The 69,019-nt window shown below is 49.1% G+C and overlaps 3 protein-coding genes across 5 annotated transcripts; 1 reads left to right on the top strand and 2 right to left on the bottom strand.

The window, feature by feature from the left end:
• Window positions 1–4,004: 4,004 nt before the first annotated feature.
• DARS2 (aspartyl-tRNA synthetase 2, mitochondrial) lies at window positions 4,005–17,605 on the bottom strand. The gene is made up of 17 exons (XM_088524841.1): window positions 17,521–17,605; window positions 17,149–17,248; window positions 15,342–15,408; window positions 14,932–15,033; window positions 13,763–13,858; window positions 12,689–12,812; window positions 12,044–12,090; window positions 11,131–11,237; window positions 10,322–10,391; window positions 9,592–9,771; window positions 8,727–8,834; window positions 7,510–7,572; window positions 7,151–7,303; window positions 6,246–6,464; window positions 5,672–5,782; window positions 5,394–5,469; window positions 4,005–4,512 (listed from the first exon to the last, which is right to left on the bottom strand). Exons 1-17 carry the CDS (start codon window positions 17,603–17,605, stop codon window positions 4,325–4,327), a joined length of 1,896 nt encoding a protein of 631 aa, XP_088380967.1. The 3' UTR covers window positions 4,005–4,324.
• A 211-nt stretch (window positions 17,606–17,816) lies between these two features.
• Window positions 17,817–20,359, top strand: CENPL (centromere protein L). The gene is made up of 4 exons (XM_088524881.1): window positions 17,817–17,942; window positions 18,117–18,368; window positions 19,079–19,621; window positions 20,169–20,359. Exons 1-4 carry the CDS (start codon window positions 17,817–17,819, stop codon window positions 20,238–20,240), a joined length of 993 nt encoding a protein of 330 aa, XP_088381007.1. The 3' UTR covers window positions 20,241–20,359.
• Window positions 20,360–23,561: 3,202 nt separating this feature from the next.
• KLHL20 (kelch like family member 20) lies at window positions 23,562–45,340 on the bottom strand. Of its 3 annotated transcripts, none has more exons than XM_088524849.1 (12): window positions 45,245–45,340; window positions 43,888–43,952; window positions 36,879–37,452; window positions 32,947–33,105; window positions 31,716–31,810; window positions 30,467–30,582; window positions 29,962–30,145; window positions 28,632–28,775; window positions 28,307–28,440; window positions 27,462–27,670; window positions 25,897–26,003; window positions 23,562–23,720 (listed from the first exon to the last, which is right to left on the bottom strand). In XM_088524849.1, the coding sequence occupies exons 2-12, from the start codon at window positions 43,908–43,910 to the stop codon at window positions 23,636–23,638; spliced, it is 1,830 nt and encodes a 609-aa protein (XP_088380975.1). In that variant the 5' UTR covers window positions 43,911–43,952; window positions 45,245–45,340; the 3' UTR covers window positions 23,562–23,635. The 3 variants fall into 3 exon arrangements, with proteins under 3 accessions (XP_088380975.1, XP_088380976.1, XP_010226917.1); XM_088524850.1 differs by lacking the exon at window positions 45,245–45,340 and adding an exon at window positions 44,051–44,064; XM_010228615.2 differs by lacking the exon at window positions 45,245–45,340 and having other exon boundaries at window positions 43,888–43,988.
• Window positions 45,341–69,019: the final 23,679 nt, after the last annotated feature.

Below are 69,019 nucleotides of genomic sequence, written 5' to 3'. Positions count from 1 at the left end.
AAAGAGCTGTGATAAAAGTGATGATAAAGTTCTGGGGTCTTTCAAAATACTGGAAGATATAATCAACAGAAAGACTCTTATCATTGGATTGTTATTTTCCAAATAACAACTGAAGCACAGTATGGTTAATAATAGTTTTTTAACCAAAAATGAAGTTATCCAAAACACTCATGTGGTAGTGAGTAAAAAATAAGGGATAATTAATACAAAGTGGCAATATGAGAAAAGAAATACTCCAAACAACCCACAAAAATGTGCATTTTTGGCCGCTTCAAATGTAGATGAGTATACAGAAAGTAACTGATGGTAACATAGGAGTTATCCTGTCATCTCCATAGGAAGACAAAGGAAACAGCTTAAAACTCTGCAGCTTAAGATGGACATGACTGGAAATAGAGTACATGAGTTTGTGAAGTGACAAGTAAGATGGAAATTGTAGCAGGAGCTTCTGTACTCATTCCTTCAAATAACCTATGCAGGAAGGTACCTGGTTAAATGATCACACGATATATAGCTAATGCATAGGTGAACAGTCCATAATGCACCCTTTCCAGCAGTATTCTAAGCATTACGCTAAACACGAAGGCCACCAAAACATGACAAGAAAGCTGGAACATGATGGTGTCATTAGAAGCAAATGTGACCCATCGAGGCTGAGTAAATCTGTCACAGAGCTCTGCTTGCTGTGAACGGGGCCAGCACAGCTGGGGACTGCGTGCAAGCAACATTGTTAATTACACAAAACAAGGCTTGGGAAAAATGACAAGCTAGAACACAAACCTCAAATACAAGTCCAAACATTCAGAGATAAGTTCATAGAAAGCCTATATGGGGGATCTCCAGCTGGTAGGCTGCCAGTTAGTGGTGCCTTTTCTGTTGCTCTGAGCACAAGGGCCAAAGGGACAACTAGTAAAGCAGACACATCTACAAGGCAGCACTGAGCGAACATGGGCAAAATTTGCCATCCCACGAGCAGCCTTGTAGCTGCTACAGCAGCTTGGGCTACCCTCAGCCTGGTTGCCTGCACTCCAGGATTATACAAAACCACTGTGAAAGGCTGTAATAATTGAACTAACTCTAGACATGGTAGATGCCAGCATAACCGAAGATTAAACTTCAGTTTGAACTCTGAAAACAGGTATCACTGTGGTGGCTGATGCCAAACCCTTGCAGCCAAACCTACCTGAGCCATCTGAGGCAGCTGAAATCAAAAGCTTCCCAGCTTCCCTAACTGGGAAGCTTTTCAGCAAAGAGCACACGTTGCCTGCTGAGAATCGCCCCAAGGTGCTATGTTGCTGTTCTGAAAGGGGGAAAAATACTAATTCACATTGCAAACTTACCTCTAGTGTCACAAAGGAAGGTGGGATATACTTAATAGAAGGATTTCCAGGCAAACTTACTGAAACATGCTGAAGAAGGAAAAGGAGAGCTCTGCATGCTAATTGTGTACTTGTTGCTCTTTGCACAAATATATATGTAAGCATACACACACATATATACATATACAATAAATATTTTGGCCTCCCAAACTGCTAAGCAGATGGACACTGCTAGTTTGTCTGAGTCTGGAAACCTCTACTGCATGGGGTAGAAAAAAAAGAAATAAAGAAAAAACACCCAAATGCCCAAACCAGGCAGCAATACAGATTCCCCATCTTTTCTTCCACACCCCACTTCTAACAGAAAGATCTGTTAAAGATTAACCCTTAACAGATGAGTGCAGGACTTTGTATCTTCTAACATACCTGACAGCAACAAGTCTCCCCAGTTTTGCCTGGGAGAGTGGAAAGACAGGTGCAAGCACAAGGGCACTGTGAAAGCCTGTGGCACACATGACATGTCACCTGCCTTCATCCACAAACCCCAGCTCACATCACTTGCATGAATTTTAGATTCATCTTCTGCACTGACCCAGCTGTGGCAGAACTGTGTAAGTTCAGATGACAGGTTCTGTTGTAGTTTTACGTTGCAGCTAATGGCAGCTGTGTCACATACTTATAATTGCAATGAGTCCTTAATACAGCAGAAGGTAAACAAACATCACAGAAAACAGCTTGCATGGGAGGGATGCGTGTGTCTGAGTCAGCCTGTTCACACATTGTACAAGTGGCCTTGACCAGAATGTTCCAGGCACTATTACATTTCCATCAAAGCCTCTTAGTGCAGCAGTTACCCTGTTAACAGTTTAACACTTGAGAATAATTCTAAGAAACTGGCACTTTTCAGATGTAAACAGAATTTGTCTTTGTAAATGGTTACTTACCAAATGATGCAGTAGCCCTTATCTCAGAATAAAAAGTTGCACACATTATGTTTACACTTACTATAAATAATAGTCTGGAGGAGTGAAGGCTTCTGAAAACAGACAAAGAACAGTGGTTTTCTGTGATTTTTGTCTCCTTAAAGAAGAGTCCAATATCCCCGTGTTAGGGAAAAAAAATCATCACCCTCAAGCAAGTTCCACTTTTGTTTTTTTTTTTCTCACTACCAGTAAAGAATCCAAATAAGTCTACCCTCCCATGAAAAAGCAGTGTGAATACAATATACCATTTTTCTGACTTCATTCTGTTATCACTGGCAGGAGAAGGGAATGAAGTTTCTGGTATAACGGTAATAAAGTGTCTGAACATTTTGATCAAACCTGTATGTTTCAAATCTGTTGCCATTTATAAACAGCCTGCTCTTCAGCCAAAAAACACTTGCTTTACAAAACTACTTACGTGGATAATATCCAAGAGCTTTTTGCCTGTTACTAGATTGTTTTTTTGCAAACTACCATTAACAACTAACATTTTGGAAGTGGGTCTAGTACAACATCAGTATCAACGCAGCTTCAGTGCTAGATACCAGGCAGTGTCTCATCTAAAACTTATTTTCACTTTTCTAAAGCAAGATTACTTTTGGTGGGGACCTGCTTAGGCATCTAGCTTTCAGCTCAGCCCCAGGAGCACTCACATCACCAGGCTTCTCGAGGCAGCACTGGTTACACTAGTAACCAGTGAACTTAGTTAAACACCCCGAGAGCAGCCCCAAACATGTCAACACTTACAAGATACAATCTCCTGCAGCAGGCCAGAGTCCACCATCAGCTCAGACGTGTAGACATCCCTCTAACCATGTCCTCATGCATTTTCCATGGCCTCCTGCTGTCCTTCCTAGCTGGGACAAGGTGGCTCAGCCCTTCTCTTTCCTTGCTGCATCTTGCTAGCTTATTCAGGTGATGTCATGCTTCTCTTCTCACCTGCTCTGCCTCCCTCTGTCCCTCCCTTCAGTTCTCTGCTTACTCCCACCTACAAGCAACACAAGTTAAGAACAGATGTGAACTGGCATCTTTGAAAGCCCACCATCTACTCAGTCCAACCTTGCTTCTGCACTGCACCTCTGCAGGACAGAGACTGTAGATCATTGTTTGCAAGGGACTTGCTGCTGCATCACTCACTGCTTTAGCTGCAGATTTGCAGAAGGTAAAATTCATAAAACTGCCAATCCTGCTAAGCTGCCACTCATTTCTTGTCACTTCCTTGATGGGTTGGGGTCATAAAGAACTGGCAGAAAGAGCAAAGAAGTGCAAACCAAGCTCAGTCAAAACCATATGGCCAAATTAGCTTTATTTACAAATGTACAAACTGCAGAACTAGCGTTCTGAAAACAGGACCATAGGCCCCAAAGACAGGTCACCTCCTGTTCCATGAGTGTTACATGAAGAACTGATGCAAGTGCTCTGCATGCTCCCTCCCCCAGCTTTGATTAGGGAGCACACCTGAAAAGACAGATTCCTCATAACAAGTTTAAGACAATCTTGTACTTTCCAGCAAGTGAAAAGTTATTGGCTGTACTGAAGGGTTGTTAAGCTCTTGGGCCAGCACAGTACTGCTCTGTTCAAACAGTCCTTTCCTTTGGGAGATTTGATGACTATCAGAAGAAAATTTCTTTTTTTCCCCAAGGGAAGCTGACACAATCTCCTCTAGATAGGAGGCGAGATATTTCACACAGGATATGTAAAATGTGATGGGTTAAAAAAAAAAAAGAAAAATCCCACTTCCACTCCAAAATAAGAGCCAAAAGCCAATTCTCTCAATAGCCTATGCTAAAATGAGGTGGTTCTGCTCTGCTTTCTTACTTCTCCTCCCCACTACCTAGGGTTTAGGAGAATCTCTATCAGGGAGCCCTCACATCTATTCCCCATTCAATTCTGAAGCGCAAAGTCATGGTGTAGTGGGGTTGTACTCTCCAATATCAGCTGGTGTTTTCTGAACTAAATTCTAGAATTTAGCAGTCAAACCCATCATTGGTTTCACAAACCACCTCCCATCACTGGCTTAAGTCAGTTTTTCTTCGCCTCTGCTTCTGCAACAGGCCAGGAAACCTGGATGTGATACGGCTCGAGCTCTTCTGGAGTGACGTAGTCTGGAGCACTGCCCATCAGGTCCCGTCCCCTGAAGGATTTGGGAAAAGCAATGACATCTCGGATACTTGGAGCGCCGACAATGAGAGAGATCAGCCTGTCAAGTCCTGGAAGCAGACAACAAATTACTGAACCACTTGAGTAAAAGCCTTACATTACTCCCTTTCATTCCAAAAACAGGAAGATGAAAGTAAATGATATCACTGAGATTGAACATTAAGACAGAAGCAGATAAGGGGAAAAGTTGATCTCAAATCGTAAGCAGAGAAACAGATTTCCTAGAGAGTGGCAATGCCCAGCAAAATAAAAGCTTTTCACTGTTACAATAAAATTTGTGAAACACCAAGGACTCAGACAATTCCTTCACAGAGAGGAATGATGCAGGGCAGGTAAATGGCAGGAACATTTTCAGGGCTCTGTCGAGTTGGTCCAAAAATACTTCTTGGCTAAAAAGAGTTACAACAATGAGGAGAAATTCAGAAAAAGCAAGAGTCTCTGCGTGACTAGATGAACAGATGACCCAGAATGATTTTTAACTTAAAAGATTACCTTAAAAAAAAAAAAAAAAAAAAAATTGCAAGATTCTGGGAGAAACATACAACACTGCAGTAATGCTGAGACTTCAGAGGATGGCACAACAGCCTAAGCCAACACTGTTGTCTTCTCCCTGTCCCTCTGACTATGGGGTCTACCTCCCCACTGTGTTGGCCCCAATATTCCTCAGGCCCACATGGAGCCAGATCAGCGAATCAATCCATCGTAAAAAAAAAAAAAAAAAAAAAACAGTCTTTCTTTGGCAGGAGATGTTTACTGCCAGTTTAGCTCCAGTTTAGTCTAACCAGGTTGGTCATGACAAACAGCACACCAGAACAGTTATCTCTGTTGGGAGCAGACGAGGCTCTTGCTAACAAACAGTTTTTGCCGAGGTCTGTTACAGCAGAAGTAAGTCAGCAGACACCTGCACTCTGCAGAGCTACAGAGCACCTACCTAAAGCAATTCCTCCATGAGGAGGAGCTCCAAACTCCAGAGCATCAAGCAGATGGGAAAGCACTTCAGAGTCCTCCTGCGAAGTTACATAAAAAGTGTCACTGAAAAAGCAATGCTTTTCCTGCTAGCACTGTAAAATGAAGACACAATGAAGCCATCCATCCCTCACGGAGAGGTTTCTTTATCCGAGTAAAACACCCATGTTTCTTGCAGGATTTTACATGACTATTTAAATTGTCTTTTACATCTCCAACCATATGATATTTAAAGGCTGTTACCTTCAGCACTTTCTCAAGCACAAAACGCTGCAGCTCTGCATTATGAATTCGGATGGAGCCACCGCCGATTTCATTCCCATTTAGCACAAGGTCATAGTGCTGACTACGGACCTGAGAAAGCAAGGAGCAGGCACCTTGGCAAGGCATGGCTACATTTAACTCCAATCTGCACACGGAAAGCAAAGGTTGGAACCTGATATACAACAACACAGGTTTCTTAATGGAGCATTTTGAATTAACAGGAATTTATTAAGAGATTCAAAGCACTGAAGACGAGAAAACTCTTTACTGGATTCCACTAGAGGTGACAAATTTCACTAAGTCTCCTCAAACACTACTTTCCTGGTGTCCTGTAACATCCAGAATTGAGAACATCCAGCCCCAGAAGAGCTGCAGCTCTGAAATACTCACCAAGGCACAAACATGTAAGAAATCATGGGGGCACATCCTCTATAGCCCGTTATAGCTTTCACTTCACAATTTGAAGAGAAAATTGCACCCAGGCTGAAATCAGAACCTGAACCCAAGTCCAGGCATCACAAGGACCAGTAAGGAGGGCATGAGGTTCAGTTACCTTTGTGGGATCTGAATAGAGGAGGCCCATATCTGAAGGATGAGGGGCAGTGAAGGGATGATGAGCAGATTCCAATTCAGCAGGATTCCCTTCCTTGGGAAGGAAGAGTGGGAAATCAACCACCCAGAGAAAGTGAAAAGCCGCTGGATCACGGAGCACCAGGCCAGCTGCCTCCAGGAGGTTGGCGCTCGCCAACCGCAAGCTTCCTAAAGCAGAACACTGCAAAAGAGAAGGACAAGAAAGGTCAATTTTAATGCCAGAAACTCCAGGGAGTCAAACAGACCAGGGAAAGTTCCTCCTGAAAGGCAGCATCACGGAGAGCATCAGTTGCAGTGCTGCCTTAAAAACACTTTTTCCTCCTCTCCTAGAGGACATCACACCTGCCCACTGAGGCTGCAGGAGGTCCAGGTTGGGACAGATGATTAAAGCCCTACAAAGAAAGGCCAAGTGGAGAGCTAGAAAATCCCCCACAAAAGTTCCATCCTCACAGAACTCTTACACTCATCTCTCTGTACTATGCAAATATAGATTAATTGCAAAAGCAAAGGTAAGAGCTTCTGCTTATAGGAAAAAAAGTTGCCTAGTTGACTTTCTTTTCTAATCTTTGTTGGTGGAGGTTTAAAAAAAAATAACATGAGGTGAGAGAAAATGAGGCACTGACGCGATCATGTTTTACAACCCAGCCTTCGTTTCACCTATGATTTCTTCGCGGAATTTGACCAGGAGAGGTGGAAGCCATAGCTACACTTCATGCCTTATTTACTGTTACTACAGCTTCAGATCCAGAGCAATGTGGAACTTCTGAGGACCTTTCTTCATAGTTAGAAGAATTAGAGTAAGCAGAGATAACACCAAAGCTACCATGAGCAACACTCAGCTCCCAGCCACCCAGAAGCACATCCTACCACTCGCTTGTGTTCTCCAGCTGCCAGCAGGACCACGTCATCCTCCTGCATCTTCAGCACTTGGGTGAGCTCTGACTGCTGCTCCTGGCTGAGAAACCTTGTAAGCAGAGACTTCAAGCTTCCATCTGGCTTGCAGACGATATCCACAATTTCCTAATGCAGGAAATCAGTAAAGACAAGCAACACTTTCAGTTCAGTGCTGCCCTCTCTTGTCTTGAAGCATCATAAGCTCTGCACTGGTGCTCGACAGAAGATTTACATTAAAGATTGCTCTTCTGTCTTCTTCTGCCTGCAATTGCATAACACTTTACACAGCCTGTCCTTCCCTCTTTCCAATGCTTCAGCAGAGTTTGTCTCACCTGGTTAAACTGGGATCTTGCAGCCTCCTTTAATGACTCGATATCTTTATTTTTAAGGTATCTCTAAGGAAAGAGTGAGAGAAGAGACATTAAACATCAGCAAAGTCTGTGAAAAGTCAGGCTACGATTCAAATCTACTGAGACTCAGCTGTTTCCAACCCTTTGAAGCTCTGTTTCCAACACAAGAGGGCTGCAGAATAAGAAAGGGCTGCAGCACTAGACTGCAGCCAAGTATCTTCTCCAAAGATTTTCAGCAAGAGGCAATTTTGGTAGCACATCAAATACAGACTGTTTTTCCCCTGCTCATGGATCAGACATAGCTGCTCAGCAGAGTTAGATCCTGCCAATTAACTGTGTCCTGCATGCAGGTTACAGAGCAGGACTAATGCACTGTCCATGTGCAAGGCATGGCTCAAACTGGAGGAACAAGAGGAAGAAAACCAAACACTGAGCTGACCCTCAGATGCATAGAAATGCAGTAGGTTTGAGGTCCTACACCAACATCCTGACTACAATATTTACAGCTAAAGAGCTCCCTTTTGCCTTGCTCAAAGCGCAGCTTAGTGCCCTCTCGTGGGAAGCCCAAACATTGCACTTGCTGCCAAAGTGCAGCAATTTCAGAAAATCCATGGCCAGACAGCCCTACTCCCCAAATAAAACACAGCGCTCACGCTGCAAAGACATCTAGAGCCAGAATCACATCTGCTTCTCTGCCAGAATACGTGGATGCTGCCAAAGAAGCTTCTGGATCTATCAAGGCTTTCAGCCTTGGATTTGCTCTCTGGCATTCTCATTACAAGACACAAGTCATGCCCACAAAAACGACGAAAGGGAGTCAGTGGCATGGAAGCAGCCCGTTTCTCTCCCTAGTCCAGAAACAAGCCGTGCCACACTTTGCAACTTGTTAATCTCTTGCCACGGAGCAATTTATTTTTCAGATGCAAGACAGAAGCCAGTTCTGGTGAAAGCAAACTGAAGCCAGAGAGGCCTCCCTGGGTCCCAAGGACCTTGCAGCTCTGTTCTCTTGCTGGCCTTCTAGAGGACAAAAATATTCTTTCCATCACCTGATCTTCCCCATTCCCCTCACTTAATGCACCTCAGCCAAGCCTGAGCTCAATCACAATCAACAGCAAAGGACACAGTCATATCAAGAAAGATAGCTATTTATTTTATTCTTTTTACATAAATCATAAGCCACAAGTAAAAATATCACTTACCATTCCCTGAGGGATCCAAATGGCTTTGACAGTGCCATGCGGACAACCGAGCACATTCTGCACAAAGGGAATGCCCAAATTTCGTGTGAAATCACTGATATCCATTATCTGAGTGGGAAAAAAGCACAGTAGTGACAGGAACACAACACACAATCCTGCATCTGTGTCTTGCAACTCCTTCAACACCACTGCCTGGGACAGTATTTACTTGCTCAAAGAAATCACAGGATTCACAGAAAAAAAAAGGAATGGAGCCAAGCTGGAATAACCCTTAGAAGCCTGAGAGATACACAGACAAAAAGAAATGCAAGAGAGGCAGGAAGAAACAAGAGAAAGGTAAAGACACAACAGAGGGAGCCATATACTTTAAAGGAAATCTCCCAAATTAATTCCTAGGGAGATATAAGATGCTTTTCAGCACTGCTCCTCTTTAATACTTTTATCAGTATTTCTATTTCATACTTCTGCACATGTGTGCACACTAACACAGGGCACTCGTCAGCTCAGAGAAGCCTGCTCAAAGTATGTCCCCTAGGAGCAACATGTTTTGGGGCAAAATGTATAAAAATGCTTATGGTATCTGTGGGACTTCTCTTCCTAGCACAGCCAAAATGATTGCTTCCTAACACTAAATTACCTTTAAAAAGTTCTAAGATCCATTTTCCAACAGCCCTATATCAAACCCTTCTTTTTTCTGCGAACATCTGTACAAAGCAGCAGGGTTGGGACAAACAAGCTGGGTATGTTACAGCATTAAAAATCCCAGCTGACGACAGCACATAGATATGATTTGAACAGAATATACTCAGAAACACCAACAGAAAAAAGGGGGAAAGCTGCAAGTTTCCACTGGTTAATCCCTCACCTTCATGCCAAAGCGAGTGTCTGGTTTATCAGTCCCATAGTCAGCCAGTGCCTCCTCATAGGTCATGGAGGGGAAGGGAGTGGTAATGGGGCCTTTCTCCTCAGGCCAGCAATGTTGCAGGAGGCCCTCTATGAGTCTCTGGATCCCACCTTGATCCACGAATGACATCTCTACATCTATCTTAGAAAACAAAAACAAGGGGGGCATTCCACATTAGTTAAGAGTTTTTGCCTCTGCACAGCTGCTTGCAGGAACTCGATTACAGAGCAAACATAAAAGGAAACAACACGCCACACTGAATCAGAGCACGACTGTTTCATACTGCGGGTGTGTTGTGATCTCCCCGCAGCCTCGTGACGCTGGCAACAACCTCCTCGGAGCCCTCGGTGAGGCAACGATGACAAGGACAGCGGGAAGAGCCTTGAACAGGCTGAGCTCACTCCGTCTGCCATCTCCAGACTGAGGAATGGGAAGCCCAGCTCAGCGGGACAGGCACAGATTCACATCATCAAGCACAGTCAGTGCCCAACACAGTCCCTGCAGCCACTCATGGGCACATGGGACTGCACAGTCAGCCAAGGAGAGAAACCTCTCTCATGGCTGTGCTGTGAAACACACAGCAGCAACATTTGCTCCTCCAAGCAGCATCAGAGCTAACCAAAACGGACCCCTCAGAAGGCAAAACAACTACAGGTTGTTAGGGGTGAGGGGCAAGGGATAAGCTGCTTACCTGAGTGAATTCAGGCTGTCTGTCAGGCCTGGAACCTTCATCCCGATAGCAGCGAGCAACCTGGAAGTACCTGCAATAGCACTTTTATTCAGACAGGAATTTGAAGCAGCCTAAATTCAACTGTGCTTATAAAACTGATTATCAAGAACAGCAGAGAAGCAAGAACACACGAGCTGTCACAGTCCTGATCATTCCCATGCCCCAAAAAGCAGGAAAGCTACAGTGGCAGCAACTGTATCCATCTCCAACCATATCCTCCAAGGATACCCTCGCCTAGCAAACGAGCTGTGCATGGACAACCCCCTTTCCCAATTTATGCTCCAGAAGGACCAAAACTACTCACTAAGGACCAAACAGAACTCACTACTCATGGTCTGCACCCAGACTGCAGTTCACTGCACGAACTCTGGCCAGCTTCAATTTTATTTGGGGAAATAAGCCCAACTAGATGCTTCTCTTATGCACCTCAGCTACAGGCTTTCCCTGTCCTGATCACAGCCAGCTGCACTAAGGTCACCTGTTAGCTCTGTAAGTTACTGCTGATTTTCTTTGATTTCCTGATTTCATTTGATTTTCTGCCCTGCAGGCATCCTGCCCCTGAAGCCTTCATCCTACATTTCTGGCTAAGATGAGTTTTTCATTTAAAACAGTCAAAATTTCAGCCATTAAAAAAAAAAAAGGGGATATAATTCCTCTTATCAGGAAGCATTATTGCTAAAGGGCCTGACTTGGCTGCAAAGTGTTTAAGGAACCCACTTTGAATGAGAAAACATTTGACAAGTTCTTGGGGAATCCCACAAAACCCTTACCTGTCCAGGCCTCCAACCATGAGGAGCTGCTTGAACTGCTGAGGACTCTGTGGCAGAGAGTAGAACTTCCCTGGTTCCCTCGAGGGCACAAGAAATTCTTTTGCCCCCTGGCATCAGAAAGAGGAGAAAAAAACCTTAAAATTTAACAAATGATCAGATGACTGTCAGCAGTTGTTAAAATAACAGCTCTTCTTACAGTCCTAGAGACCTGAGTAGACCCAGTACAAAAGATCTGCTACTTTATGAAATTGACTGGATTTTAGGCCATTCTCCCTTGGCCCCCAGCTCTTTAAGAGTGAACTCTTTCTCTTGTTCTACCTTTTCTTGCTCAGAATTGTGTAAGTATGTGCAGAATGACAAAAGCATCAAGTTCATCAAGAAATGTATTTTAAAGCAAGAAATTCAGTGAACATCTGAACTAGAAGAGCTATTTCCTACAATCACCTCATCTGGCAATTGATACTATTGCTCCAAATGGAGCATTTTATGACATTTTTTCCCCTCCCATTCTTCTGTGTTTGATAACATGAGGTCACACCGCAGCCTTTCCCTCCACTCTAGGCTGGCCTAACAGTTAAGAGATAAATCCTAAGGAAACAGTGTTTAAAAGAAAAAATTGGCCTTTACCTGGCTCTCAGTGTTTGGCTCACGCTCAGTTTGCACTTTACAAGACAGAAACTCTATTCTTTTGTGGTATGAAAGGATTCAAAGTTGAGAAAGAAGATGCAACCTTGCCCCATTCACCCTCTCTACTTTCAAAAGCATCAACATACCAGTTGGCAATTGCAAGTGAGCTCTTAATTAGTAGGAATGCAGCAATGAAAACATTGTGGGAAACAAAGACACTTCAATAATTAGGTGCCTGTACAACTGCAGGTGTCTAAAAGGCATTTATTTCTGATAGCATACATACCCCTGGGGTTCTCTTGAAGAGTGTTGGAGTTTCTACATCCACGAACCCTGAGGAACAAACACATGCTTCAGACAGGGTACGCTGAGCGCTGAGAACTAGTACCACAAGAGGAGTGGGTTAGTGGGGTTAGTCAGATCAAGAAGTAATTTATCTTCTCCTCTTCAGAGGCACACCACATTTCCCCAAGAAACTTATCTGTTACTAAGCATATCTTGTGCAGTGACAGACGTAAAGGGTCTAAGCTCACCCCAAGACATGCCAGAATTCTTGACAGCAGTGCACTCCACGTGGGCTGAGAAAATTAATTAAACTAGGCTGCAGGTTAACAAAAAAAAAAAAAACTTTTTAAGATTAGCACAAACCCTCCTTAACATGCCTTGAGTTGGATGACCAGAAGAGGGAAAACACCTGCAAAAAGCCTTTGCTTCTAGATATTTCTCATTTAAAACAACTGGCCTGTGGAGTGCTCTGGGATCTCAACACACTGTCCTTCAGGTCTGCTAACATCCCTCTCAAGTCCCCAGAGCAAACACATTCCTACTAAGTGGGACCAGTTTGCAGCAGCAGTTTCCAGCAACAGGGAAGAGAAGAAAGGAGGGCAAAAATGTTGTTTGCTGCACACTGGTCTTCAGGGGCTTCTCTTACCATGGAGGTGACAGAGGTATTCCCGCATCTTCATCACTATCTGTGATCTCAGCCTGAGGTTGTACTGCAGCTGAACGCTGCGCAAGTCCAAGTAGCGATACTGCATGCGCAAGGCCTCTGATTTCTAGAGATAAGAAGCAATTAGGATTAAGAGACAAAATTCAAACTGCATGGCTAACGAGGCTGCTCCTAAAGCCATAGGAGAAAAGCAGCAAAAAAAAAAGCTTTTTTTTCTTTTTTTTTTTTTAGCTTTTATACCATGATCCAGCCATCACCCACAGCCGACATGAAGAAACATCAGCCACTGAGAACATATTGATGCAAATATTTTAAAGAAGGGCAAAATATTTCTTTGAAGTCTCTGAAGAAAACAATTCTGTGGCTAGAACTGCCTCAAAACAGCTCTGGATTTCAGCTCTCCTTACTCTCAGTCCACTGAACTGAGTGCAGGAATCCTCCTCAAGAATAAGGAGTAGCACCATGCTCAGATCTAAAGGAATGACCCAATGATGACATATCCTTATAGCACACAGGAGTAACTAAAGAACTGCAGGTGCTGGGAATTGTCAAGGACACAAGACCCCATCCCCCTAACAGCAACATCTATATATGTAGTATTTTTAATTAATGATCTTCTCATTACCATTTAACACTGATTCCAAACATAATTAAATGCCCTTGCTTTAACCAATAAATAAATAAATAAATAAGTGCACTGGCATGTTTTTTTCCTCCACACTCTCAGATAGACTATGCTATAGAACAGAATATTCTATGTTTCTTCCACCCTTTTCTTTACTCTTTGCACTCTTTTCTTTACCACCCGTTCTTACAATGATATTTTAAAAACCCTGTGCACTGGAATCATTCAAGCCTTGGTTTCTACTTCACTCTAACTAGAAATACACCCTGAGAGCTAACAAGCAGCACATGCTATGGTAAAATACCACTCTTTCTCTGAGGCAGGGCTGGGGGGAACGGGGTGAAGCTCTCTCACACGGTTTGCTGCCTCCCCAGGCAAATTCTAAACTTACAGAAAAGCCACTGTTTCGCTAATGAGAAAAATGCAGCAACCTTGACAAAATCCTTGATTTCAAAAGGTAGCTTTTTGCAGGTGTTTAGGACCTCTGCAGTCTCCACCTTCACTTCAATGTCCCCTGTTGGCATTTTCTGCAGAGGGAAAAAAAAGGTGAAATAAATTAGATTCAAGGCTTAGGGAAAATTATTGGGCACAAAGCCTTCAAATACTTGCAGGAAAAAGGAGAAATCCATGCAATTATCCTCCTTGCCCTCTAATACAGCACTGTTCAGAGAACTTCTTTCATGGACAGATTTCCCCTATTTTTTTCTTTTGTTCAGACAAAAGGCAAGTCATTGCACTGCAGGTGGAGTGTTCGTTTCTAACACCATTCCCATCACTAGATGAAATAAAATTGCTTTTACTTTGCCCTTGCCTTGCAAGGCACACTGAGCACAGAGGAAGTCAGGCCCGGAGCCTGTTAATACATAGGCATTTGGGCAAAAGAGTTTCCTTAGGTTCAATGGAACTGCACAGTACAAAAGCTAGCATATTAGCAGTATCTCAAGCAGTCTTTAATAAAAGGGAAAAAGGCAACATTTTAAGAACAATGCCTTTATGACACCAAATCTGAAAACCAGACCTCTTTTTCTTAAAAACTGAGGACAGCAGAGAGTTTCCCCCACTTCACACTATGCCACAGTGAAGTTCATTCAATGATGCATAATTATTTCTGTTTATAAGAAATTACATACAAGCTTCCAAAACAAAAATAACACGCTAAAAGAAATAAGTGAGCCTTGAAGTTAGCATCCTTGGTGGCTATTCATAGCAGTGCAAATTTATGGCCATAAATCCAGGGTACTCTTTCCAGTTCTGCTAATGATCAGATGTGCACAATTTGGCTAGTGACAGTAAGAGCTCAGGAATATATAATATTTCAAAAAAATAGGTAAGCATTTACCCTCTGTTTTCGATAACATGAAGCCAGCAAGATCTGGTCTGAGCAAGAATGCTGTAATGTGCTTGAGATTCTCCCAAGTTACATGTTACAGCAGTTATTGCTGCTGCGCACCATTTGAGGATGGGCTTTCACACACCTTGGAACAAAACTGCCGTGGCAAAGCTGTGCCACCCACACAAGCCACATAATCCCTCACACTGTGTTTTTCCACGAGCAAAGCCACACTCGGCCAAAATACCCGAGACAGCCCCAAACCCTCACCGGATTCTCCTGCCCTGGGGGTCGAAGGGCCACAATCCCCGTCACTCGCACGACAGACTCCACTGGAGCACTAGACAAGAGCTTCTTCACGTGAGAATGTGCCTGAAAGAAGATGCTAAAATCTCAGAGAAATTCACAGAACACAGCAGATGCATCATGCTCAAGGGCCTCATTTCCTAATGGCCTCTCTGAATCAGTGTTCATTCCTCATAAAGCAAAGGAAACAGTATCAATATTTCTAATGCAATGTCACATCAGGGCTCTCATCACCACGCAGAAAAGTCTGCTTGTGCCTCAGAGCCCTCGGTCCAGCCATGCTCCTCATTCTGCTCTTGAGGCCTCCTGAACACAGCTTAGCACAGCAGAAAAAAATGGTTAAAAATTGGCACTCATCTTTTGGTAGCACCTACCTCATCCTGGGGAATGATGATCTGCGTCAGTCCCTGGAAATCCCTCAAAACCAGAAAGAGGCCCTGTCTGATCCATGAGGAAAAACAAAAGAAAAAATGTCTTTCTGAGGATTCAGCCATTCTCTGTTTTTTAAGACAAAGTACCCAACAACAGGCTACTTTCCATATCTTGGACTAATACCTTAAAGCATTTCCAAAGCAGCATATGCACAGAGTTTTTATTATTATTATTATCTTACTTTTCCCAATTTGAATCTAATCTGAATGGTTGGTTTCAGATTTTGTTGAAACAAGTACCAACACTGTGCAAATAACGCAGAGGGGCAGCGTTTTAAATCTGAACACTAATCCATGTAAACAGGGAATCCGAATCCATGAAATTTCCAGATATTCCTGTATTACACAATAATCTCACGGTGATAACCATAAATCTGTTCCCTGTAACTCCACCCACAGCTGTTCCATGATGAAAGGCTCAGATCAGCTAATAAAACCTGTGCAGGCACCACTGTATAGAAGCCTGGTGGATAAAGAACAGATTCCCAGGGCTGCAAAACACAAGATGCAAACTTTGATGCAAATTATTGTCACCAAAACCACAGGACCTACTTCCAGTTTACAAGCTTATATCCAGGATCAAAACACTTAAATGAGCATTACCCATGCTATATGTAGAGACTCTCTTTACTCTGGATTTATGAAAGTGTAAAAACTGTTCCGAGGGATTACATGATGTCACCTACTGCAAAGTGTTGCAATTAATATTTCATCCGCTATGTACTACTTTCTTCTTTTGCATTCTCTTTCTAAACATTATATGCCTGCTTTTGATACGAATTGGGTGAAAAAAAAAAAACAAGGAACATCTTTATTTAAGTCTCAGAGGAGTATGGTATGAAAGAGACGGGATCAAAGAAATTAATTGCTCACAGCTGCTCAAGAACTGCTCTAAAAGTGACAGCATTTCCTCCCCACAGCATGGGGGGAGCAACATTTAAGTGCTTGACGGGGTGGACGAGAATCAGTTAACATTTGTGTAATACCCCAAGATTTTAAGCATTCATAGAATCATAGAATCATTGAATGCTTAAGGTTGGAAGGGACCTCTAGAGGTCATCTAGTCCAACCCCCCTGCACACGCAGGGTCACCTAGAGCACGTGGCACAGGACTGCGTCCAAGCGGGTTTGAGGATCTCCAGAGAAGGAGACTCCACAACCTCTCTGGGCAGCCTGTTCCAGTGCTCTGGCACCACGTTAAGAAATTTTTCCTTAAGTTCACGTGGAACCTTTGGTGCTTCAGTTTGTGGCCATTACCTCCAGTTCTATCAGTGGCCACCAGTGAAAAGAGCCAGCACCATCCTCCTCACTGCCTCCCTTGAGGTACTTATAGACACTGATTAGATCCCCTCTCAGCCTTCTCTTCTCCAGGCTGAACAGACCCAGCTCCCTCAGCCTCTCCTCATAGGGCAGATGTTCCAGGCCCCTGATCATCCTTGTGGCCCTGCGCTGGACTCTCTCCAGCAGCTCCATATCCCTCTTGTCCTGTGCAGCCCAGAACTGGACACAGTACTCCAGATGTGGCCTCACCAGGGCTGAGTAGAGGGGCAGGATCCCCTCCCTCGACCTGCTGGAGGTTCATCTGGTTCATCTGCCATGAGTCTTGATTGCATCTCTGAGAGACATCTCAGAAGCGAACGGAGTGGGAGACAAAGGCAGTTTGAACCACAAAAAGTGCCTGAATCGAAGAGAAGCAGGGCCAGAGGCTGAAGCGAACGCGGTGATGCCGCGTGTCCCGGGCTGCGCTCACCTCTGGTGCTGGATCCAGCCGCACAGCGTGACGGCCCGGCCGGCGTGGGCGGCGCGCAGCTCCCCGCACGTGCTGCTGCGGGCCGCGAAGCTGCTCAGGTCTGGGGCGAACAGAAAACAGCGCGTTAACCCCGCAGGCAGGGACAACGTAAAGGAACCGCGACTCGGGAGCTTGGCGCGCCAGGAAGGTGGATGGCGTTGTTCTCACGCACTCAAAAATAAATAAACAAGAAAATAAGCGGGAAAAAAAAAAAAAACGAATGAGTCGTGGACACTCATAAATAAATAAATAAATAAAAGGAATCTACCTGTTCGTGCACGTTCACAAATAAACAATAAACCAGCGACCCTACACGCCCGCGCGCCGCCTCACCTGGGGCCGCGCCGCTGCTCAGGCCCCGCCGCGCCGCGGCCGCCGCCACCCGGCGCAGGGCGCCACAGAGCGGCCGCAGCGACATGGCCGCACCCGGCGGTACCGGTACCGGTACCAGTACCGGCACCGGCACCAGGAGCTGCGCGAGGCCTCTGGCGCCACACGGAGCGCGGGCCAATGGCGCCACCCTGCGCGGCCGCTTCCGCCCGCAGCCAACATGGCGGGCGCGGCGGCGCCGCGGGGGCTCACGGGAGGGCGGTTCGAACGGCGGGAGGGCGGGCGGCCGCGGCGCCGTGATGGAGCCGGAGGCGGCGGCGCGGCCGCTGCCCAGCGCCGGGCGCCTCTCGTGGGGGCCGCTGCTCGGGCGGCCGCGCGGCCGCTTCACGCTCAGCTCCGGCGGGGCGCAGCCGCCGCCGTCCCAGGTGGGCCCCCGCTCCCGAGGGCCTGGCCCGGAGGGGAAACCTGCCGTTGTTTCCTCGTTCCTTGCTTATTTTTCTCCATGCTTGTATCCCTTCTTTGCTTATTTATTTACTTCTCTCTCGTTTATTTATTTTCCCGCTCTGTAACGCCCCCCTCTTGCCTTGCTCTCGCTCCAGGAGAACGCGGACCCGCAGAAGGCCGCGTCGCTGCTGCGCAAGCAGTGGAGCCTGTACAGCGTGACGCCGCTGTACAAGTTCTCGGGCGCCCGCCTGAAGGAGTACGCGCGGCTGCTGGGCGCCTTCATCGCCGCCGAGAAGCAGAAGGGCCTGGCCGTCGAAGTGGGGGTGGATGCGGACGTCAAGGTGACCTTCGCCAGCCTCCCCGAGCTGCGCGGGGACCCCCAGGACCAGCCCGCGATGCTCGTGCAGGTGACGGTTACCCCCAGAGCGGGGGCTTCCCGCGCGCTTGTGCTGCAAGCGACGGGGCGGTCAGTGACAAGAAGTCTTTTAAACTCCAGCTGCGTGCAAAAATGACTCTGCTCTCCTTTGAGACTTAATCCAAGCGGGTCCTGCCTATTTTTAGAAGGAAAAGCTCATAAATAATGGATGTGCTCAGCCGCATTTTCTAAGTTCGAGGCCTTGATAAGAGAATGAACAGAAGAGTCAGCACTCCTGAGTTTGGCCTCATTTCTTAGCTCCGCAGTCTTGAAAGACCTTGGACAGGTTATTTAACTTCTAGGATAAGTTATTTAACTTCTTGAAGTTGGTATAGTCCTGTCTGCCTCTGCCATAGCTCAGGTCTAACAAATGCTTCTGAAACACTCAAGTGAAAAGAAGCTACTGCATGCAAAGCTCTGTAGGGCAGTGCTTTTATGTCTCACCATGCTTTGGCTTGTCTGAGTTAGGCAGCAAAATACAGATTTGGGGACTGTTTCCAATAAAACACTTTTTACTCTCTCTGCTGTTTTCAATAGAAACACCCAGATTCTTTAGGGATGTAATGGATAGAACAACCATCTGAGCTTTCCAGGGACAAATGTTGCATGAAGAAAGTTCAACTCTGTTTACTAGATAAAGTATCGAACTTGCTCTATAGCTGTCACTAAGCACTCTTTTTTTTTTTTTTTCCCCCATTCCAGCTTTCTTCAAGATCATCAGTTTCCCCCAAAAGTTCGGATGAGAAGCTGATATGGTCAGGCTGCTTCTGCTGCGTGTCTGGAGAGGACCTTTTGGAGAACGTGCCCGAGGACTTCACTTGCTTGCCGCTGTTTCTTGCCAACGGTGCCGAGAGCTACACGGCCATGGTCGGGAGCTGGTTTCAGAAGACTTTTGACTGCCGCTTCTGCCGTCTGTCCATCAGCCCTCTCAACCTCAGCTGGATGGCAGCCATGTGGGCTGGATGCAGCGTGGAAAAAAACGCCTGTGCCACAGAACTAGTTTTTTCTGTTCCTTGTCTTCCCCAGCCTCTGGATATATCCTATGCCATCCACCCAGAAGATGCAAAAGCTCTATGGGACACAGTACAGAAAACCCCAGGAGAGATCACTCAAGAAGAGGTAGATCTCTTCATGGACTGCCTTTACTCTCACTTCCACAGACACTTTAAGATCCACCTGTCGGCTACCAAGCTGGTGAAAGTTTCCACAGCGATTGCCTCAGCACACTGTAATGGGACTATAAAGGTGAGGTTTTTAAGCAAACGTGCTATCCTAACCACTGCTGGCCAAACTAAATATTTTTTCCTAACCTGAGACACCTTCCTTTTTAGAAGGAAAGTTGCATATTTCTTATGCATAATTTCTCCCTAAAAGCTAGTTAAAACATCAACTTTGTTTTAGCCTTAATTAGTTCTGGAGTCTCAGACAGCATGAGACAATTATCAACATGGTATTTTACTGCAGCAGAACCTACTAACCCTGGTTTAGGGCTAGAACAAGATGTAGTAGCTTACTTTTTAGTAACCAGCAGTGAGTTGCAATTTTTTGCTCTTTTTGGTGAGTGTTCAGCTGTAATGTGTATTAACAGCAGGCATACTGGTATTTTTCAACTAGACTCTTTTACTCTGTTTTCAACAGCTTAGCTTGAATTTTCAAGGATTGTCTTCTTTCCTCCCCTTTTCCTTAAAGCTGGAAGTTTAGCTTCCTTGCAGTATATGAAAAACTTTGGTGTTATGACTGCTCTCTTTTCATCTCAAGTAATGATTAACCACTGCTCTTGGTCCTTTCACAGCTTCTACAAAGCAGATACCTAACTGGAGTGCTGATGCTACTGACAGAACTAGCAATCTCACAGATACAGTGAGCCTTGTTTCAGCTCATCTTCATCCTCCCAAGGCCTTCCTGCTGCAAGACTAAAGCTGAGAACCCTATTGGAAACTTGTTCCTGCAGAACTTTCCATTCTTGGACTCCTGCATTCAAACCTGCAATAATTGATCATCATCATCCCCAGGAAAGAAGATATGTCGCTCTAATGGAAAGGCCACAGTACTAGGAGATAAAACGTTGCAAACTCAGTGCACGTTAATGATAGATATTTCTGCTGTTGTTTTGAATGTCAATGTAGTTTAGTGAAAAACCTGACAGCCCCTGCAACAGGGCTCTTATTCTTAGCTAAACTTAGTCATACTCTTGGGCCAAACTTGAAATGCAAAGTCAAGCCTGTCTGCAGAAGAGATGTATTTTATAGGGCAGAAAAATCCCCGTTTTTAACCTCAAATTTGGTAAGGCTGCACAGTCTTTTTAAGGCTCGCAGATAACAGTAGCAAAGTATACTCATTCTGCAGTTGGGTTTAGGAAACAAACAAAAAAGCATTTAACTGACAACTGCCTTGTTTCCAGCTCTGCTTCTCTTCACAGAGAAGTTACTTACAGAAAATCAAGGACTGTCTATAATGTGTTATGTTTTATCTTCTGCTCTGTAATCCTGTAGTCTTGAGAGCGCTCTAAGTGCTCTCTCCCTCAAGGTTCAGATAGCTATTGCATAGTGCTTGCCTATAGTTTAGATGTCTTAAACACCATATGTTTTTATTATTATACTACTAAATAAAGAATAGTGGCTTTTTTTGCTATATTTTTGTCTTAAGTAAAGTTTCTGCCTAATAAGCAAAATACAAGTGTAGGTTTTATGCGCAAGCTGTAGGCTACTGATGAGTAGTTTAGAAAGCTTTCTAATAGCTAACCTAAGTTTTACTCAATTATTCAAGAAATTCACTTCTTATAGCACAGGCTCAACTGCCCAGCAGCCATTTATTTTAGTTTGCTTGAGTTTCCCTTCAGGAAAAGGGGCTAGAAGTTTGACATACATGCCACCTGTATTTAGTGATTATGATACTAACCCTAAGCATTAAGATTCTCACTCTTAAAGTCCAATCTCCAGCCTTTCACCAAGCTTGCTTGTACAATCTCCAACATACCAAGTCTTTGAAACTGTTCCTTGCTTTAGGAAAAGTCTATAGCAGAATCCTGGCATTTATATATTTTAAGAGAGGCCTCTTCAGCTTCCAAGAATGATAGTGCACATGCTTAAAGCAGCAACTTACGAAAATAGCTGCTTAGTCTATCCCCAGGGCACTGCTGGAGCAAAGTGCCATTTCCCTCCCTTTTTACAGAGCCATCTACGACCTGGGCTTAACAGCTAGATTGGGCCTGATACCACAGATCCTTTCTTTGAGGAAAAGCTGCTTCTGAATAAGGTGCTCCCAAGTCTTTGAGGGCAATACAGAACAACCAGCTTTAAGCCACTTTGCTCATACAGTGTTTCAAACAGCATCAATATCAAAAAACATTTAAGTGACCCCTTGTACCTAGGATATACTGCATAAAAGCATTGTGTGCTGTTTTCAAACAAAGAAACACACAAAGAACAGCATAGAAGAAATTTATTAAGATAGCACTATTTATACAAGTTACTCATGCTAGAAAAAAGCATAAATGATACATGTAAACATTTGTTTACAGAATACTTGTTTTTCCTTGTAAAGGTGCAAATGATCTTCATATGTAAACACAAGAATACCAACCTTCAGGGGGAAAGAGGGGCTTTAAAAAAGTTTGAATGACCCATTTATTACTGTAGTGTATTTTTTACTATATTCAAGAACATTAAAATGCCAAGTTACATGAATTAAACCATGACATTAAAGAACTCAGATGTCAGCAGTGCCTTGTTCATCTCAAGATTTTACAGTCCTCTTTAAAAGTCAGATTTAGCAAGGTCCAAAGTTACAACAGGTGCAACAACTCACCGTCTCGTACTGGGCGGTCATACAGGCAAATATGTCAGAACCTCCAAGTCTAGGGTGGAGCTGCTCCTTCCTCCCCCCGGCCCCAGGTGCCTCCTCGCCCGCTGAAACAGCAGTTTTGGTGGCAGTGAGCAGTCCCTCCCCTCTTCATCAAGCCTCACTCCTTTCCCTGCTCTCTAGCAAACACAGGCAAAGTGCATGAAAACTAGAAGGGGGGGGCAACATCTCCTGCCGGTCACTGTTTTCCAACAGGAATTCTGAAGACACAAACAAGGGGTGGGGGGTGGCTAAGACGATGCTGGGCTAAGGGTTTTTCAGCAGGAGCTGGCTGGGGGTCTGCCACTGTAGCAAGAACCTGAGAAGTGAGCGTTTACCGAGGCTAATCAGAATTAGTGAGAGGTACCTGCAACCCAGCTTCACACAAGAGCTGATACCCAGCAGGCATCAACGAGAAAAGGAGTGAGAAAGGGGTTTTACAGGTGAGCCATAACGAGTTGTTTCTAGGTTCATACGCAGGGGAGGGGAGAGAAAAACCCCTGAACTTTTGTACCATACACTGTACAGTAAAAAGGCATCATTTAAAATCCTTTTCACTCTCACTCTCTTTTTGGGCACTTCACTGATTCGGTTGATAGATGGGGAGTTCCAGTTCTACTTCTTGCCTCCAGCAAGACAGGTAAAATACTCGGGACACCCATCCTCAGAGCTCTCCTGTACTCAAAGAGATCCCAATACACACCACGAGGGTTGGAACCACAACATCTTGCAGGACATAGCCCTGCCCTAGCCACCAGCTTGTCAAAACTCAAATCGCACATACACGTGCACATACACATATATAAAATATATATCTATGCACACATATATATGCATATAAAAAAGCTGGAATTACCGTTGTGAGCGATACAAAGAAAATACATGATACAAACCAAATGAAAAAATAAATATACTCTGTGCACAGAAAAGCTTCTGCGCAAAGGTGGCACCTTGCAGGTCAAGTACTTTTTTGAAGCTCTCTGTAAATAAGGCAAAAGCAATGTTTTCTGCATCACTTTCCTCCTTCGCCCATGTCAGCTGCTCACAGGAGGAGGGAAATCAGGGAAACCCTCCTCTTGCCAGACTCCCGGCATAGCTTGTAGTCCCTACACTGGTATTGTTCGCACGATAACGACTTTTACAGTTTGGTTTATCCAAAAATGCAGACTATTTAGGAAAAATAAGGACATAAGCAACACTCCTACTTTTGTCCCGTGGTTCCCTGGAGTCTGACAACGCGATCTTCCCTTGGGCGCACGCTCACAGAAGTCGTTTTCACAATCTGCTAGAAAGTGTCACTGGCAAAGAGTTACCTTGGATCTAGACCGTTCGTACTAGAGCTGCAAAGAGGTCCAGTGTCAAGAAGTCTCTTCAGTTTTTCTAGGAAGGAGAGCCACGGGTCTCCCCCACCCTTGCTGCTTACCATATATGAGATTCACAGTGTGTCATTTTGATAACTCCTACGCCTCCTCCCAGCCGCCGATAGTTCATGCCTCCGTACAACCTGCAAAGACAAAGCTCCAGTGACCACAGGTTCAGCTCCTTCACGGAGCTGCTGTGGGAAAGAACGACCCAGCCCTTGTTCTTGCTTCTTCTCGGCCTTCGGTTAATGTGGACCACAATCACTAAGCAGGGCAGCAGTCTTTGTACACACTTCCAGGGTAAATATATTTGCTCACCTCCCTCTAGAAAAAAACCAGGATTTGCTTCTTGGTTGGATGCTCAGCAGTTCTGTTTCTTAAGTAATCACTTTTTGCCTCATTCCATGCAAGACAGAAAAGATCTTGGTTGCTTGTAGTTTATCCTGGGGTACATTTGGGGTAACACAGGAACAAGGAGTCGCTCTTTCCAATTAAATTAATTTCTTTAACGTTCCTGATAACCTATTTTCAGCTCTCACTCAAGATTTAGCACATCCCAAACACCATCTGTTCCTCCAAGATATGTTACTGAAACAGTGCCTGCATTTCATATGGAACTCTGCTCCCTGTGGACTCCAGCACCCTCCTCTCTTCAGCTCCATGTTCCTCTCAGTGTCTCTACAATCTGCTGGCAGAAACACCAGAGGCAAATTCTTCAAGTAACTCCTTCCAATGCCACTTGTTAAGCCCAAAATGCATGGCAAGTAGTTGGACTACATAAAAGAAACCCTTCCTACAGCAATAAGACCAACAAACAAACAAGAAGGACCACAACGCTAATCAACTATATTGAATTCAGTAGGGAAAACACAGACTAATACCTTGAACAGCTGCCTAAACTTCTGACCAGGCAGTAACCCCTAACTCTGAATACTTTAGGTATCATTAGAGTTGCTGTAAGTAGCTGAAATCTCTCAGCTAAGGAATCTGAAATGCATACTGCTCTCTACTCAGCTGGTTTTCTATGCATTTCAAAAGGCATTGGCCACAAATCAGCATACAGGTGCATCTTCCTACTCAGTTTATGACAGATTATCTCAACAGAAAAGGGTTAATTTTCTAGTATCACTAATCTGGAAGGAATAAAGATATTAATTTCTTGCTAATCCGCACACGTGACAGATTACTAAAAGAAAGAATATAAATAAGAGCTTGAAGCTCTGCACTAATTAGAATTGTGAATAAGTATGCAGACAATTGCTTTCAAGTGCAGTTATACCTGGAAAAGAAACAGGAAGAAAAAAAAAATCTTCCCGTTCAATACACATTTTCCCATCAGGAAACGTTCAAATTGTTCTGTTTCAGCTCTTCCAGAAATATATGGAAATCAGAGCCTCAATTTGAAAACCAAAAATGAGCAGGCTGAATGCTACACCATGACAGTGAGCTCCTCCTGCTAACAGTAAGCTTATTTTTTTTGGGAAGCAAGAGCAGACTCAGTCCAAAATAAACATAAGGGGTAGATCTGTTTCAGTGTGGCCCAGTTTCTAAGTTCAAAAGCAGCACTCAAACATTTTTGCATTGTCTTTTGTTTGTTACCCAGCAAACTTGTCAAGTCATTTATTTTCTCCAAGTCTCAGTAACCTACCTATGCAGCATTTTCCTACCTGCAAAAGATGCAATGAGACTTTATTTCCTAAATGATGATTAAATTTGTTGATATCCTCAGATGGGGGGGAGGGCGGGGGACAACAACAAAAAAATCACTATGGAAAATACATTTCTGTTTTACTTAAATTGGAGTGGATGGCTAGAACTACAATTGAAGCAAATTCAAGCAGAAAACTGCAAGAGAGTGTTTCTCAACAGCCCATTACTCCAAAAATCATAGGGTGCCAAACCTAGATGGTGTATTGGCTTACTGAAGTCTTGGATTTCTATCCATGATTATATGGAAAAGCACCACTTGCATTCATAAATACCAACCTAACACAAGGTTGATATTCAGTGAAATGCTGTAAATGGCAAGTATTCCTTTTATGTAGTTATTTCTCAGCCCTGAATATCAGAAGTAATGAAAAGTGGAGAGCTGAAGGAAGTTAACCACTTCTCAGGTTTTTAGATGAGGATTCTCTTTCATGCACTTTCATGCAAGCCAACAAGCCACACCACGGCTACCACACTGGCTGCTGCACCCAAACTCCTTACGATGTCACACTTCACATTTCTAGCCTGTCTGGAACAGCTCCAAACACTGGCTGCATTGAAGCAGCCACAGCCAGAAAATGTTATTTGACCATTTCACAAACTTAAGGTTACCTCCACGTGTTGGCATCTGGATCAAACACCTCAATGGTCTTCAAGTACGTTGTCCCATCAAAACCCCCCACTGCCATTAGCTGTCCATTCACCACGGCGAGGCCCACCTGGAAAATAACCATCAGAGAGCACTTATTTAGCTGGGATGTTTACCATATTCTGAAACCAAGGGTTAAAACGGAAATATTGAAGTCTTCAATAACCAAATTTGGGGAAAGACATGCAGCAGAGGTTTCTGTGTGGAAGAAAAAGGATAAACAAAGTAGTCTATAATATACCTAACTAGATGCATCAATAGCTTCATTTAGCTAGAACATACTGGTACAGGATGACACCTAAGCTAAAATAAAAACGAAGTGAAAGGTAGACGTAGATCACAAAAAAAGAGGATCTTTTAGAGAAGGGGGGGAAAAAGAAAGAGAGGGCTCCCTTTATTACCAGTTACAAAGTTACTGAAATCTCAAGCTGTTCTGTGGTCTTGGAAACCACTTCCAGTGAAAACACCCCAACACAGCACAGAAATAAGGCCAGAACACTGTGCAAAAGGGTTTTTGTTTTGGTGTGGAGGAAACTAAAGAGAACTCAGGAGGCCTACCGAAAAAGATGCATCTATTTACCAAATTCTACAAAAAGCAAACATGCTTGTGAAAAGTCAACACCTGACCTGCAATTACAAAGGACAACGTTGAACTGTGTCCACATGCTTTGATGAGGAAAATAAACACATGTTCCATGCCCCCCAAAATAAGTTATGAATCAAGTTATGATTCATAGTTGCTTCAGACACCGAAATACTAATGTACAGACAGAATTAATCAACTCAGTACTATATAATTCCATGTCCAATGTTAAATATTCATAACATTTGCATCTGCCTAGACACTAGGACTGCTTAAACCGCTCTGTTAATCTTTTGCTCATTTGTCTGCAGAAAGCAGGAGGATTAGCAGCTGATGAAGACATGCTGCCATTCCCCACACGATACTGTGAGGAGGCAACATTCTAGGTAAGAGGCTGGAAACTCTGTTCCCACACAAATCTCACAAGGCAATGAGAGAGACTAACTAGAAACTTGTACCTAAGCAAGTAACTGCCCAAAAGTTTCTGAACTCTTTCTTCTGTGCAAGCAGATATGTTCATCTCCCACGTGATCCAAAATGCATTACAGGAAAAGACCCAGCTACTAATTTTGATATTTTTCTCTACTAGTTTCCCCAGAGCAGGCACAGCTACTTCACCAAGTGAGAAATGAAAGAATTCCTCTGTTTCAGGCCCAAGTAGCTGTATCAGCACAAGGGACCAAAATTATTTTAAAAAGACTCAAAAATGACTAGATTAATGGATACTTAACACATCCTGTGACACATTATAGAGCTGACAGCCCGGGGTATGACACCACTAACATCTCACTCTCCTTTGCTACAGGGTTTTGCCTTTTTAACAAACATTTCCCTCCCAGAGAACACGTGAAGGTACAGGGGAAGCAAGATAGGAATCTCACAAGCCGATGGCCTATGGAGCATCGTTAAGCACCGTGTAAGCAGGCAAACCAAGCCAAGACTCACCCCGCTCCGGCGGGACGTCATGGCCACAACGGGAGACCACTGGTTGGTCCGGGGGTTGTACCTCTCCGCGCTGCTGAGCTCGGTCGTGTCGTCCCGGCCCCCCACGGCGTAGATCATGTCCTGGTACACGGCGCAGCCCAGGTGCTTCCTCCTCGTGCCCATGGGGGCAATCGTATGCCAGCGGTTCTCCTGAGGGTTGTAGCGCTCCACTGTGGAGGAAAAGACACGGCTTTGGACAACAAGGCTGGTGGAGCAGGGGGAAGTCGCATTATTTTTTATCTTGCATTGCTAAACCTGTAAGACACTGCAATTCCCCACATGATAAAAATAAGATGTACCAGTTTGTGATCACCCACTCCAATGCTCTCCTGCTTTAAAAGTCTGCCTGTTCCCTCTCCTGTCTCCAATCCCTGGAAGGCTACATAGTCCGGTCACATAATGCATCTTCGCTCAGGAATGAGTTGGTCAATGCTACAAACTGATCTGCATTTTCATCTTGCAGCAGTGTGGCCTACAGCATCCTCCTTCCTATAGCATAAGGGCTACTGCAAGAAAAAGATGCACTTGCAACTGCTCAGCAAATGAGTAAAGCATTGGCTTCAGGACACACTGTCAGATGTGGCTTCATTGAGAGAAGGGAAAAGAAGAAAAAAAAGACATATACAACAAGGTAATAAGGTCTTAGAAACCTAGAGAATGAATTACTCTATAGCAAAATTACATTAAAGAAGGAAATGTATAGCAAACTGCTCACTAAAATACTCACCTGCCATCCAGGAATTAGAGACACAACAAAACAAGACCATGGCAAGTATGACTGCGGTGAGAGACAGCAAAGTGCATACCAGTGTTGAGAGGAGATGTTCCATCGGAGCCTCCCACTGCATACAGGAAGCCTCCTAACACGGCCACTGCCACTCCTAGGCGCCTGGTGCTCATGGAAGCCACACGAGTCCACTTGTTCTCTTTTGGATCGTACCTGAGGAAACGAGAAAACACTCAACTAGTCACAGACATCTTCACAAAGGGGCAGGCAGACTGTCCTTGCTTGTCTCCAAACAATAATCCCCACGAAATCTGTACAGCATTTACCTCCCCTTCTAAAGCTCATCTGCATCTTACTAAGAGATCTTGCTCTCCCTCTGCCCCACTTTTTCTTTTTTGAGATACCTTTCCACAATGTTGAGACAGGAGACACCATCTTGGCCACCCACAGCATAGAGATAGCCCCCAAGAACTGCCACTCCAACGCTGGTCCTGCAGGTGCTGGTGGGGGCCACGTCGCTGCTCCACTGGTTGGTCTTCGGATCGTATCTAGGAAAACACACCAAACAACACAAGTTGCTTTTCTAGGAAAGTTTCAGACTCCTGTGCTTAGAAACTACTGGGGTAGTGGAATTTGCCTATCTTAAGCCTGAACTGCAACACAGCTATTTAGAAGGAAGTTGGATAAAGGCCCTCAGGCAATGCAATGCATCCAAGACATGTTATTCCAGGCATTCCAAACTGCAGTTTGAGATGATTCAAATTGAGGATCAAAGCCACAGGTTCATAAAAAGCAGGTTACCAAGCCAGGCTGACGTGTGGCAATTTGCCTCTGTGCAAGCAGCAGCACCAAGAGCTACTCTGCTGCATATTCTCTGTAGCCCACACCAGAGCTCACAGCACCAGGACCGACACTTCTAGACCACGATGAGCCAGCTGGACTGGCTTGGGAACCCAGAGACTGGGAAGTAAAGTAGAAAATAAATGCAGGACATGGAGGATGTAAGGCCTGCATCCTCATCTGGGAAGCTGGGAATATGTAAAAAGGTATGTGGAAAGAATGGGTGGTTTGGTAAAAAAGAAGATATTTTTACAGCTGATGGATTTTGTTGGAGGACCGAGGTTTAGAGCACTAAGAATGCACAAGTCTCGGGGCTCAAAGGCACGGGGGGGACTCTCAACACACAGCTCCCAAAAGTAGGAAGTTTAACAAAGCTCGTTCAACTTGCATCTTTCAGAGGTCTAAATCTGACCCATTTTCCTTCTTCTGTAAAAGTATTTACAAGGTTCCTTAATTCTCTAGTCCCCATTCCACAACAATACGCTCAAGTGCTTTCCTTGAGCATTAAGTAACACATGCCGTAACCTCAGCTTCCTCAGCAATGGTAAGAACAAACCAGCAATTTCAAAAGAAGGTTAACCAAGACCATCACTCCTCCTAGCACTTGCAGTGAGACCTACCTCTTAAATATTCCTTCCTTATACCAAAACTATGTCTTGGCTCATTAAGCTGAGGATAACATGACACAAGCTGTTATGCCTGAAGTCCTAGTTTAGCAGTACAGCAATACAATATTGAGGAGGTAGGCAAAGGAGGAGGAAATGGAGACAGCATTAATATAAATGTCAGGTTTTCAGTAACATGGCTGGCAAAATGGATCAATTTTTTGAGAGGTTACACCAGGTTTAAATGCTCAGAGTAAACACTCAGAGTAGCAGCCCTATGGAGACCTACCTTTCTACACTGTTAAGATAAGAGGAACCATCATGGCCTCCCACAGCATAGAGGAGGTCATCCAGAACACTGACTCCAACACCACAGCGTCTTTTGCTCATGGAAGCCACCATCCGCCACTCATTGGTTTGAGGATCATAGCGCTCCACACTGGAGATTGCATCCCCGCTACACCAGCCCCCCACTGCAGGAACCAAAACACAAGAAACAGGGTCATGATGATGCATCACGTTCACACACGTGGGTGAGCCTGCTCTGAGGGATTCCCCTGTGCTTGGCCAGCCCTAACCCACCCCTCATCCTGAGGACCACCGTTACAAGACCAAGTCCCACTTTCAAAAAGACTAGTCTAAGTTTGGAAGGATTACTCTACAAAAACTAAAACCACTAAGTAATGTATATATCACCCCAGAAGGAAGAATTTGTAAAGTCTGCTCTTACAGGAGTACTATAACCAGAAAACCCATGGATTTAAATCTCCTAAGCCAGCAAGAGCTGCACGCACCTGCAAAGAGCACCTCTCCGCAGCGGATGGGTTTGCGTGGTCTTGTCCTTGGTCCCTGCATCAGTGGCCGCTCTTGGGGCAACAGCAGATAATTTTTAGCTTCATCCACTAGGTCCCTGTGCAAGACAGGAATATATTAATTCCAAATGTTCACACAACGGGGGTCTCGAGAGAAGGCACAAATCAAAACTGACAGTAAGAGCAGCCAGCACTAGTCATGCACTTCGGTTATCCACAAACTACCTAAGTGCATGAATAGCTCTAGTTCAAACATACTCTGTCACCCAAATGGTCATCAGTTGTTTACAGTGACACAGACGTAGACCAGTATCAGTATTTGGCCAGTGTTAATATTACATATTACGAGCAATAAACACTGACAACAAGACTGCGCGGGAGATTCATCAGGCTTACAATGTAGAAAAGAAAAACCCAGTCTGCCTCGAGCTAAAACTTAATGATTTTGCCTAAAAACAAGAAAGTTATTAAGAGCACACATATACATAATACACACACAAGACCAAGAGATGGAGATACTACCCTTCTGATGATTATTTTATCCACCAGCTCTGGCCATCTCACATTGTCCATCCATTCATGACTTGTCACCTGGACTAATGCTAATATTCCAAACCCTTGAATAAAACAAAACAAAAAAGAAGAGAATCCTCCTTCCCTCAACAGACATGGAATTCCTCCAAGGGTAACTCTTATTCAGAATGAGAACAGCTGAGTGTCCAGTGAGCAATTTTACAGGAAGCACAACAAAAATTGAGTGCTTTACAGATAACAGAACTGCACATAACCAGAAAGGCAAGACTTGCACTGTAAGAGAAGGAAATTACAGCTCTCCTGCACTACCATTGTGGGAAGTAGCAGATTCCAGCCCCAGAGCTGTTTCGCTTGTCAAAAGCAGGATATTTCAGATACGGAAACACCACTTTAAGCCATGGCAAGATCACAAATGCCATGCGAGTAGTGGGATGTACTGAATGGCCATGACTACAGAAACAAAAAGCGTGAAATGGAAAAAAATCCACAGAAAGATATTTTACCAGGAGTCAAATTGTATACTCAAAATTTGCTATTTCACTGAAAACTTGAAAAAAAAAAAATCTCTTCTCCTCCCAGTTGCAAAGAGGAAACACTCATTTACCATTGGCAATTTAACACAGTTTTAAAGAACAGACGCAAATAAGGCACCCACATACAATGAAATCCCACTCTGCAAATCAGTGAGAAGATTTACCGGCATTCTTCATCGCTCTTAATAAGAGGGTCAGAGCCCACAGTACCCACAAGGAATTTGGGACTCAGCAGCGGCAGGCGGACGTGCTGCAGGACCTACAACACACACACACAAAACAACAAAAAAGCATCACTAAAGATAAAATAGACAGTCTCGGAGATATAAGGAGAAGCCAAACAGAAATATTCAGCTATTTAGTTGCAGACTAGCAAGTTTTGATAAACAATTCTTCTGGCAAACCAAGAGCAGGATCACTTACACAGGCAAACTGCCACTCTAGTTGTCTAGTGCATCAATTCAGACAGTCAAAGCCTCGTCTTTTAAATGGGCCAATTCACTGAAAAGAAGCTATCAGCTGAAAACCTTTGCAAAACTGCAGATGCCAATACATCTGCCTGAAACACTAGCTTGCTTAGGAGTTTTATCATCAATTAAGAGTTGTTTAGCCCTCTTAAATTTAAGTGGTATTGTATAATAAATGAAAGATAATAAATAACATCCCTTTCACAAGAGCTTAGACTTTAGAGACATAATCAGCTATACACAGAGGGATCTACAAAAGGCAGAACTGTATGAGTATTAACAAGCTAGCTTGAGGAAAACAATTCCTTTTTAACAATTTTCAAAAGCTTTCCATTAAATAAAGTTGTGCTTAACAGCCATTTCCAAAGCAGAAAAGCCGAGGCAGACAGTCTCTCACCTCGTTTGATCAGAAAACCTGAGACTTCAGAAGCTTTTTTTGGATGACAGCTTTGTCAGAATGGATACATCTTTCTGAAATGCTTTGGCTTTAGACAAAACATCATCTTTCAACAAAAGCATTCTGACAATCTCCAATATAAGATCATAAGGGCTGAGGCATAAATCAACGAGCAGAAGTTAAAAATATATCTCGAATGAAGCTTTCCCCCCCCCCCTCTCTATTCCACTATCTTTTTTTGTACAGCACCCTAAACAACACAGGCGGGTTTGTCTGGATTGACTGCTGGAACGATCTTGTTTGGCAAGGCCTACCTGGAAACCATTCAATAAAGCCCCTACTGCAGCGTCTGGCTGCTGCTACCTTCAGCCTAGATGAAGGGCAAAATAAAAGTCTGCCAACCCGTATGGAAATCAGGCAGAATCACAAAATGCACTCGGAACAGTGACACTGCTGTGGCACCACAATCTCAGCCCTCACGAGTCCTCCCCTGGACACAGCAGCCTCACATGCTGCTCTGCTCCAGGTTACCTGTGGCAGCTGGGGTCTTCTCTCCTGAATGCTGTATTTCACCCAGGCCATGACCGCGTTGAAAACCTGCTCCTCACTGCGAACGTTTAACTCGTCACTGGATATAATGTCTATGAGCTGGTTGGCAGGCAGCAGCATGAATTCCTCGCTCTCCATTACCTGGTTAAGCAGAAAGGAGTAAAGAAAAACCTAAGATCAGTGGTCAAAGCACCAGAATCATTTGCGACTCCTGCACTTCAATGCAAGGCTAAAGGAGAGAGGGGTTGCTCGAGTCAGAGCCCCGTGGAGGGATCCCACAAAGTGCCAAATACCCACAAGTGTTACAGACACCAGCCAGAGCGAAGGGTTCACTGCACAGAGCTGAACACAGTCCCCAACAAAGCAAAAATCACCTTTAGATGGCGATGCAAGTGAAAGGAAAATTTTATATAAAGTTCTGCAGATTACTTTTGAAGGGTTAAACCACGGGATGCATTGATCAGGTTTCAAAACTTAGGAAAAACAAAGCCCTTATTTCAACCCAGCCTCCTCATTTGCCATGTGTAATACATAAAGCAGAAATAAAAATGTGAGGCAGACGGTAAATATTCGACAGAAAAACAGTATCAGAATAGAGAGGCTTTATTCATAATGAGTCCAAACAGAGCACAAAAAATAACAAATCTCAGAAATAAGTTACCAGAGGCATTGTAGAGAATATGGAAAGATCTTCCCGAATGCTGATTTGTAGCAGAACAGCAACGATTTCAGGACAAGGAGATGGACTCATTTGATCCTGTCTCCCTTTCACTTGCTCTAAATATATACTGAGAGGATGCGCGAGCCCAAACACACCTAAATGGGAATCAGAGGCTGCTAAAGCCGCAAGGACCGATCTCTTGTGAAATCCAAGGCACTGACAATCTGCAAACATGTTAATTCCTTCGGTACCCCAGAGAGCAGCCGCGCTCCTCGGGAGGCCGCAGCTGCCGCTAGAGGACCCTCCGCTCATCCAACCCGGCACAAACTCCCCGTGCCGGGCTCAGCCCGAGCCCCCGGTGACCCAGCCCTGCCTCACGGCCACGTCCCGGGCACAGGGCCGAGGAGCAGCGAGGGAAGGGAGCTGCAGAAGCGGCTGCACTGCCCATTCCCAGCGCAACCTCCCGGCAAGCGCTCCCAGGCTGCAGCCTGGAAGCTCGTGCAGCCTCAGGGACGGAAAAACACCCAATATCGGCCTTTCCCTTCATTTGCAACCACATTACCATTCTGCGACCTATTTTAGGATATGAAGCATGAACAAAAGAGAAATCCATTCTCTTTAATACTGTCGTCTCAACAAGAATCAGCTGCGTGGTCCTTTTGATTACTTCAAGAACTGATTCAAGAACACTGAATGAATATGCAAAAAATAGCCAAGCTGCTGACAACAGCAAATACTGCTAAAAGGAAACTCAAGGAAATAAGGTCAGTTACCAGGCTTTTTTTCCAGGATCCTATGGGCTGCCAGGGAGCAGCAAGAGTCACAACAGAGTCATCTCAGACACTTTCTCAGCCTTTGAGCTCAAACTGAGATGGCCACAAAGACCCATATCAGCATTTTGCAGAGTCTTCCTCGCTTTTACATAGACCAGCTTATGTCTAAATCTTACCTTGATGGTTTGTAAATGCATCCCCAGATATAAAAATAGGGGTTCAGGATACAACACAACTTACACCCTCACAAAACACGGTCGTACCTCACTGAACTCAAGACACTGCCAGCACTTCTGCAAATCCAGTCTTTGCTGCTATGCATCTTGTTAGTTTACACAGTAAAATAAACACTCTTAAACATTCAGTCTTATTTTTGGCTTAATTATCAGGACATTAAAAACTATTTGACTAATATTAACAGTCTGATATTTACTTTCTAGAAGCTCACAGCAGTAACAAAAATGAGATGGCCTTCATTTGTTTTTATATGCACTGAACAAAATCAGAAAAAAATACAGCACTGTTGATTACTGCATTTAAAAAGAGATAGAAAAAATGTAAGAGAATATGGAACACAATCTTTGCCTACTGAAACAGCGCAAGTTGTTCTATTTTTTCACTTCACACAGATGTCAGAGATCAAGCAAAAAATATGAAGGCTTTTTTTTTGCACAGCAGAACCGTTTCGCATTCATATTCACTAGGGCTTTTAGGCAATAAATTAAACTGAGGGGAATGGAAGACTTGGAGAAACATTTTACCAAGGAGTTAATGACGTAATGCAGCAATACACATAAAAACTAATAGTACTGGAGGTTAGCGCAGCAGAGGACACGCAGCAATTTAGACTGCGTTCAAAGTAACTGCATGGATTGGCATGATGCCGAATGCTTAATATTTTACATTGCCAACCAGGAGATTCCCATTTCCTGCTTCTTTTCCTTTTGGCCAGCTTGGAGGGGTTACGGTCTCTGCAGAGAAGCGAACGTTCTGTATTCGATTTAACCTCCACGTGGACGGACACAAAAAGCTAAACACCACCTTCCAAGCAGGGAAGGCTCCAGTCTAACCTATTCCTTTCTGGAGGCCACGATTTAGTTAAGTAAATTATAATCTGTACCATCTCTGAGGGAAAGTGTTCTCTAGAGCCCAGAAGTTTTGCCTGCACGTGCCTTCACGGGAATGAGGAAGATGGGAAGCTGCCTTTGATGGACTGCAAAAGAAAAGAACCCCCACAACAAGCAGCTCTTAACAGTTCCAGATTCCAGCTGTGTGTATTAGTACTAAAACACTAAAATGCAGAATTGTTGGGCTGTAAAAGTTATTTAGAGACTCATAAGCATGCCCTGCTCATGTAATAATGAGAAGAACTAGCTCTAACCATTAAAACCACCAAGCACTGAAAATAAGCGACCATCTGGTTACCATCCTGCTCCCCCTAAAATAAATGCAGAAGAAATGTAGAGCAAGCAGAGCACACATGAAATGGTGGCTAAAATGTTGGGTTGAATGTTGGGCTTTTGGGAAATCACCAAGCTCTGCAAAAAAACAAGCTCTCAACTTACACAGCGAAGTCATTTTTTTCTAGTCTTTATGATTGGGAAAGCCACATTTACTGCAAATTTACCAGTATGCTGATGTCATGTGTCTAGTTAAATACCAGGTACTGTCTTCAGTGCATCCAGTAGTCAAGTTCAATGGTGTTTGCTTCTTCCTGTGATTTAATTAAGTACTACCTGACTGAAATTAATACAATTTCAGTCCCTTCCCTGTGTAAACTTCAATCACAGCATTAATGTGCTGCCACTTCTTTGAGGAAACTAAATAATCAGAAGTGGATTCTGGAGCTGTCTCCCTTTGAAAAAGGCCTGTAACAGGAAGAGAGATTTCTCTGCAGCAGCCTACCCAGGATAGGGATAGAAAAGTGCGGAGTCTAGGGAAGAAAAGAAACAAATCTCTCAGCTAGGGAAACAGACCTTCATGCTTACAGTGCTTCTTCGAGAGAGCAGCTGTCTCCAAAACACATGTATGTTCTTGCCCTCTCAACCAGGGCTCAGGAATGAACCGCTTTAAGATTTTGGGTTTTTTTCTGTAGCTTGGTGCAATGAAAACCCCTCTCATCCATCTGAGTACTGTTCACACAATCCCACGCTATTATACAGATTCTTTTCTGATTTGTAGCTGGCAATTTTCCACATACACAATACCAAACATCAACTAGTGCCAGCGGCCCTGCCTTCCATACAGGATTCACAGCGGAACTCCGAATAAGAGAAATGCTACAGATCATGAACAAAAATATCATGCAGTCCTTCAAGTACCTCTCCTCTCTGTTCCCCAGCTAACAGTTGGCACCCTAGGAGATGCAGCAGAGAGTAGGGTAGGGTTTGGAAGGAAAGGCAAAACAAGAGGTGGCCAAGGCTCTCTCAGGGCACATTCACAGGATGTTTTTCACCTAATCCAGTATACTAGTGCCTTACCTCCTGGAAGTTATGCTGTGTGAACTTGTCCGCAATCCTCAGCAGCTCTCGGCACGAGTGGGTGTCAGCAAAAGCTCGGATGCCCAGGCAATTGGAAGGGTCCAGCTGTCTTTTAAGGAACTCGCAGCAGGCCTCCTGGATCTCAGCCAGCTGCAGAAGGCAGGCAGCTGGGAGCAAGGTCTGGACGTTGCCCTCCTCGACGGTGATCTGCGAGGTGTACGCGAAGTCGATGAGCAGCTCCATGGCCCTCTCGTCGATGTCCCTGATCACGACCTCCGTCTGGCGGCTCTCCGCGAGCTCCCCGGTGAACATGGCTCGGAAGTAGGGGCTGCAGGCTGACAGAATCACCCGGTGCGCGTAGATCTTCTTGGCGCCGACTACGAGCACCACATCGCAGAGCTCCCGGTGCTTCCGCAGGAGATTGATCACTTCCAGGGTTTGCCGAGGGTGCTTGTCGGAGATGTAGGGCATGCGGGCAGGCTGCGGCACCCCCTCCGGCAGCTTGTTGGGATCTCCAAGGGTGCAACGGCTCGTCACGTCCATTCCGGTCTCTCCTGGGCGAGTACTAGTGCACCTGCAACGGAGCAAGCCGTGAGGCAGGAGCAGCATCCCCACGTCTATCTCTAAACACCATCCCCAGCTCGTGTCACTTAGGAGCACAACGGAGCGGTGAACCCAGCGTGAGCTAGAAGGTGGAAACAAACACGTGACCCCACGAAAAAAGAATCTGCCTCAACCCAAAGTGTCCTTAGAAATAAACAAAGGCCAAATGAAACAGGCTTGTATTTATACCTATTTCTATATGCTTTCTATGACACACTGCTGTAATATTCCAATTGCACATACATATTTATTAACTGAACCTCATTATTAGTTAGAAAGACATTATCCTCATTTCAGAGATAGTGAGTCAAAGCAGAGATGATGAACTGACTTGCCCAGTGTCATGACGGTTTTTTTCTTTATTTTTTTTTCCTGCCACCATAAAGTGTAATTCTAGTTATCTGCTTTAACTAAACTTATCTGTTCTTCCACCTACCTTTTCGACAGGGCCACTCAACACAGTGATACCTGAACACAGCAAACTGCCACGCAGACTTTATAAGTTAAAAGTGCCCTGCAGCTTACCACAAATATATTTCAGGTTCACAGATCATTCATTTAATCATTACCTCTTCAGATATTTCAAGTTATGGGCACTTCTGACACAATCCACCTTCCTCACCATGCTTCAAAAGAAGTTTAATCTTTCCCAGGAACGGCGGGCTAAGAACTACAGAATGCAATCAGGATTATTAGACCAGTCAGGGAAAAAAGTCAAAACAATCAAGGCATTTCCAACTGTCAGGCTCCCACAAAAGGAAGAAAATACAGTTAAGATGATAACTTCAGAATACGAGACACGTAAACTAAGCCTCCAGCAGAGTAGGGAAAACATACTGCACTCACAACTCCAAGTGCAAAGTTGCAACTATTTGCTGTCCCCCTCTAAGACTTTGGGTACCTTTCCTTTACTCCCCAGACCTCACTTTGCAAAAAAACTGAGCTCAGTACTAAGCAAAAAGAATTAAACTTAGTTCTGCATTGGGCAATCAGGCTGATTTTGTAGGTATCAGCACACATTTAATTGAGATGCCATTTTGGATAGCTGGGGCATCTTTGAATTTTTGGCAAATACTACATGCACAATTATAAGAATATGCACTATCATCAGTGAGATTTCAATTACTACGAAAATAATATAAAAACAGGAAATTCTTGCCTATATTAACTCCGAAGAGAAAACACTACCTAGGTCAACTAAAGCACACAGAGCAAAGTGTCAGAATATTGATGGTTACAAATTATCCGGTGAACGCACTGGTGCTTGGAGAGACTCTGAAAACCTCATGTTACCCATTTCCAACCTTTTTGTTATACACTGGCATTTGTGAGCTGTCACTAGCTCGCTTTGCCCATATTAAGAGTTAAAAAGATACCCACCTTCACTTTGCCATTGCTCAAAACATTTTGCAGCATGCTTGAAGGAAAGGATTAAAAAATAACTCACATCCTCTCCTCTCATTATTATGTCAAATGCACCTTCTAACCACAGGGAAACCAGGCTGTTGCTGCAGTTCAGATTATTCACTTGCATCCTAGACTGTTTGCCCATTCCCCCCCACACCCTGCCCTTGATCATCAAATTCAGATGTTTCAGACCATTACCTTTTCCTCATATCTTGGCTCCACAGATCCAGCTAGTTCTCCCCTCTGGGTTTTGCTGTTTGCTCCAGTTCAGCCTCTATATGTTAAATACCTTGTTTTTTATCCCTACGCTATCCTTTTTAGATCCATCACTGTTCTCCTTTCCTGACAGCCCTGACAAATCCTTTTGCTGTGATACTGCCTCTCATGCTCCTCTCCTATGCCCACTTTTCCTTCACAACTCAAATCCACCTTGTGAGGCTCAACAGTCTTTTTCAAAGAAATGCTAAATTCCCCACCACGTGGGTAAATTCTCCTTACAATAATGCATGCAAACTAGGTTCAATGGTGCCCCCACAAAAGTCCAAGAAATCTTGGCTAAAGATTAATTAACCTGCCTAACTGGTTTACTTTCATATTCCTTAGCAGCTTCGGCTACAGGGTAATTTAATCCCTCTGCAAAGACAAGAAGAAAGGGACTCAAAATGTGGGGAAAAAAAAAAATCCCCTTGTACAAAGTCTAGTTTCTGCTAAGCAAGCCAAATAGCTTTAAACCCCTAAAGCACAATAAAATCTACGTCAAACCCCTAAGAAAGAAAAAATTAGCCATGAGCAAGACGCATGCTACTATAATTCCATCACGACCAGACCCTCTTTCAAAGCATCTTCTAAGCAGGACACAGGCATCCTTCAAACAAAACAAACAAACAAACAAAAACCATTTCATGCAATTACCGCTCACAAAGGAGGCTCTATTTCCCCCCCCCCTTTTTTTTTTTTTTTTTTTTTTGAAAACAGGACCCTTAAAGAAATTCTAGACTTTCCTCAAACATAAAATACCTGCTAAAAGTAGCCTTAAAGCTGCTCAGGAGCTCTTGGAGTGCCACAGATTCTGCCTATAAAACAGGTTAAAAACTCTGAAAAAAAAAAAAAAACACACACAAGAAATGTGGTGCACCTTGCCAACCCCACCATGCAGAAGTCTTGGTTGACAGTGAGAGCTAAGTAATAGACTGACTTTAGGATATGTGGTTACTTGGCTGGATTTGGGTAATAGAAATCCTTGTCCTTTCCTAATTAATCCTTTCCTAGCTAGGACAAAACAGGATTTTCTCCTCAAATTAGGGTCCATTGAACTTTTCTATAAATAAACTAATTGAAAAGGGGCCTCCACAGGCATTCCTGCATTGTTTTCAATATCATTCACCCGAGTGCCTATACTGGCACCTAAGGCTTTCTGCAAAACTATGTAAAAGCTTGCTTGTACTCTCACACTAAAACATACATCAACAAATTTTAAAAAAATGTTGGTATGCTTCCTCAAGGAAAGGAAGTGCTGGTTAATGATTAAAGAAAACTGAATGGATGGAAAAGAAAAATAGCACCCTTGATTTACCCCTAATTTATCCCTGGGTAAGTCAGAAGCCAGTATTCACTGGGTTTGGGAATTTCCATGGAGGATCAAACCAGATGCTGATGTTGGGCACTGGGGAGGCTGCTGAGTGTGAATTCAAAGGACACTGTCTGATGGCCTCTATCTCCACGAGGACACTAATCTAACTGCACTGTGTGTGCATTATGCAGATGTATGCATAGGGGATGAAACGGTGACTCAGTAGCTTGGAGGTGTGAAAGACAGAAGGCAGCACTTGATTCTCACATGCTAGGCTGGCTGCCTCCCCCACACACACACACATAAAGCTAAGAGCTGCTCCTGAATACCCAGGGTGATTAGAAAGAGTTGAGGATCAGAGAGGAAATGTGTCTGCGAGGATAAAAGATTCCCACTCAGCTATGCAGATATTCTGGGATTAGCTTCCATCAAAATGCAGGGCTGGGGAAATCTACAGCTACAATGGGATTAAGAAAGAGCTGACAAAGGATCAGTTTTTGTAGCACACTGCTGAAAAGTACAACCGGGAACACAGGCAGCCTGCAACACTAAGTCAGCTAAATAAATCAGCTGCTCTGCCTCCATTTTACTCAGCTATGTCAGTTCCCAGAAATCTGTTCATTCACACGGGCCTTTATCAGACACTCATCCTTACAGTACAGAGTAGCTTCTTTAAAAGTTAAAAAAAAAAAAAAAAAAAAAGATTAGGTATCTAAGGAAAACATTCCCCAATACTGTCTTATAGTTCCTTAACTTTCAGGTCAGAGATAGCAGCATTTTTTCTGGTTTATGTTTTAGTGTGAGAGTCCAAATAAGCTTCAGCATAGCATAGCAGAAAATATTAGGCTAACTCAAGGCCTGTGATAAGACCAAGCCACAACCTGAGAACAAAATCCTACTTGGCTCCTTTTTTACCCAAACAGCAAGTTTTAGATGTACTTTGTCAACACATCTGAGTTAGCAAGCAGGCAGATAAACCTAACTGCAATATCATTCTAAATTACTGAGAATGAGAACTGTAATGATCTTATTTAATCATACATATTAATTAACGTGTTCCTATTTACATTTAGGTTGGTTTTTCACTGACTAAAACCAGAGAACTCTCCATTTTCACCAAGAATGACAATGTCCACACGCAAAAAGATGGAACTCATTACTGCAGCCCTCCAACTAATTCCCCAAAACCTCTGCATCTCATTTTGGAAAGAGCTACTGTTTGAAGTTCAGTTAGTTTTCTCTAATCTTGACAGGAATAGCTCCAATTTATTTTTTGTTCAAACTGTACTTCCCATCTTCAAAATCCTGATAACCAACTCTTCATATTTACCAATATGGTGCAGAATAAACCTGAGCTCACTTGTCTGTGGCACCTGGCAGGGCTCTTGCACAGCACTGTGAGCAGAGGCCCGAGTAAAAGGATTTTAAAAGATCTGTGAGCCTGAAACCCAATCGGAAAGCTTCTTTTTTGTTGTGGTTAAAATAAGCAGTACAATAAAAAATGGGAATTTCAACAATCCACAAAGGCCCTTTCAATACACAAGTAAATTCAAGATCTGAAGATCCCCAGCCCATTACAGATCTGTATCTGTCTGGCTCGACTCCAGCACTACGACACATCCAGGCACAACGCTCAGCTGGAGGGCTAGTCCCCCCAAAATAAAGTTCCTCTAAGCACATCAAACCTGATAATCTGTGCTCTACACTGGGTTGCCACAGAGGGAGGGCAAATAAAAAGACTGAAAGATCTGTCCATCCATGATACAAATTTTAAAATTAAGAAAACTGCCTGAAGCTCAAGGGTTAAAACTACCCCAGACTGAGGGGCACACAGAACCTCTGGGATGGCAAGTCTGAAACAAAAGAACAAAGCCACAAAAGACCTAGAAACTATAAACTTTAGCACGTTCATTCTGTGCCTCAATGCCACATGCAGAAAACAGCAGACATAAAAAGGCAGTAATTTAGAATCTCAATTTTTCCACTGGGGGAAAAAAAAAAAAAAAGAGAGAGAGAAAATGAGCACGCACCAATGGAGCCACCAACTGGATGTCACTTTGGGAAACATTTTGATAGATGGAGTACAACACAAAAGCCTGCAAAAACGTGGTCTTACACAGGTTAAGAAGATTTAAACGGTCTCAGTGGTAGAAGACTGAGATTGAAGCGATCTCATCTGCTACTTAACCTGTCTTGGAGAAAAAGGAACTCATTGTAAAAAGTTTCAGGCAGCTCCTCATTGTCTCAGACTCCTTATCTGGACAAAATATTGAACAATACACAGCACCAGGGATGCCCATGTCACGTCCCACGGTTTATTCATTAGCTTATCTGAAGCAATGGCACAAACAGTCTTTTCTGTTGTGCTTGAAGGGTTCATTTAATTTAACAATATAGCCTCACTCGACAAAGGTTTAACTATTTATTCCTTGTCTCCTGCTGCAATAACAGAACTCAGGCAGCACTCTGCACATGCTAAAAACCTCTCTACATATTCACATATGGTAAAGTTCCTTGCCCTGTTTTGCATTAGTGTTTGTTTTTAATAAAGCAAACTGCAAGCTGCATGATTTTAAGAAAGTTTTCCCATTTCTAACATCCTAAAAGGTATAGGAAGACTAAGTGATTTGTACTGATTCTCTTTACTCTTCATTTGGTGGTGCAAAACTTGGCTTCCATTCACTGTTTCAAGACGCAAAAACATGTTTGCTGTGAAGTTTTGTCACGGGATTGGCAACTAATAGTGAAAAGTAACTGCAACTAGCAGATAATCCTGTTAGACAGCTTGTCACCATCCTGATTTACTGTGACAATCTTTTTTTTTCTCCCCTCTCTATAAAGCAGGAAGTTTCTGACACAAGGAGAGCAAGAATTCCCCTGACTTAAACTTCAGCCACATCCTCAGCTCATTAGAACTGAAGCAGCTGACAGCTGTAATTAGGAGAGGAAGCCCCTTCACCTGAGACTCCATGCACCACAGGAGCAAAACTCTGCCAGTTAGGGTAAGAATACCCTAAAATACTCCAAAAATCAAGTCTGAATTTATTCCTAGGCAATTTACGTCACAATATCAGAATACATAAGTGAATATAAAAAAAAATGAATTTTAAATGCTAGCGAACTAGAGGGAAAAAAAAATCACCAAAAAGAATTATGACAACTTATCTTCACTACTTTCTTTCCATAACAGCATATTCATCTAAAGACATCTGGTCTTGTAAGCAATGAAAACTAAGTACACTGAATTAGAGAGTAAAGATAAATGCTTTATATTCTAGCTTTCCTGAAGAGATCTCAATAAAAATTTATATATATGCAATAAAAATTTATATATATATATATATATATATATGCTCTAAGTACTTATGAAATAAAGTTGTGTAACTGAGCACACCTGGGTAAAAAAAGGAAATTATTTTCACATCTTACCTGCGCATTGGCTTTCCGTCCATGCACCGTGAAGAGAAACCTTCACTCACACTTCAAGAGCTGATCTAAGGCAAGAAAAAGGAAACAAAAAGGGTGATATTCTGCAGCGAGGGCGCCTTCCTTCCTCTCTTCAGTACGGCTCAGGGAGGACAGCATAAGTGACCACATCCATGTAATAACAGGCCTTCAAGCTCTTATCCAGCTGTAAAATTCACAGCCTGGATTAACGATGCCTAGATTGCAGAGACCATCAAGCAGGAGAAAATATAATCATCATTAAAAGTAATTTTGCCACAGCTGCATAATGATTCCTTAGGCAAACAGAACACGCGTGCCATAAATTCAGCAGGCTGCCTTTCTGCCCGAGTCCTTCAGATTATTTTACCAAAGAACACAATACATATATATGAATCCAACCTGATCTCTCTCTCTCTCACATACCTCAGCCAGAGGCAGGAAATCTCTCTCCCTCATATATTTATCGCAGATCTAAGCAGGCTGGTGCCTGGCAAACTGCTCAGCAGCCTCTCTGTAGGGCCAGTATCTGACGCAAGATCTGCCCAATAGCTGGAAATTGGGGATAACTCCATGCCCCAGAGGTGAGCGCGATGCTACCAGTGGTGCTGCCTCTGCAGGGGTTAACGATGCTCCCCGAACACACCAAATCCAGCCAAAATAGTTATATTTTTGAGAGCAGTAACAGTTGCAACCTGAAGAGCCCCTTCCCTATTCAAATACTACCTTCTAGCAGGGCTTAAGCCCCCTTTTTTTCCACAAGGGCATCCACCAGCCTGATTTCATTTTAATGACTACTGAGTCAGAAATAAGTTCAATTAAAACATTATTTAAAGCACTAAGAGTCACCTTTTTATGCAGTAAAAGAAAAGCAATAAGAGTCACCTTGTAGTAAATGTAGTCATGCAGTAAAAGACCAAAAGCATAATCATCTTGATACTCACAAAATCCTGCTACCCAGAACCGAAACCAGCACCGAAAAACAAAACAGGAAAACTGTGGGAAAGACAACGGCTGACAGCATAAGCCTGAGCAGCTCTCACGAAAGGAAAGCACGCATTTACCAGAGAAGTTGGCTCAGAGAAGCACAGCACCCTCCCCAAAAGGGCCGGAGAGTCACGCGGCAGCTTTAGGCCCCACAGCAGCGCGGGTTTGGGGGGGCTACGTGAAAGCACAGAAGGGCGCCCAGACCCCCCAACCCGCGGCTGCCGCAGGCCGCGGCGGGCGGCGGTCCGGGGGGGGGTCCCGGCCGTTGTCCCCGGCCCCCCGGGCCCAGGGCGGGAGGGCGGCGGGTCCCGCGGGTTCCTCCCCCCCGACTCCGGTCCCCCCCCCCGTCGCTCACCGCCGGCAGCGGGTCCGCAGCGCCGCCCGCCCGCCGCTCTCCTCGGCGGCAGGAAGCGGTCCGGCCCCGCGCGCGTCCCCCCGCCAACCGCCGCCGCCGCGCCGAGGTGCCGCGCCCGCCCGTTCCGCCGCCGCCCCGCCCCCTGCGCGGAGGGCGGGGGGAGCGGAGCGGGGACAGGGGCCGTCCCGGGGTCCCCCCGCGGGCCGGGACGGGGGTGCTCGTCCCCGCGGGGTGTCCGTGTGCGCGGGGTGCCCGTGCGCGTCCACGTCCCCGCGGGGTGTCCGTGGGCGTCCACGTCCCCATGGTGTGGCTATGTCCCCATGGGGTGTCCGTGGGCATCCACGACCCCGTGGGGTGGCCACGTCCCTGTGGGGTGTCCATGGGCGTCCATGTTCCCACAGCGTGGCCGCGTCCCTGTGGAGTGTCCGTGGGTGTCCACGTTCCCACAGGGTGGCCACGTCTCCGTGGGGTGTCCGTGGGTGTCCACGTTCCCATGGCTATGTCCCCATGGGGTGTCCGTGGGCATCCCCATTCCCACAGGGTGGCCATGTCTCCGTGGGGTGTCTGTGGGTGTCCACGTTCCCATGGCATGGCCACATCCCCACAGGGTGTCCATGGGCGTCCACGTTACCATGGGGTGGCCATGTCCCCATGGAGTGTCCGTGGGCGTCCACATTCCCATGGGGTGGCCACGACCCTGCAGGGTGTCCATGGGCGCCCACGTTCCCATGGGGTGGCCACGACCCTGCAGGGTGTCCATGGGCGTCCACGTTCCCATGGCGTGGCCATGTCCCCACGGGGTGTCCATGGGTGTCGATGTTCCCATGGGGTTGCTGTGTCCCCACAGGCTGTCCACGTCCCCGCAGGGTGTCTATGGGCGTCCATATTCCCATGGGGTGGCCACGTCCCTGCGGAGTGCCCGTGGATGTCCACGTTCCCACAGGGTGGCCACGTCTCCGTGGGGTGTCCATGGGAGTCCACGTTCCTATGGGGTCGGCATGTCCCCACGGGGTGTCCATGGGTGTCCATGTTCCCATGGGGTGGCCGTGTCCCCATGGGATGGCCATGTCCCCGCAGGGTGTCCACATCCCCATGGAGTGACTGTGTCCCCACGAGGTGGCCACGTCCTGCAGAAATGGGAAATGGCACACCTTGTAGCTTCAGACAAAACCTACCCGGATCAAGCACAGTCATGTACATCCAGACATGCTACCAGTGGTGCTGGTAGCTGTGCTTGACCCGGATCAAGCACAGTCATGTACATCCAGAAGCTAAGCACGAGATCCTCTCTGTAGCCGAAATCACAACTTGTGAATAAGAAGGGGTTATACTGACACCTCTGTTATGCAGCCATCCTAAATACAGGTTCAGGGCTTCCTCTGTGAATAGCATCTTTTGCCAGCCACTACCAGATCGCTACTTAAACACCATAACCTGGAACAGCTGGAGAAACAGCAAGAATTGATGAAGATGCCTTTTAGAAGAATTAAGGAGGAAGAAATGCATTCAACAAAAGAGGATAGATTTTATTCCATCCATAAAAAACAGTTGCTGTTGGAAACCAACAACTTCTGACCATGGGAACAACCCATATCTCCAAACTGACTGATGACCAACTTATAAAGAAGTTTCTTAGTGGTTCCTACTGCTTCCAGGTGGGGTTGATCGGGGGAAGTATGAATCCTGCTATGGAAAATATGTTACCATGAGGATAAAGAAAGCGGATGAGGCCCTGCCAATGCGGTGACATTTGGGTGAAAGAAAAAAAAAAAAAAAAAAAAACAAAAAAAAAAAACCTTGTAAAGCCTGGAGGAGGTGTAGAAAAAATGGAAGAGTGGCAGAAGTGGAAGAGCAAATACGATCAGAGCCAAGAGAGCGGGCACCAGCACGGGGTGAGGGGCTGCAAGGGGGCATTTGGGAGCAGGGCCAGAGGCAGCAGGAGATTCTCAGTGCAGCAGTGGGGAAAGAGGGAGCAAGGGCCGAGGACATGGACCAAGGAGGGACTAAGCAGGGAGGGACGGTCAGGGAAGATGGGGAAAGGGTGAAGAGAGACTGTAGCTCAGTGGAGCTCCCACCCGGTACCCACTCCTTTTCCACAAGCAGCTATGGGACTTTTTCACCTGTGAGATCTTCAGGATCTACCTTCTTCCTCCCCCTAACAAGAAATAAACACAAAACATCTTGAAAATAGCGGCCGCACCACCTCTGCTCCTGCAGCAAGAGCTGGCCCAGGAAACAGAGAGATCCTGTGCCCTGCCGAAGGGCAGGAGCTGCAGACCCTGGCACGTTTGGGGCAGGTTACCGAGCCCAGGCTCCTGACTCGGCTCCTTCCCGGCTCTTCCCGCTTGCCCGCGCCTAGGTGACATCGCGGGTGCATTTTGACATCAGCTGCGGGCCAGCGGTGCAAGAAAGCGGCCTGAGCGCTGGCATTTGCGAGCGGCACCGTACGGCAGCGCTCCTGAGTGGACTCCTCTCTGCTCATCCTTTGGGATCCGAGTTGCGGAGGGGAACGATGCCTGTCTTTGGCTTTGTGAGCTGGGCTCTCTGGTCCCTGGTGCTGCTCCCCGGCACGCTGAGCCTGGGCCCCTGCATTGCGTGCGTGAGGGTCAGGGGTAACGCTCTGCCCCTCGCGCCGGCAACGGCCCCGGCCCTGGGGCGCGGGGATGAGGCGCCGTGCCGGCCCCAGCCCTTCGCTTTGCAGCTCCTTTGGGACGGCCTGGCCTGGCTGGATGCACTCAGGGTGTTTTCCGTGGGCTGGCGGGCTCCGTGCCTGCTCAGCACGGCTCTGCTGGTGCACTCGCTCAGCAGCTTCGCGCGACGGCCTCGCACGAGGGTAGGACAAGGGGCCGAGCTGGGCTGGACTGGCTGGGCTGGGCTGGACTGGGCTGGGGGATCTTCACCCAAAACCTCTTCCATGGGGAGGTCGAGAGCAACACAGGCCAGAAAGCCTCACGAGAGCTGCCGCAGGTGTCCTTAGTGCAAGCAGTCCTTATCCCACTCGCTGCTCCTCCAGGAACCCCCAGTCCTTCCCACACCCCTCTCGTTTCCAGAACATGCTCCGAGCAGCTGCTCAGCCTCCGCAGACCGAGTCCCGGCGCTACAGCAGCTCCGACGTGCTCCGCCACGTGGAAGTGAACGTCGCGCTCAGGAGCAAGTACCTGCGGCGCCTGCACTACCTGTGCCAGGAGGACGCCACATGCCCGGGCTCCAAAAGGAAGGCGGGAGAGGCGTGCGGAGACAACGGGATCCTTCCCGGCAGCTTCTGCGAGCCCAGCTCGTGCTCGGCCACTAGTTAAAGTGTTGCAGCCAGTTGGTGCACGCAGTGTATATGGGAGGTGGAAATTTCAATGATCTGTGGAGTCATAGAATCATAGAATCATAGAATGCTTAGGGTTGGAAGGGACCTCTAGAGATCATCTAGTCCAACCCCGCTGCAAACGCAGGGTCACCTAGAGCACGTGGCACAGGACTGCATCTAAGCGGGTTTTGAAGATCTCCAGAGAAGGAGACTCCACAACCTCTCTGGGCAGCCTGCTCCAGTGCTCTGTCACCCTCACTGTTAAGAAATTTTTCCTTAAGTTCCTGTGGAACTTTCAGTGCTTCAGTTTCCGACCATTTCCTCTAGTCCTTTCAGTGGCCACCACTGAAAAGAGACCAACACCATCCTCTGCACTCCCTCCCTTGAGGTACTTATATACACTGATTAGATCCCATCTCAGCCTTCTCTTCTCGAGGCTGAACAGGCCCAGCTCCCTCAGCCTCTCCTCGTAGGGCAGATGTTCCAGGCCCCTGATCATCCTTGTGACCCTGCGCTGGGCTCTCTCCAGCAGTCATAAAAATCTTCTGTGAGAAGCAGAGTCCAGACCCTTAGAAAAAACATGGTGGCCTGCCTGGGCTGAGCGATCGGGATCATGGGGGCAGCTGCTCAGCCAAGTTCACAGTCAGCCCCCTCCAAAAACCAGGTGAAGCCGGCCAGGCTTGTAGCCAATCTAACTGCAGACGTCCTCTGTACGAGTTTTGGAGGTCAAACCCCTGGAATTGAGGAAGAGGAGGACGAAGGCAGGACCCCTGAACTGAGGGCTGGGACACCCGACTGGTGTGTGCATCTGCGCACTCAGGGGGGAGAGTTGCGCAGCTGAAGGTGGAGTGTGTCCGCCCCCGGCCTACCTCCCGGCTCGTACTGACCCTACGTGCCAGGATGCACCAGCCATAGAGAGGACGGTGCAGAGAGAGCAGGGGGAGGAGAAACTCCTAACTCTGAGGCCTGCGCTGCCTCGTGGGAGCCGCTCAGCAACTCTCTGATCTGCCAGCTCGAGAGGACGTTCGGGTCCAGTATCCTGCCAGCAGGTATCACCTCGTGAGTAGTTACCCAGACTTTGCTTCTTTCATGTGCTTTTACCTGAATAAAGGCTCGATGTAGTCACCTCGTTCTGGCGTGTTTATTGCTGAATCCCAAACCCATCCAGAACACAGCTACAGCGTGAGCTATAGATGTATACGAGACCCCAAGCAAAGGGCCATCCTGGTTGGGCCTTGCCAGCCCTACGATGATGCTTGGGGCACACTGGGAAGCAGGGACCCCGCACACGGACCTCAAGGAGACCTGGATCAGCGCCTGCCCCTCCAGGGCCACAGGGGTGGCAAAGGACCTGCCTGCAGTCACCAGATAATCTGATTGCAGCAGCCAAAGCGCTTGTCGGCTCCAAATAACATTCAAAACATGGAAAGGCCGTGCTCAGCACTGACCAGGGAGCGCAGCAGCCACGGGCAGGGCAAGGGGTGGCTGCAGCCAGGAAAGCGACCTGCAAAGCACACGCCGGGCAGCGCTGTGGAGCGAGCACAAAAAAATTTTAATATATAGAATAGGGGCTGCACCACCTCTGCTCCTGCAGCAAGAGCTGGCCCAGGAAACAGAGAGATCCTGCACCCAACTGAAGGGCAGGAGCTGCAGACCCTGGCACGTTCGGGGCAGGTTGCCGAGCCCAGGCTCCTGACTCGGCTCCTTCCCGGCTCTTCCCGCTTGCCTGCGCCTAGGTGACATCGCGGGTGCACTTTGACATCAGCCATGCACCAGCGATGCAAGAAAGCAGCCTGAGCGCTGGTATTTGAGAGCGGCACCGTACGGCTGCGCTCCTGAGCGGACTCCTCTCTGCTCATCCCTTGGGATCCGAGTTGCGGAGGGGAACGATGCTCAGCTTTGGCTTTGTGAGCTGGGCTCTCTGGTCCCTGGTGCTGCTCCCCGGCACGCTGAGCCTGGGCCCCGGCGGCGCGCACGTGAGGGTCAGGGGCAACGCTCTGCCCCTGGCCCCGGCGCGTGGGGATGAGGCGCCGCGCCGGCCCCTGCCCTTCCCTTTCCAGCACCTTTGGGACTGCCTGGCCTGGCTGGACGCGCTGGGGGTGTTTTCCGTGGGCTGGCGGGCTCCGTGCCTGCTCAGCACAGCTCTGCTGGTGCACTCGCTCAGCAGCTTCGCGCGACGGCCTCGCACGAGGGTAGGACAAGGGGCCGAGCTGGGCTGAACTGGGCTGGGCTGGGGGATCTTCACCCAAGACCTCTTCCATGGGGAGCTCGGGAGCAACACAGGCCAGAAAGTCTCACAAGAGCTGCCGCAGGTGTCCTTAGTGCGAGCAGTCCTTATCCCACTCGCTGCTCCTCCAGGAGCCCCCAGTCCTTCCCACACCCCTCTCGTTTCCAGAACATGCTCCAAGGAGCTGCGCAGCCTCCACAGGCCAAGTCCCGGCGCTACAGCAGCTCCGACGTGCTCCGCCACATGGAAGTGAACGTCGCGCTCATGAGCAAGTACCTGCGGCGCCTGCGCTACCTGTGCCAGGAGGACGCCACGTGCCCGGGCTCCAAAAGGAAGGCGGGAGAGGCGTGCGGAGAGGACAGGATCCTTCCCGGCAGCTTCTGCGAGTCCAGCTCATGCTCGGCCACTTATTAAAGGCAGTGTTGCAGCCAGTTGCTGCACACAACTGCAGTGTGAGCTATAGATCTATAGGAGTCCCCATGCCAAGGGCCAACCTGGTTCGGCCTTGCCGGCCCTGCGATGATGCTCGGGGCGCCCTGGGGAGCGGGGACCCTGCACACAGAGCAGAAGGAGCCCTGGGTCGGTGCCTGCCACTCCAGGTCCACAGTGGTGGCAAAGGACCTGCCTGCGGTCACCGGTGAATCTGATTGCAGCAGCCGAAGTGCTTGTCGCCTCCAAATAACATTTAAAACAGAGGCAGTCTGCAGCGTCTCAGAGCTCCTGCGTTCAAATGGGGAACTGAACCGTCCACCCCGCAGTCCATGTGTGCTTAGCAGCAGGTGACGTCCCTGGCCTCTTCCCCTTGGAGCTTTGCAGGAAGGAGCTCAGCTTCCAGGCCTGCCAGGATTCCTACTTCTCCAACTTCATACAATCATAGAATGCTTAAGGTTGGAAGGGACCTCTAGGGTCACCTAGAGCATGTGGCACAGGACTGCGTCCCAGCGGGTTTTGAAGATCTCCAGAGAAGGAGACTCCACAACCTCTCTGGGCAGCCTGTGCCAGTGCTCTGTCACCCTCACTCTTAAGAAATATCTCGTTTAGTTCCTGTGCACGTTTTGATACTTCAGTTTCTGGCCATTTCCTCTAGTCCTATCAGTGGCCACCACTGAAAAGAGGCCAGCAACATCCTCTTCACTCCCTCCCTTGAGGTACTTATAGACACTGATTGGATCCCCTCTGAGCCTTCTCTTCTCCAGGCTGAACAGGCCCAGCTTTCTCAGCCTCTCCTCATGGGGCAGATGTTCCAGGTCCCTGATCATCCTTGTAGCCCTGCGCTGGACTCTCTCCAGCAGCTCCACATCCCTCTTGTCCTGTGGAGCCCAGAACTGGACACAACACTCCAGATGTGGCCTCACCAGGGCTGAGCAGAGGGGCAGGATCACTTCCCTCGACCTGCTGGAGACGCTCTTCTTAACGCACCCCAGGATCCCATTGGCCTTCTTGGCCACGAGGGCACACTGCTGACTCGTGGTCACCTTGTCATCCACCGTGACGCCCAGGTCCCTCTCTGCAGAGCTGCCTTCCAGAAGGTCAATCCCCAGCCTGTACTGGTGTCTGGGGTTATTCCTCCCCAGGTGCAGGACCTTGCACTTGGTCTTGTTAAATTCCATAAGATTTCTCACTGCCCACTTATCCAGTTTGTCCAGGTCCCTCTGGATGGCAGCACAGCCCTCTGGGCTATCGGATACTACTCCCAGTTTGGTATCATCAGTGAACTTGCTGAGGGAGCACTCTGTGCCTTCATCTAGGTCACGGATGAATAAGTTGAACAGGACTGGACCAAGGACTGACCCTTGGGGGACACCACTAGCTACAGGCCTCCAGCTACACTCTGCACCACTGATCACCACACTCTGGGCTCTGCCATCCAGCCAGTTCCTAATCCTCCTCACTGTCCACTCATCCATCGCACACTTCCTGAGCTTGCCCAGGAGGATGTTGTGAGGGACGGTGTGAAAAGTCTTGGTGAAGACCAGATAGATGACATCCACCGCTCTCCCCTCATCTCTCCAGCTGGTCATTCCATCATAGAAGGCTATCAATCAGGTTAGTTAAGCAGGATTTCCCCTTGGCGAAGCCATGCTGACTACTCGTTGTGGTCGGTTATGTAGATATAGCAATATGGCTTCGTGCTTGATATAAGCTGACTTGGCCAAACTTAGGCTTAGGGCCTAAGATCTCGCAATGAAGATCTCGCAATGTTACGGAAAGCAAAGGGTTAACGGAAATTAAGGCGAGTCAGCTGTCTTACTTTGAAGAGTCAGTACCTAGCCATGTGGGGTGGCATTGTTGCTGATTGGTGGCAGAGCAAGGTTCTGCATTCGAAAGGAGTATAACTGTAGTGAGCAGTAAACAATAAACGGTACTCCACTTCAACCATGTGGGTGTTACGTGGTTTGTCCCCTAGCGGGGTAGGATGGCCCCGCACAGCCCGACCTCCGGGTGAACACATTTGTTGCTGGAGCCCGGAGACGGCTACGAGCTGAGACCGGAGACAGCCACCGGCAACAACTCTTGAGCACCTTCTTGTCCTCCACGTGCCTGGAGACAACAGCCAGTATGCAGCGCCTTTGGGACGGCCTGGCCTGGTTGGATGCACTCAGGGTGTTTTCCGTGGGCTGGCGGGCTCCGTGCCTGCTCAGCACGGCTCTGCTGGTGCACTCGCTCAGCAGCTTTGCGCGACGGCCTCGCACGAGGGTAGGACAAGGGGCCGAGCTGGGCTGGACTGGCTGGGCTGGGCTGGGCTGGGCTGGGCTGGGGGATCTTCACCCAAAACCTCTTCCATGGGGAGGTCGAGAGCAACACAGGCCAGAAAGCCTCACGAGAGCTGCCGCGGGTGTCCTTAGTGCAAGCAGTCCTTATCCCACTCGCTGCTCCTCCAGGAGCCCCCAGTCCTTCCCACACCCCTCTCGTTTCCAGAACATGCTCCGAGGAGCTGCGCAGCCTCCACAGGCCAAGTCCCGGCGCTACAGCAGCTCCAACGTGCTCCGCCACGTGGAAGTGAACGTCGCGCTCATGAGCAAGTACCTGCGGCGCCTGCACTACCTGTGCCAGGAGGACGCCACATGCCCGGGCTCCAAAAGGAAGGCGGGAGAGGCGTGTGGAGACAACGGGATCCTTCCCGGCAGCTTCTGCGAGCCCAGCTCGTGCTCGGCCACTAGTTAAAGTGTTGCAGCCAGTTGGTGCACGCAGTGTATATGGGAGGTGGAAATTTCAATGATCTGTGGAGTCATAGAATCATAGGATCATAGAATGCTTAGGGTTGGAAGGGACCTCTAGAGATCATCTAGTCCAACCCCGCTGCACACGCAGGGTCACCTAGAGCACGTGGCACAGGACTGCATCCAAGCGGGTTTTGAAGATCTCCAGAGAAGGAGACTCCACAACCTCTCTGGGCAGCCTGCTCCAGTGCTCTGTCACCCTCACTGTTAAGAAATTTTTCCTTAAGTTCCTGTGGAACTTTCAGTGCTTCAGTTTCCGACCATTTCCTCTAGTCCTTTCAGTGGCCACCACTGAAAAGAGACCAACACCATCCTCTGCACTCCCTCCCTTGAGGTACTTATATACACTGATTAGATCCCATCTCAGCCTTCTCTTCTCGAGGCTGAACAGGCCCAGCTCCCTCAGCCTCTCCTCGTAGGGCAGATGTTCCAGGCCCCTGATCATCCTTGTGACCCTGCGCTGGGCTCTCTCCAGCAGTCATAAAAATCTTCTGTGAGAAGCAGAGTCCAGACCCTTAGAAAAAACATGGTGGCCTGCCTGGGCTGAGCGATCGGGATCATGGGGGCAGCTGCTCAGCCAGGTTCACAGCCAGCCCCCTCCAAAAACCAGGTGAAGCCGGCCAGGCTTGTAGCCAATCTAACTGCAGACGTCCTCTGTACGAGTTTTGGAGGTCAAACCCCTGGAATTGAGGAAGAGGAGGACGAAGGCAGGACCCCTGAACTGAGGGCTGGGACACCCGACTGGTGTGTGCATCTGCGCACTCAGGGGGGAGAGTTGCGCAGCTGAAGGTGGAGTGTGTCCGCCCCCGGCCTACCTCCCGGCTCGTACTGACCCTACGTGCCAGGATGCACCAGCCATAGAGAGGACGGTGCAGAGAGAGCAGGGGGAGGAGAAACTCCTAACTCTGAGGCCTGCGCTGCCTCGTGGGAGCCGCTCAGCAACTCTCTGATCTGCCAGCTCGAGAGGACGTTCGGGTCCAGTATCCTGCCAGCAGGTATCACCTCGTGAGTAGTTACCCAGACTTTGCTTCTTTCATGTGCTTTTACCTGAATAAAGGCTCGATGTAGTCACCTCGTTCTGGCGTGTTTATTGCTGAATCCCAAACCCATCCAGAACACAGCTACAGCGTGAGCTATAGATGTATACGAAACCCCAAGCAAAGGGCCATCCTGGTTGGGCCTTGCCAGCCCTACGATGATGCTTGGGGCACACTGGGAAGCAGGGACCCCGCACACGGACCTCAAGGAGACCTGGATCAGCGCCTGCCCCTCCAGGGCCACAGGGGTGGCAAAGGACCTGCCTGCAGTCACCAGATAATCTGATTGCAGCAGCCAAAGCGCTTGTCGGCTCCAAATAACATTCAAAACATGGAAAGGCCGTGCTCAGCACTGACCAGGGAGCGCAGCAGCCATGGGCAGGGCAAGGGGTGGCTGCAGCCAGGAAAGCGACCTGCAAAGCACACGCCGGGCAGCGCTGTGGAGCGAGCACAAAAAAAATTTAATATATAGAATAGGGGCTGCACCACCTCTGCTCCTGCAGCAAGAGCTGGCCCAGGAAACAGAGAGATCCTGCACCCAACCGAAGGGCAGGAGCTGCAGACCCTGGCACGTTCGGGGCAGGTTGCCGAGCCCAGGCTCCTGACTCGGCTCCTTCCCGGCTCTTCCCGCTTGCCTGCGCCTAGGTGACATCGCGGGTGCACTTTGACATCAGCCATGCACCAGCGATGCAAGAAAGCAGCCTGAGCGCTGGTATTTGAGAGCGGCACCGTACGGCTGCGCTCCTGAGCGGACTCCTCTCTGCTCATCCCTTGGGATCCGAGTTGCGGAGGGGAACGATGCTCAGCTTTGGCTTTGTGAGCTGGGCTCTCTGGTCCCTGGTGCTGCTCCCCAGCACGCTGAGCCTGGGCCCCGGCGGCGCGCGCGTGAGGGTCAGGGGCAACGCTCTGCCCCTGGCCCCGGCCCTGACGCGTGGGGATGAGGCGCCGCGCCGGCCCCTGCCCTTCCCTTTCCAGCACCTTTGGGACTGCCTGGCCTGGCTGGACGCGCTGGGGGTGTTTTCTGTGGGCTGGCGGGCTCCGTGCCTGCTCAGCACGGCTCTGCTGGTGCACTCGCTCAGCAGCTTCGCGCGACGGCCTCGCACGAGGGTAGGACAAGGGGCCGAGCTGGGCTGAACTGGGCTGGGCTGGGGGATCTTCACCCAAGACCTCTTCCATGGGGAGCTCGGGAGCAACACAGGCCAGAAAGTCTCACAAGAGCTGCCGCAGGTGTCCTTAGTGCGAGCAGTCCTTATCCCACTCGCTGCTCCTCCAGGAGCCCCCAGTCCTTCCCACACCCCTCTCGTTTCCAGAACATGCTCCAAGGAGCTGCGCAGCCTCCACAGGCCAAGTCCTGGCACTACAGCAGCTCCGACGTGCTCCGCCACATGGAAGTGAACGTCGCGCTCATGAGCAAGTACCTGCGGCGCCTGCGCTACCTGTGCCAGGAGGACGCCACGTGCCCAGGCTCCAAAAGGAAGGCGGGAGAGGCGTGCGGAGAGGACAGGATCCTTCCCGGCAGCTTCTGCGAGTCCAGCTCATGCTCGGCCACTTATTAAAGGCAGTGTTGCAGCCAGTTGCTGCACACAACTGCAGTGTGAGCTATAGATCTATAGGAGTCCCCATGCAAAGGGCCATCCTGGTTCGGCCTTGCCGGCCCTGCGATGATGCTCGGGGCGCCCTGGGGAGCGGGGACCCTGCACACAGAGCAGAAGGAGCCCTGGGTCGGTGCCTGCCACTCCAGGTCCACAGTGGTGGCAAAGGACCTGCCTGCGGTCACCGGTGAATCTGATTGCAGCAGCCGAAGTGCTTGTCGCCTCCAAATAACATTTAAAACAGAGGCAGTCTGCAGCGTCTCAGAGCTCCTGCGTTCAAATGGGGAACTGAACCGTCCACCCCGCAGTCCATGTGTGCTTAGCAGCAGGTGACGTCCCTGGCCTCTTCCCCTTGGAGCTTTGCAGGAAGGAGCTCAGCTTCCAGGCCTGCCAGGATTCCTACTTCTCCAACTTCATACAATCATAGAATGCTTAAGGTTGGAAGGGACCTCTAGGGTCACCTAGAGCATGTGGCACAGGACTGCGTCCCAGCGGGTTTTGAAGATCTCCAGAGAAGGAGACTCCACAACCTCTCTGGGCAGCCTGTGCCAGTGCTCTGTCACCCTCACTCTTAAGAAATATCTCGTTTAGTTCCTGTGCACGTTTTGATACTTCAGTTTCTGGCCATTTCCTCTAGTCCTATCAGTGGCCACCACTGAAAAGAGGCCAGCAACATCCTCTTCACTCCCTCCCTTGAGGTACTTATAGACACTGATTGGATCCCCTCTGAGCCTTCTCTTCTCCAGGCTGAACAGACCCAGCTTTCTCAGCCTCTCCTCATGGGGCAGATGTTCCAGGTCCCTGATCATCCTTGTAGCCCTGCGCTGGACTCTCTCCAGCAGCTCCACATCCCTCTTGTCCTGTGGAGCCCAGAACTGGACACAACACTCCAGATGTGGCCTCACCAGGGCTGAGCAGAGGGGCAGGATCACTTCCCTCGACCTGCTGGAGACGCTCTTCTTAACGCACCCCAGGATCCCATTGGCCTTCTTGGCCACGAGGGCACACTGCTGACTCGTGGTCACCTTGTCATCCACCGTGACGCCCAGGTCCCTCTCTGCAGAGCTGCCTTCCAGAAGGTCAATCCCCAGCCTGTACTGGTGTCTGGGGTTATTCCTCCCCAGGTGCAGGACCTTGCACTTGGTCTTGTTAAATTCCATAAGATTTCTCACTGCCCACTTATCCAGTTTGTCCAGGTCCCTCTGGATGGCAGCACAGCCCTCTGGGCTATCGGATACTACTCCCAGTTTGGTATCATCAGTGAACTTGCTGAGGGAGCACTCTGTGCCTTCATCTAGGTCACGGATGAATAAGTTGAACAGGACTGGACCAAGGACTGACCCTTGGGGGACACCACTAGCTACAGGCCTCCAGCTACACTCTGCACCACTGATCACCACACTCTGGGCTCTGCCATCCAGCCAGTTCCTAATCCTCCTCACTGTCCACTCATCCATCGCACACTTCCTGAGCTTGCCCAGGAGGATGTTGTGAGGGACGGTGTGAAAAGTCTTGGTGAAGACCAGATAGATGACATCCACCGCTCTCCCCTCATCTCTCCAGCTGGTCATTCCATCATAGAAGGCTATCAATCAGGTTAGTTAAGCAGGATTTCCCCTTGGCGAAGCCATGCTGACTACTCGTTGTGGTCGGTTATGTAGATATAGCAATATGGCTTCGTGCTTGATATAAGCTGACTTGGCCAAACTTAGGCTTAGGGCCTAAGATCTCGCAATGAAGATCTCGCAATGTTACGGAAAGCAAAGGGTTAACGGAAATTAAGGCGAGTCAGCTGTCTTACTTTGAAGAGTCAGTACCTAGCCATGTGGGGTGGCATTGTTGCTGATTGGTGGCAGAGCAAGGTTCTGCATTCGAAAGGAGTATAACTGTAGTGAGCAGTAAACAATAAACGGTACTCCACTTCAACCATGTGGGTGTTACGTGGTTTGTCCCCTAGCGGGGTAGGATGGCCCCGCACAGCCCGACCTCCGGGTGAACACATTTGTTGCTGGAGCCCGGAGACGGCTACGAGCTGAGACCGGAGACAGCCACCGGCAACAACTCTTGAGCACCTTCTTGTCCTCCACGTGCCTGGAGACAACAGCCAGTATGCAGTGCCTTTGGGACGGCCTGGCCTGGCTGGATGCACTCAGGGTGTTTTCCGTGGGCTGGCGGGCTCCGTGCCTGCTCAGCACGGCTCTGCTGGTGCACTCGCTCAGCAGCTTTGCGCGACGGCCTCGCACGAGGGTAGGACAAGGGGCCGAGCTGGGCTGGACTGGCTGGGCTGGGCTGGACTGGGCTGGGGGATCTTCACCCAAAACCTCTTCCATGGGGAGGTCGAGAGCAACACAGGCCAGAAAGCCTCACGAGAGCTGCCGCAGGTGTCCTTAGTGCGAGCAGTCCTTATCCCACTCGCTGCTCCTCCAGGAGCCCCCAGTCCTTCCCACACCCCTCTCGTTTCCAGAACATGCTCCGAGGAGCTGCGCAGCCTCCACAGGCCAAGTCCCGGCGCTACAGCAGCTCCAACATGCTCCGCCACGTGGAAGTGAACGTCGCGCTCAGGAGCAAGTACCTGCGGCGCCTGCACTACCTGTGCCAGGAGGACGCCACATGCCCGGGCTCCAAAAGGAAGGCGGGAGAGGCGTGCGGAGACAACGGGATCCTTCCCGGCAGCTTCTGCGAGCCCAGCTCGTGCTCGGCCACTAGTTAAAGTGTTGCAGCCAGTTGGTGCACGCAGTGTATATGGGAGGTGGAAATTTCAATGATCTGTGGAGTCATAGAATCATAGAATCATAGAATGCTTAGGGTTGGAAGGGACCTCTAGAGATCATCTAGTCCAACCCCGCTGCACACGCAGGGTCACCTAGAGCACGTGGCACAGGACTGCATCCAAGCGGGTTGTGAAGATGTCCAGAGAAGGAGACTCCACAACCTCTCTGGGCAGCCTGCTCCAGTGCTCTGTCACCCTCACTGTTAAGAAATTTTTCCTTAAGTTCCTGTGGAACTTTCAGTGCTTCAGTTTCCGACCATTTCCTCTAGTCCTTTCAGTGGCCACCACTGAAAAGAGACCAACACCATCCTCTGCACTCCCTCCCTTGAGGTACTTATATACACTGATTAGATCCCATCTCAGCCTTCTCTTCTCGAGGCTGAACAGGCCCAGCTCCCTCAGCCTCTCCTCGTAGGGCAGATGTTCCAGGCCCCTGATCATCCTTGTGACCCTGCGCTGGACTCTCTCCAGCAGTCATAAAAATCTTCTGTGAGAAGCAGAGTCCAGACCCTTAGAAAAAATATGGTGGCCTGCCTGGGCTGAGCGATCGGGATCATGGGGGCAGCTGCTCAGCCAGGTTCACAGCCAGCCCCCTCCAAAAACCAGGTGAAGCCGGCCAGGCTTGTAGCCAATCTAACTGCAGACGTCCTCTGTACGAGTTTTGGAGGTCAAACCCCTGGAATTGAGGAAGAGGAGGACGAAGGCAGGACCCCTGAACTGAGGGCTGGGACACCCGACTGGTGTGTGCATCTGCGCACTCGGGGGAGAGTTGCGCAGCTGAAGGTGGAGTGTGTCCGCCCCCGGCCTACCTCCCGGCTCGTACTGACCCTACGTGCCAGGATGCACCAGCCATAGAGAGGACGGTGCAGAGAGAGCAGGGGGAGGAGAAACTCCTAACTCTGAGGCCTGCGCTGCCTCGTGGGAGCCGCTCAGCAACTCTCTGATCTGCCAGCTCGAGAGGACGTTCGGGTCCAGTATCCTGCCAGCAGGTATCACCTCGTGAGTAGTTACCCAGACTTTGCTTCTTTCATGTGCTTTTACCTGAATAAAGGCTCGATGTAGTCACCTCGTTCTGGCGTGTTTATTGCTGAATCCCAAACCCATCCAGAACACAGCTACAGCGTGAGCTATAGATGTATACGAGACCCCAAGCAAAGGGCCATCCTGGTTGGGCCTTGCCAGCCCTACGATGATGCTTGGGGCACACTGGGAAGCAGGGACCCCGCACACGGACCTCAAGGAGACCTGGATCAGCGCCTGCCCCTCCAGGGCCACAGGGGTGGCAAAGGACCTGCCTGCAGTCACCAGATAATCTGATTGCAGCAGCCAAAGCGCTTGTCGGCTCCAAATAACATTCAAAACATGGAAAGGCCGTGCTCAGCACTGACCAGGGAGCGCAGCAGCCATGGGCAGGGCAAGGGGTGGCTGCAGCCAGGAAAGCGACCTGCAAAGCACACGCCGGGCAGCGCTGTGGAGCGAGCACAAAAAAATTTTAATATATAGAATAGGGGCTGCACCACCTCTGCTCCCGCAGCAAGAGCTGGCCCAGGAAACAGAGAGATCCTGCACCCAACCGAAGGGCAGGAGCTGCAGACCCTGGCACGTTCGGGGCAGGTTGCCGAGCCCAGGCTCCTGACTCGGCTCCTTCCCGGCTCTTCCCGCTTGCCTGCGCCTAGGTGACATCGCGGGTGCACTTTGACATCAGCCATGCACCAGCGATGCAAGAAAGCAGCCTGAGCGCTGGTATTTGAGAGCGGCACCGTACGGCTGCGCTCCTGAGCGGACTCCTCTCTGCTCATCCCTTGGGATCCGAGTTGCGGAGGGGAACGATGCTCAGCTTTGGCTTTGTGAGCTGGGCTCTCTGGTCCCTGGTGCTGCTCCCCGGCACGCTGAGCCTGGGCCCCGGCGGCGCGCGCGTGAGAGTCAGGGGCAACGCTCTGCCCCTGGCCCCGGCGCGTGGGGATGAGGCGCCGCGCCAGCCCCTGCCCTTCCCTTTCCAGCACCTTTGGGACTGCCTGGCCTGGCTGGACGCGCTGGGGGTGTTTTCCGTGGGCTGGCGGGCTCCGTGCCTGCTCAGCACGGCTCTGCTGGTGCACTCGCTCAGCAGCTTCGCGCGACGGCCTCGCACGAGGGTAGGACAAGGGGCCGAGCTGGGCTGAACTGGGCTGGGCTGGGGGATCTTCACCCAAGACCTCTTCCATGGGGAGCTCGGGAGCAACACAGGCCAGAAAGTCTCACAAGAGCTGCCGCAGGTGTCCTTAGTGCGAGCAGTCCTTATCCCACTCGCTGCTCCTCCAGGAGCCCCCAGTCCTTCCCACACCCCTCTCGTTTCCAGAACATGCTCCAAGGAGCTGCGCAGCCTCCACAGGCCAAGTCCCGGCGCTACAGCAGCTCCGACGTGCTCCGCCACATGGAAGTGAACGTCGCGCTCATGAGCAAGTACCTGCGGCGCCTGCGCTACCTGTGCCAGGAGGACGCCACGTGCCCGGGCTCCAAAAGGAAGGCGGGAGAGGCGTGCGGAGAGGACAGGATCCTTCCCGGCAGCTTCTGCGAGTCCAGCTCATGCTCGGCCACTTATTAAAGGCAGTGTTGCAGCCAGTTGCTGCACACAACTGCAGTGTGAGCTATAGATCTATAGGAGTCCCCATGCAAAGGGCCATCCTGGTTCGGCCTTGCCGGCCCTGCGATGATGCTCGGGGCGCCCTGGGGAGCGGGGACCCTGCACACAGAGCAGAAGGAGCCCTGGGTCGGTGCCTGCCACTCCAGGTCCACAGTGGTGGCAAAGGACCTGCCTGCGGTCACCGGTGAATCTGATTGCAGCAGCCGAAGTGCTTGTCGCCTCCAAATAACATTTAAAACAGAGGCAGTCTGCAGCGTCTCAGAGCTCCTGCGTTCAAATGGGGAACTGAACCGTCCACCCCGCAGTCCATGTGTGCTTAGCAGCAGGTGACGTCCCTGGCCTCTTCCCCTTGGAGCTTTGCAGGAAGGAGCTCAGCTTCCAGGCCTGCCAGGATTCCTACTTCTCCAACTTCATACAATCATAGAATGCTTAAGGTTGGAAGGGACCTCTAGGGTCACCTAGAGCATGTGGCACAGGACTGCGTCCCAGCGGGTTTTGAAGATCTCCAGAGAAGGAGACTCCACAACCTCTCTGGGCAGCCTGTGCCAGTGCTCTGTCACCCTCACTCTTAAGAAATATCTCGTTTAGTTCCTGTGCACGTTTTGATACTTCAGTTTCTGGCCATTTCCTCTAGTCCTATCAGTGGCCACCACTGAAAAGAGGCCAGCAACATCCTCTTCACTCCCTCCCTTGAGGTACTTATAGACACTGATTGGATCCCCTCTGAGCCTTCTCTTCTCCAGGCTGAACAGGCCCAGCTTTCTCAGCCTCTCCTCATGGGGCAGATGTTCCAGGTCCCTGATCATCCTTGTAGCCCTGCGCTGGACTCTCTCCAGCAGCTCCACATCCCTCTTGTCCTGTGGAGCCCAGAACTGGACACAACACTCCAGATGTGGCCTCACCAGGGCTGAGCAGAGGGGCAGGATCACTTCCCTCGACCTGCTGGAGACGCTCTTCTTAACGCACCCCAGGATCCCATTGGCCTTCTTGGCCACGAGGGCACACTGCTGACTCATGGTCACCTTGTCATCCACCGTGACGCCCAGGTCCCTCTCTGCAGAGCTGCCTTCCAGAAGGTCAATCCCCAGCCTGTACTGGTGTCTGGGGTTATTCCTCCCCAGGTGCAGGACCTTGCACTTGGTCTTGTTAAATTCCATAAGATTTCTCACTGCCCACTTATCCAGTTTGTCCAGGTCCCTCTGGATGGCAGCACAGCCCTCTGGGCTATCGGATACTACTCCCAGTTTGGTATCATCAGTGAACTTGCTGAGGGAGCACTCCGTGCCTTCATCTAGGTCACGGATGAATAAGTTGAACAGGACTGGACCAAGGACTGACCCTTGGGGGACACCACTAGCTACAGGCCTCCAGCTACACTCTGCACCACTGATCACCACACTCTGGGCTCTGCCATCCAGCCAGTTCCTAATCCTCCTCACTGTCCACTCATCCATCGCACACTTCCTGAGCTTGCCCAGGAGGATGTTGTGAGGGACGGTGTGAAAAGTCTTGGTGAAGACCAGATAGATGACATCCACCGCTCTCCCCTCATCTCTCCAGCTGGTCATTCCATCATAGAAGGCTATCAGGTTAGTTAAGCAGGATTTCCCCTTGGCGAAGCCATGCTGACTACTCGTTGTGGTCGGTTATGTAGATATAGCAATATGGCTTCGTGCTTGATATAAGCTGACTTGGCCAAACTTAGGCTTAGGGCCTGGCGCTCGGAAGATCTCGCAATGTTACGGAAAGCAAAGGGTTAACGGAAATTAAGGCGAGTCAGCTGTCTTACTTTGAAGAGTCAGTACCTAGCCATGTGGGGTGGCATTGTTGCTGATTGGTGGCAGAGCAAGGTTCTGCATTCGAAAGGAGTATAACTGTAGTGAGCAGTAAACAATAAACGGTACTCCACTTCAACCATGTGGGTGTTACGTGGTTTGTCCCCTAGCGGGGTAGGATGGCCCCGCACAGCCCGACCTCCGGGTGAACACATTTGTTGCTGGAGCCCGGAGACGGCTACGAGCTGAGACCGGAGACAGCCACCGGCAACAACTCTTGAGCACCTTCTTGTCCTCCACGTGCCTGGAGGCAACAGCCAGTATGAGCCGTTCCATCCCTTTTCCGGGGATGGAGGTGAGGCTCACTGGCCCGCAGTTGCCTGAGTCCTCCTTGCCTTTTTGGAGGACTGGCGTGACCGACTGACTTCCCCAGGCTGCAGCACGGCCGGCGCAGGAGAGCGTGGCCTGGAGAGGGCCTGGACGTGAATGAAGCGGAGCAGAAGCTGCCGTGTCCTGAGTCCTGCGCACTAGGACAGTGCGATGGGACGGCGGGTACAGAAGCATCCCCTGTGCTCAAGGGCTTTCAGGCCAAAAAGCAGCAGCCAAAACCCACGAGGGCGTTAAACATGGAAAGGTCGTGCTCAGCACTGACCAGGGAGCGCAGCAGCCACGGGCAGGGCAAGGGCTGGCTGCAGCCAGGAAAGCGGCCTGCAAAGCACACGCCGGGCAGCGCTGCGGACCGAGCACAAAAAAATCTTTAAAATAGTGGCCTCGCCACCTCTGCATGCGCAGCAAGACCTGGCCCAGGAAACAGAGAGATCCTGCACCCAGCCGAAGGGCAGGAGCTGCAGACCCTGGCACGTTCGGGGCAGGTTACCGAGCCCAGGCTCCTGACTCGGCTCCTTCCCGGCTCTTCCCGCTTGCCCGCGCCTAGGTGACATCGCGGGTGCACTTTGACATCAGCTGTGGGCCAGCGGTGCAAGAAAGCGGCCTGAGCGCTGGCATTTGCGAGCGGCACCGTACGGCAGCGCTCCTGAGTGGACTCCTCTCTGCTCATCCTTTGGGATCCGAGTTGCGGAGGGGAACGATGCCTGTCTTTGGCTTTGTGAGCTGGGCTCTCTGGTCCCTGGTGCTGCTCCCCGGCACGCTGAGCCTGGGCCCCTGCATTGCGTGCGTGAGGGTCAGGGGCAACGCTCTGCCCCTCGCGCCGGCAACGGCCCCGGCCCCGGGGCGCGGGGATGAGGCGCCGCGCCGGCCCCAGCCCTTCCCTTTGCAGCTCCTTTGGGACGGCCTGGCCTGGCTGGATGCACTCAGGGTGTTTTCCGTGGGCTGGCGGGCTCCGTGCCTGCTCAGCACGGCTCTGCTGGTGCACTCGCTCAGCAGCTTTGCGCGACGGCCTCGCACGAGGGTAGGACAAGGGGCCGAGCTGGGCTGGACTGGCTGGGCTGGGCTGGACTGGGCTGGGGGATCTTCACCCAAAACCTCTTCCATGGGGAGGTCGAGAGCAACACAGGCCAGAAAGCCTCACGAGAGCTGCCGCAGGTGTCCTTAGTGCGAGCAGTCCTTATCCCACTCGCTGCTCCTCCAGGAGCCCCCAGTCCTTCCCACACCCCTCTCGTTTCCAGAACATGCTCCGAGGAGCTGCGCAGCCTCCACAGGCCAAGTCCCGGCGCTACAGCAGCTCCAACGTGCTCCGCCACGTGGAAGTGAACGTCGCGCTCATGAGCAAGTACCTGCGGCGCCTGCACTACCTGTGCCAGGAGGACGCCACATGCCCGGGCTCCAAAAGGAAGGCGGGAGAGGCGTGCGGAGACAACGGGATCCTTCCCGGCAGCTTCTGCGAGCCCAGCTCGTGCTCGGCCACTAGTTAAAGTGTTGCAGCCAGTTGGTGCACGCAGTGTATATGGGAGGTGGAAATTTCAATCATCTGTGGAGTCATAGAATCATAGAATCATAGAATGCTTAGGGTTGGAAGGGACCTCTAGAGATCATCTAGTCCAACCCCGCTGCACACGCAGGGTCACCTAGAGCACGTGGCACAGGACTGCATCCAAGCGGGTTTTGAAGATCTCCAGAGAAGGAGACTCCACAACCTCTCTGGGCAGCCTGCTCCAGTGCTCTGTCACCCTCACTGTGAAGAAATTTTTCCTTAAGTTCCTGTGGAACTTTCAGTGCTTCAGTTTCCGACCATTTCCTCTAGTCCTTTCAGTGGCCACCACTGAAAAGAGACCAACACCATCCTCTGCACTCCCTCCCTTGAGGTACTTATATACACTGATTAGATCCCATCTCAGCCTTCTCTTCTCGAGGCTGAACAGGCCCAGCTCCCTCAGCCTCTCCTCGTAGGGCAGATGTTCCAGGCCCCTGATCATCCTTGTGACCCTGCGCTGGACTCTCTCCAGCAGTCATAAAAATCTTCTGTGAGAAGCAGAGTCCAGACCCTTAGAAAAAACATGGTGGCCTGCCTGGGCTGAGCGATCGGGATCATGGGGGCAGCTGCTCAGCCAGGTTCACAGCCAGCCCCCTCCAAAAACCAGGTGAAGCCGGCCAGGCTTGTAGCCAATCTAACTGCAGACGTCCTCTGTACGAGTTTTGGAGGTCAAACCCCTGGAATTGAGGAAGAGGAGGAGGAAGGCAGGACCCCTGAACTGAGGGCTGGGACACCCGACTGGTGTGTGCATCTGCACACTCAGGGGGGAGAGTTGCGCAGCTGAAGGTGGAGTGTGTCCGCCCCCGGCCTACCTCCTGGCTCGTACTGACCCTACGTGCCAGGATGCACCAGCCATAGAGAGGACGGTGCAGAGAGAGCAGGGGGAGGAGAAACTCCTAACTCTGAGGCCTGCGCTGCCTCGTGGGAGCCGCTCAGCAACTCTCTGATCTGCCAGCTCGAGAGGACGTTCGGGTCCAGTATCCTGCCAGCAGGTATCACCTCGTGAGTAGTTACCCAGACTTTGCTTCTTTCATGTGCTTTTACCTGAATAAAGGCTCGATGTAGTCACCTCGTTCTGGCGTGTTTATTGCTGAATCCCAAACCCATCCAGAACACAGCTACAGCGTGAGCTATAGATGTATACGAGACCCCAAGCAAAGGGCCATCCTGGTTGGGCCTTGCCAGCCCTACGATGATGCTTGGGGCACACTGGGAAGCAGGGACCCCGCACACGGACCTCAAGGAGACCTGGATCAGCGCCTGCCCCTCCAGGGCCACAGGGGTGGCAAAGGACCTGCCTGCAGTCACCAGATAATCTGATTGCAGCAGCCAAAGCGCTTGTCGGCTCCAAATAACATTCAAAACATGGAAAGGCCGTGCTCAGCACTGACCAGGGAGCGCAGCAGCCACGGGCAGGGCAAGGGGTGGCTGCAGCCAGGAAAGCGACCTGCAAAGCACACGCCGGGCAGCGCTGTGGAGCGAGCACAAAAAAAATTTAATATATAGAATAGGGGCTGCACCACCTCTGCTCCCGCAGCAAGAGCCGGCCCAGGAAACAGAGAGATCCTGTGCCCTGCCGAAGGGCAGGAGCTGCAGACCCTGGCACGTTCGGGGCAGGTTGCCGAGCCCAGGCTCCTGACTCGGCTCCTTCCCGGCTCTTCCCGCTTGCCTGCGCCTAGGTGACATCGCGGGTGCACTTTGACATCAGCTGTGGGCCAGCGATGCAAGAAAGCAGCCTGAGCGCTGGCATTTGAGAGCGGCACCGTACGGCTGCGCTCCTGAGCGGACTCCTCTCTGCTCATCCTTTGGGATCCGAGTTGCGGAGGGGAACGATGCTCAGCTTTGGCTTTGTGAGCTGGGCTCTCTGGGCCCTGGTGCTGCTCCCCGGCACGCTGAGCCTGGGCCCTGGCGGCGCGCACGTGAGGGTCAGGGGCAACGCTCTGCCCCTGGAGCCAGCCCCGGCACGTGGGGATGAGGCGCCGCGCCGGCCCCAGCCCTTCCCTTTGCAGCGCCTTTGGGACGGCCTGGCCTGGCTGGACGCACTCAGGGTGTTTTCCGTGGGCTGGCGGGCTCCGTGCCTGCTCAGCACGGCTCTGCTGGTGCACTCGCTCAGCAGCTTTGCGCGACGGCCTCGCACGAGGGTAGGACAAGGGGCCGAGCTGGGCTGGACTGGCTGGGCTGGGCTGGGCTGGACTGGGCTGGGGGATCTTCACCCAAAACCTCTTCCATGGGGAGGTCGAGAGCAACACAGGCCAGAAAGCCTCACGAGAGCTGCCGCAGGTGTCCTTAGTGCGAGTCCTTATCCCACTCGCTGCTCCTCCAGGAGCCCCCAGTCCTTCCCACACCCCTCTCATTTCCAGAACATGCTCCGAGGAGCTGCACAGCCTCCGCAGACCGAGTCCCGGCGCTACAGCAGCTCCAACATGCTCCGCCACATGGAAGTGAACGTCGCGCTCATGAGCAAGTACCTGCGGCGCCTGCGCTACCTGTGCCAGGAGGACGCCACGTGCCCGGGCTCCAAAAGGAAGGCGGGAGAGGCGTGCGGAGAGGACAGGATCCTTCCCGGCAGCTTCTGCGAGTCCAGCTCATGCTCGGCCACTTATTAAAGGCAGTGTTGCAGCCAGTTGCTGCACACAACTGCAGTGTGAGCTATAGATCTATAGGAGTCCCCATGCAAAGGGCCATCCTGGTTCGGCCTTGCCGGCCCTGCGATGATGCTCGGGGCGCCCTGGGGAGCGGGGACCCTGCACACAGAGCAGAAGGAGCCCTGGGTCGGTGCCTGCCACTCCAGGTCCACAGTGGTGGCAAAGGACCTGCCTGCGGTCACCGGTGAATCTGATTGCAGCAGCCGAAGTGCTTGTCGCCTCCAAATAACATTTAAAACAGAGGCAGTCTGCAGCGTCTCAGAGCTCCTGCGTTCAAATGGGGAACTGAACCGTCCACCCCGCAGTCCATGTGTGCTTAGCAGCAGGTGACGTCCCTGGCCTCTTCCCCTTGGAGCTTTGCAGGAAGGAGCTCAGCTTCCAGGCCTGCCAGGATTCCTACTTCTCCAACTTCATACAATCATAGAATGCTTAAGGTTGGAAGGGACCTCTAGGGTCACCTAGAGCACGTGGCACAGGACTGCGTCCCAGCGGGTTTTGAAGATCTCCAGAGAAGGAGACTCCACAACCTCTCTGGGCAGCCTGTGCCAGTGCTCTGTCACCCTCACTCTTAAGAAATATCTCGTTTAGTTCCTGTGCACGTTTTGATACTTCAGTTTCTGGCCATTTCCTCTAGTCCTATCAGTGGCCACCACTGAAAAG

This window comes from Tinamus guttatus, unplaced genomic scaffold, assembly GCF_059628265.1.
Source record: "Tinamus guttatus ecotype Peru unplaced genomic scaffold, ASM5962826v1 Tinamus_guttatus_pri_ptg000215l, whole genome shotgun sequence".
NCBI classification, from domain to species: Eukaryota; Metazoa; Chordata; class Aves; order Tinamiformes; family Tinamidae; genus Tinamus; species Tinamus guttatus.
The sequence above is the reverse complement of the archived record's forward strand: the minus strand, read 5'-3'. Positions and strand labels throughout refer to the sequence as shown.

Coding starts and splice junctions, on each gene's coding strand:
- DARS2 (XM_088524841.1), bottom strand. CDS start 17,605: ATGTCGCTGCGGCCGCTCTGTGGCGCCCTGCGCCGGGTGGCGGCGGCC. Junction 13,859..14,931: donor CCCCAGGGCAGGAGAATCCG/GTGAGGGTTTGG, acceptor TTCCCTCTGCAG/AAAATGCCAACAGGGGACAT. Junction 5,783..6,245: donor TCTATTCAGATCCCACAAAG/GTAACTGAACCT, acceptor TTGCTTTCTCAG/GTCCGTAGTCAGCACTATGA.
- CENPL (XM_088524881.1), top strand. CDS start 17,817: ATGGAGCCGGAGGCGGCGGCGCGGCCGCTGCCCAGCGCCGGGCGCCTC. Junction 17,943..18,116: donor CGCAGCCGCCGCCGTCCCAG/GTGGGCCCCCGC, acceptor CTCTCGCTCCAG/GAGAACGCGGACCCGCAGAA. Junction 18,369..19,078: donor AGCCCGCGATGCTCGTGCAG/GTGACGGTTACC, acceptor CCCCCATTCCAG/CTTTCTTCAAGATCATCAGT.
- KLHL20 (XM_088524849.1), bottom strand. CDS start 43,910: ATGGACGGAAAGCCAATGCGCAG. Junction 37,453..43,887: donor GACGGAAAGCCAATGCGCAG/GTAAGATGTGAA, acceptor GCTCCGTTGCAG/GTGCACTAGTACTCGCCCAG. Junction 28,441..28,631: donor TGTCTCAACATTGTGGAAAG/GTATCTCAAAAA, acceptor TCGTTTCCTCAG/GTACGATCCAAAAGAGAACA.